The sequence below is a fragment of the Arachis hypogaea genome, chromosome 5 (genome assembly GCF_003086295.3).
Source record: "Arachis hypogaea cultivar Tifrunner chromosome 5, arahy.Tifrunner.gnm2.J5K5, whole genome shotgun sequence".
In the NCBI taxonomy this organism is placed as follows: Eukaryota; Viridiplantae; Streptophyta; class Magnoliopsida; order Fabales; family Fabaceae; genus Arachis; species Arachis hypogaea.
Genome location: NC_092040.1, coordinates 25,658,184 through 25,730,272, shown reverse-complemented (window position 1 = coordinate 25,730,272; position 72,089 = coordinate 25,658,184). Strand labels below are relative to the sequence as shown.

General features: G+C 33.4%; 1 protein-coding gene, 1 long non-coding RNA gene and 1 other non-coding gene across 3 annotated transcripts; 2 read left to right on the top strand and 1 right to left on the bottom strand.

The window, feature by feature from the left end:
* The first annotated feature begins 25,676 nt into the window (after positions 1–25,676).
* On the top strand, positions 25,677–25,784 carry LOC112804276 (small nucleolar RNA R71). The gene has a single exon (XR_003202891.1). It is a non-coding gene; the product is annotated as a small nucleolar RNA R71 (small nucleolar RNA).
* A 27,473-nt stretch (positions 25,785–53,257) lies between these two features.
* On the top strand, positions 53,258–57,722 carry LOC112799623 (uncharacterized). Its single transcript, XM_072236518.1, has 3 exons — positions 53,258–53,290; positions 55,307–55,596; positions 55,797–57,722. Coding segments are annotated over exons 1-3 (363 nt in total). The 5' UTR covers positions 53,258–53,289; the 3' UTR covers positions 55,869–57,722.
* Positions 57,723–58,953: 1,231 nt separating this feature from the next.
* Positions 58,954–61,752, bottom strand: LOC140184565 (uncharacterized). Its single transcript, XR_011881634.1, has 4 exons — positions 61,594–61,752; positions 61,442–61,496; positions 61,279–61,339; positions 58,954–60,993 (listed from the first exon to the last, which is right to left on the bottom strand). It is a non-coding gene; the product is annotated as an uncharacterized lncRNA (long non-coding RNA).
* Positions 61,753–72,089: the final 10,337 nt, after the last annotated feature.

Genomic DNA, 72,089 nt, shown 5'->3' with positions numbered 1-72,089 from the left:
TGGTTATGGATAAAATTGGGAACACCATACTCAAATGAAACTCGGAAATATATCCTTACAGTTAAGCTCTCTTAGGTTTTAAAATGTAGTTGCATGTCTAGTCTCCAAACTAGTCAGCAGAATTGACCTTTGATTTTTGACATAGAAGAAGTTAGTACAATAATACGTACTCGTATTTAGAAGTAGTAACATGACTTATTTTTGTGTTTATTTGGAGATTCAAGTTTTTATCCGAGTATTCAGTAATCTTGCTTGATTCCTAACAACTATGTATTGTTCGAATTTTGATGCTTTTTTTAAAGAAAATTATGGAGGGTCTAGGAGTTTAATTAACCATCATGTCAACAATTATTTGTTCTTCATCATTTTGAGCAGTTGCTCATCGATAAGTTAAATCTAAGAGAGTTTGGTGGAAGCACTGAACCCTAAACAACTTAACCATTGCTCCAAGGCTCCTTTTTCAAATATAACCCAATATGAACAACAAAACCCAATGTGAAATGAAATAGATCAATAAAAAACATCATAAGTTAGTGTTGAATGCTGACCATCTTTGTTGTGCCTAGGTCACAGAAAAATGGAAAATTATTAATGGCTGTGAAGTGTGAACAGAGTATTATCAACATCCAAGTATTATCCAAATCCAAGTTACAGTGCTTATCAACGGCGAGAAAGAAGGTGAGTGACGGCGACGACAGAGAAGGCGACACCGAAGAACACAGAAAGAGTGAGCTCGACGATCACAATGACGCGGTGCTGCGGGGATGTGGAGGTTGCGATGGTCAAAACCGTCGCTGCGGTGGCTGCGGACTTCAGGCTGTGCGATTGGGGCTAGGGTTCTTCTCTCACGGTGTGTGACAGTGTGAGTGTGACTGACTGGGTTACGGGTGATGAAAGGAATTTATGATTTTATGGTTTTCCTCTTTCTTTCTTTTTCCTAAAGACAAAATGGCGCCATTTTTGGAGGTTTTTTTTTCGAACCGGAAACTGTTAAAAAACTGGCCAATTCTACCGGTTTATTCGATTTTGTAACCAGTTTTTTGCCAGACGGTTCATAGACCTAACGAACCTGTTTGGTGATGGATTTTGGTTAATCCAATTGAACCAATTGATCCGGTTCGGTTTTTAGAATAATGGTTTCAGGTTTAGACGCAGCCAGCAAGGCAGCAACACATTATAAAAGAGGGAAAAAATTTACAAACCCTTAGCAATTCACATGAACCGTTATTCCCAATATGTCTTTCATCGATCTTAGTAACAAGTTTTGCTTCTCTCTTTCTCTCTATCCCAAAGTTCTTTCCAAATCCCATTAAATTTTGACTATGAAATATGAACGATTCTTTGTGTCATTTTTTCTTCTTCTAACAATTGAAACTTGTTGAGCTTTGGCACACTTGTGTCTAATTGTGTCATAATAAAAAATAAAAAATCATTTTTCGGACACATTTGGACACACCTAAATATCATGACGTGTCAGTGTGTCCAGCTTTATTCTTCACATGTATTTTAAAAATGAATTTAAAACTAGTATATATTATTTATTAAAACAAAAAATTTTCTAAATACTTTATATAATTAAAAAAGACATTAAGACAGTTAAAAATTAATTTATATTTTAATAAATATCAAAATATCATTATAATTTATCTAAAAAATAATTTATAATTTATATATATATATATATATATATATATATATATATATATATATATATATATATCGTGTCTCTATGTCTTATAAGAATTTAAATTCGTGTGTCCGCGTGTCTTGTATTGTGTTGTGTCCGTGTCAGTGTCCGTACATCATAGGTTTTTGATATGTCAAAAGTAGAGAAGCCTAGTGTTTATTGCAATGCAGTAGCTAATGACATGGTTGAGGTTCTCTCAATTTTTTTTTAAAAGGAGAAACAAGCTCAACACACTAAGTGGAGTGTACAAAGGATATTACATTAATTTTAACAACTCCTATGTCATCTCTGGCATAGCCATCAACAACATGGGTTAACTTTTGCACCATTCTCTAGATCAACAAAACGACCTAGCAACACAATCCACCACATCTGTTCCCTTGTTCTGAAAAATAAGCTCGTTTCTACATAGCCAGATGTTTCATATAACTGAGAAGAATCCCACTAACCATGTCTGTCGCACCTCTTTTCTCAATGGCATCGTCTTCCAGCTCTCAAAGTGCTTTTTTATGGAACCTGGAAGGCTCCATACTCGACCCACATAAGTAATTCATGCGCACCACACATGCCAAGCATACTCACATATAACAAACAAATGTTGTATAGTTTCAATTTTCTTGTTACACATAACACAAACATTATCACTTCGTTTAATGATGCCCAGTTTGCTCAGGCGATCCTTTGTATTAACTCGGCCTACCAGCACAAACCAAGTAAATAACTCTACTCAAGGGGGCACTAGTCCTTTCCAGATTCCATTTGTACTTGTAGCTAAGTATATCGTCCGTCAAAGTCTGCACTTGCAACACCTGCACAAATGAGTTAGTCGTATAAACGCCTTCCTTATCAAATTTCCGCACCACTCTATCTTGTGCGCCTTCTATCAATCTCACAGCTTGCAAGATATAAAGCAGTTGGTTCAAACTGTCAACCTCCCATTGGCGAAGTTCCCTCCTCCATTGAAAGTTCCATACCCACTCTATCCCATCCCAAAGCCCACAGTCCCCAATCAGGGATACTTTATTATTTGAAATCAAGTAGAGCCTCGGAAAAGAGTCTTTCAGCTTCCCCAACTGTAACCATGTATCTTTCCAAAATTTGGTTGATCTACCATCACCTACTTATATAGCCAGACCGTCAATCATATTTTGTCTAATATGTTGCTCTTTTATTTGCAAGTGGCATATGTCTCTCCACGGACCTTGTTTTACTGGTAAAGCTTGAGTAGACAGTAGCTGCCCAGGGTTCAGATTATTGTAGGAGCATACAACCTTCTTCCATAAAGGACAATCTTCCTTAGAAAATTGCCACCACCACTTAAACAATAATGTGGTTACGAATCATCGCATCTTCCACACCTATCCCTCCTAGCTTCTTCGGTGCTTGTATCAGCTACCACTGCACCAGGGCCAGCCCAGGTTGTCCATCGTCCTTCTCCCAAAAGAACCTCTTTTGCAATGAGATTAATTTTTTTGCCACCGTAACCGGCATTTTATACAAACGCAAATAGTAAGTAGGCAGATTATTAATCACTGACTTGATGAGAACCACCTTCCCTGCTTTAGTGAGCACCTTTGCTTTTCACAAGCTAAGTTTCTCCTCTACCTTATCTATTACTGGCTTCCATGTTTTAACTAACCTCGGGTTTTCTCCTAGATTAATACCCAGGTACTTCACTGGTAGACTCGCCGCTTGGCACCCTAATAATCGACACATTCAACTAACCCACTCATGACTACAATTCACCGGTATCAAACTAGACTTGTCGAAGTTAATACTCAATCCAGACATCACTTTAAAACACCTCAGAAGTCTCTTGAAGTTTCGAACTATCTCCTCTTCCAGTAGACAGAATAATATAGTGTCATCAACAAACTGAAGGTGTGATAACTTTATATTATCCCTACCGACTAAAAGATGGATTATTCTCCTATTTTTTACTGTCTCCCCGATCATCCTATTCAACACATCTACAACAAGTACGAATAGAAATGGTGATAACGGGTCACCTTGCCGAAGTTCCATTTCCATCTTGAATGGTTTCGTTGGTGTCCCATTAATCATTATAGAAATAGATGCTGATGAGAGAGAAAAATAACAAAAATGACTCACAACATGAAAATTATGAATCAAAACTCATGATGCATGCAAGAACACTATGAATGTCAAGATGAACACCAAGAACACTTGAAGATCATGATGAACATCAAGAACATATTTTTGAAAAATTTTTGATGCAAAGAAAACATGCAAGACACCAAACTTAGAAATCTTTAATGCATGGACACTATGAATGCAAAAATGCATATGAAAAATAATGAAAGACACAAAACAAGAAAACATCAAGATCAAACAAGAAGACTTACCAAGAACAACTTGAAGATCATGAAGAACACCATGAATGCATGAATTTTCAAAAAATGCAAGAAATTTTTTTTAAAGCATGCAATTGACACCAAACTTAAAAATTGACTCAAGACTCAAACAAGAAACACAAAATATTTTTTATTTTTATGATTTTATGATTTTTTGTATTTTTATTATTTTTTTCGAAAATATTCTTTAGAAAAACGAAAATAAAGACAAATTTTTGAAAGATTTTTTAAAACTTTTTTTTTGAAAAGAAAATTACCTAATCTGAGCAACAAGATGAACCGTTAGTTGTCCAAACTCAAACAATCCCCGGCAACGGTGCCAAAAACTTGGTAGACAAAATTGTGATCATCAGCAATGGCTCCAAAGACTTGGTGCTGTCAAACATAAATCACACTTTGTCACAACTCTGCACAACTAACCAGCAAGTGTGCTGGGTCGTCCAAGTAATACCTTACGTGAGTAAGGGTCGATCCCACAGAGATTGTTGGTATGAAGCAAGCTATGGTCATCTTGTAAATCCCAGTCAGGCGGATTTAACTAATTTAAGAGATTATTGGTTTTTCGAATAATAATAATAAATTAAATAGAAAATAAAGATAAATTTACTCATGTAATCCAATGGTAGGAATTTCAGATAGGTGTATGGAGGTGCTGTATTCCTTTTGAATCTCTGCTTTTCTACTGTCTTTATCTAATATTTGTCACTCCTTTCTATGGCAAGCTGTATGTAGGGCATCACCATTGTCAATGGCTACATCCCATACTCTCAGTGAAAATGGTCCAAATGCTCTGTCACAGCACGGCTAATCATCTGTTGGTTCTCGATCATGTTGGAATAGAATCCCTTGATTCTTTTGCGTTTGTCATCACGCCCAGCAATCGTGAGTTTGAAGCTCGTCACAGTCATTCAATCCCAGAATCCTACTCGGAATACCACAGACAAGGTTAGACTTTTCGGATTCCCATGAATGCCGCCATCAATTCTAGCTTATACCACGAAGATTCTGATTAAGGAATCCAAGAGATATGCGCCCGGTCTAAGGTAGAACGGAAGTGGTTGTCAGTCATGCATTCATAGGTGAGATTGATGATGAGTGTCACAGATCATCACATTCATCATGTTGAAGTGCAACGAATATCTTAGAATAGGAATAAATCGAATTGAATAAAAAATAGTAGTAATTGCATTGAAACTTGAGGTACAGCAGAGCTCCACACCCTTAATCTATGGTGTGTAGAAACTCCACCGTTGAAATACATAAGTGATGAAGGTCCAGGCATGGCCGAGAGGACAGCCCCCAAAACGTGATCACTGGATCAAAAATACAATCCAGGATGATAATTTAATAGTAAAAAGTCCTATTTATACTAGACTAGCTACTAGGGTTTACAGAAGTAAGTAATTGATGTAGAAATCCACTTCCAGGGCCCACTTGGTGTGTGCTTGAGCTGAGCTTGATCTATCCACGAGCTGAGGCTTCTCTTGGAGTTGAACGCCAAGTTGTAACGTGTTTTGGGCGTTCAACTCTGGTTCGTGACGTGTTTCTGGCGTTTGACTCCAGGATGTAGCATGGAACTGGCGTTGAGCGCCAGTTTACGTCATCTAATTACGAATAAAGTATAGACTATTATATATTGCTGGAAAGCTCTAGATGTCTACTTTCCAACTTCATTGAGAGCGCGCCATTTGGAGTTTTGTAGCTCCAGAAAATCTATTTTGAGTGCAGGGAGGTCAGATTCCAACAGCATCAGTAGTCCTTTGTCAGCCTCCTATCAGAGTTTTGCTCAGGTCCCTCAATTTCAGCCAGAAATTACCTGAAATCATAGAAAAACACACAAACTCATAGTAAAGTCCAGAAATATGAATTTAGCATAAAAACTAATGAAAACATCCCTAAAAGTAACTAGATCATACTAAAAACTACCTAAAAACAATGCCACAAAGCGTATAAATTATCCGCTCATCAGATGCTGATCTAATGCACTTTGCAATTCATGCCCTCCATCTACTACCGAATCCCATCTTTTCTAGCACAATATCAACAAAATTTTATTTGACTCTGTCATAGGCTTTTTGGAAGTCCAATTTGATGATTGCTGATGCCTTCTTCTTTAGTTTTTGCCATTGTACAGTTTCACATGCTATTAATGCTCCATCATGTATCCTCTTGCCCTTTACAAATGCACTCTGTGATTCCCCCACTAACCCTAGTATTACACTCCTCATTCTTCTTGTTAACACTTTTGATATGACCTTATACACGCACCCAACTATACTAATCGGTCTAAGATCCTTTATCTCCTTCGCTCCCACAAACTTCAGAGCTAGCGCTACCTAAGTAACATTGGACTCTGCTGGTAACCTCACCGTTTCAAAGAAACTCATCACAGCTTTAGTAAATTCCACTCCAATCTCCTTCAAGTACCTTTTTATAAAGTCAATGTTATATCCATCACTACTCAGAGCTTTAGATGATTCGCATTCCCAAACTACATCCTTTACTTTCTCCTCTGACGGTAACACCTTTAGTGCTTGAGCTTCCTCCACCTCCAATTGATTGACTAACCCATCTCAAAAGCTAATATTTGGCGACTCTTCCTAGTGGTATAGTTTCTTGTAAAAATCTCTAATGGCGACTTTAATTCTTGCAAGATTTCTTACCAGCCTTACATTTATCACTAAGGACTCAATCCGGTTGTTTCTTCTGTTTGCTGATGCAATATTATGGAAATATCTAGTATTCATGTCCATCTCCTTGGCCTGTTGAGATCTAGACATTTACTTTTAATGTATATCTTATCTCGTATACCATACCTCACAACACCTTATCAATGCCTTTCTTCTTGCTTCTAATGTACCATCATATACTCTGTTGCTAATCATGTCATCTGGCTTCTTAATCTCGTCTTCAAACTTTTGTATCTTCTCAAGTATATTCCCAAAGAACTACTTGTGCCATCAACCCAGTGGTTTTGACAGTGCCTTTAATTTATCCAAAATTTGTATTTCACCCAATCTCCTCTATTCTTCCTTCATCATCCTTAGGAAGCCTTCATGTGTGAACCACGAGTCTAAACTGCAGAATGGTCTTGAACCCTGAACTACTCTTCTATCTTCCACTATCAACGGACAATGATCTAATAAGCCTCTCGGTCCTCCTCTTAGACGAGTGTCCGGGTATGCATCCAACCATTCCAAGCTAACCAGACTTCTATCAATACGACTGCAGTGCACAATTTCATTGAAATCTCCCATGTAACGAAACAGAACTTGACACATCACTGTTTTATAGCTTAATTCCTCCCACATTAAGAGCTTTTCATCTCTCACATGCGGTCCATATACCAGACAAATCACACAGTGAAATTTATCTTTAGTCATAACTCCTTCTACACATAACCACATATCTCCTTTATAGCAATTTAGCAATTTAAATACATACTCATCCTATATTAATAGTAGACCTCTAGAGACTCTAGCAGAATTAACACACTCCCAACTGGCTCTCTTATTACCCTAAATTCTAGTAACATCATATTTATTCACCACCTCTTTTTTTTTGTTTCTATCAAACCCAACATATCTATCTTAAACTTATTTTTGAAAATTTTTTATCATATTTAGTTTCGCAACACCTCCCAACCCCCTAATATTCCAAGAGCTTAAAATTATTTGTAAATATTATTACACACCTGCTTCCGTGTTTTTGGGTGACTTCTTCTGATTTTCTCCTTTTGCTTCGACTATTTTTGTTTCATAGCTATTGCTTCATTTTGCTCTTGAAGAATTGCCATGATGTCTTCCTCATCACTGCATGGGATTGCTCCTGACTCTACTGCCAATTTTCAAGCCTCTTTATTCTCTGTCATTTTCTCTTCCCAGCTCCGAATTTGGTTGTCACCGTACATCGCCGTATCTCCGTGCATAACCACCTCTGTGCCAGTTTCTTCTAAGGCTTGTTCTTCATGTTCATTTTCTTCCCCATCCAGAGATCCTTCTCCCAAATCCACCACCGATGTCTCCCATTCCTTTGACTTTTTTACTTTTTTATCACCGGGTATCCATCTGTCTTCTTGTGCGTCGATGTTCTAATTTAGCTCTACCATCATACTGTCTCTGTACACCTCCACTCAGCTCTCATCCTTCCACCTCAACCTGTTTTAGATTTCTCTTTTATTGATTTGGCTCCTCATATTGATTAACAGTTGTGGCGTTTCCCTCATCCTATTCATTCATCTCAAGGCTACGTCTTGCACTTTCTCCTACATTAGGGTGCTGCTCCGCATCAACACCTGCATGCCATCCTTCGCGCTTCGGTTCCTCATCAGCTCGTGAACTGCGAAGCAATCCCCTTAGACGCTTAGACTCCCGCCCAGGAGCGCATCTTCATCTCCCTGCTGGTGTCATTTATTGCCTAAGAAAAGTGCTGGGATCATCGCATAGCCATCCATCTAGGTCCCTTCCTCCAACGGGCCAATCCTAACCCGTTCAGCTATCCCAAGACCACCTTTATGCAATTGGGCCTTGCTCTTGTTATGTTTGTCATCCCTTTGTTTCAAGTCATTGGGCTTTTTTGTCCTCAGCCCATTAAGGACACCTCCATAAGCATTTGAAAATTCATTTCGTAACTCCTCATAATTGCAAGATATGGTGCAATCCGAGTCTTCCTCCTGTTGTGTTGCAATTGAAGCCATATAATTCTCTTTTCCTTTAATTAGTGCATTATCATTACTCGCATAATCAAAATTTGAATTTTGATTATTCTATTCATTTAATTCAAAAGGCAAAATCACAACTTTTCCTTTGTGTTGTTCCTCACCCAGTTGCTCTTTTGCTGCAAGCTCTGCTACCGGATCCCATCTAGCCACCATCATCTCAGTGCCACTACCGGCTTCATCCCTTATGCCAATATGCTGCACACCTTTCCCAATCACTATGCGTTTATCTACTTGTTCAGCCTTTGCCTCCGAAAAGTATTCTTCTTGATACACCTCTCCACCTACCTTTTTCACAAGAACATCAAATTCGCTCGCACCAATGGTGACATGAATCCATTCATTAATCATATCGAACATACATGTATCGATCAGAATGCGGCCAACACTAAACAAGTTACATGTTTTTGTTAGATTATCACATGTTACCACTTCCCCCAATTGATCTTCTAATTTGGTAAAAGTCTCCGTTGACCAGGCATGCATTGGTAATCTATAGCATTCCAACCATATTCTTCTTGTCTCTCTCCTCTCACTCTCATCCCATCTCCATACCATATGGAACAATTTTAATAGCTCATTCATCCTAAATGTATATGCTTCCTTCGCACTGGATATTGTGTTAAACGTTAGCATTGCATTGTATGCACCCAATTCCCGTACATGCGTTACACACAGCCATTCATTATGGATCTTTCGATGGAGTGCTTGAAAGTTGATCATCTTTTTTGTACCTCCGACAATGCTCCGTTGTAACCATATAACTATCTTTTGCCACTAGAATTTCTAATTTCTTAGTCCATCCATTCTTATTTGGGTCCTTAACATTCGCATCTCTTGACGACTTTTTCACCTTCTCTTCCACTTTTCTAGTATCTCTATATTGCTAACAGCTACCTTCTTCACCTTGTCTTATGGATTCCTGCACTTCTTTTCCTTTGATGTCCTTCAGTTCAGGTCTTCTTTTGTACTTTGCTTCTGCTATGAAAATTCTTTTTCCTCTCAACACCATATGATTCATTTCTACAACAGCCTTCAAAGCTCCCCCCTTTGTAGTGTACCGCACAAATGCAAACAAATAGATCTGTCTATTCTTGTTCTTTTATGACAGATATATGTCAATGATCCTGCCCATCCAGTTGAACAAACTGAAAAGTTCTCGTTTTGATATATCAACCAAAAGATTGTCAACAAAAACGGAGAAAGAATCAAGCTCCAATCGTTGATACTCATCTTTATTCTAAATTCTAGGATCCTTTCTGTGTTTGGTCGTTTACCTATTGCTATCCCACCTATTGTTCCCACACCTAGTGTCTCCCCACCTCTCTCGCTCTCTCAATTTATATGCAAGTGCAATGATAAGGTGAGATAGGACTGTTGATAGTGGTGTTAAAGGATTGGTGATTGGAGATAGAGTAGTATTATAGTTGGAGTTAGTTGGATTTTATTAGAGGATAATTTAAAAATTTTAATAAATTTTTTGGATTCGGATAATTTTATCAATAGAATCCTGTGGGTATAAGGTTATATTCATTTTCTCGTAAGTAGGTTTGCAACATTCTAAAATACCTTTATGAGAATCTTGTACATGGATTTCACTGTATACGTTCTCACTGCGCATCCAACATGTTGCTGTAGACGTAGCCTTTTAGATTCATACTGTGTGGCATTGTGAGGTTCATGACGAAAATGGCAGAGGAAGAAGAGAAGGAAGAAGCGAGACCGCCATGAATCTTGTGGCCGAAGCCGTGGGAGGCGAGAATAGAGTGGAGATTCTGCATGGCTTTTGAACAATACGTTGGCATTGAGGTGGTTGTCATTGTTGTCAATGGTGGTGGTGAACTGCAATAGTAAAAGGCGGGGCTGCGGAGGGTGCATGGTTGGCACGCGGATGGGTAGTGCGAAAGATGACGCACGGAGCGATCGAACATTCGTAGAGATGCTTGGGCGGCGTCGACGGGCGGATGGGGGGTGTCAGCTGGAGGCTAGGCGGCATCGGATCAGAGAGAGTGGGAGTGAAGTGGCGCTTGGGGGTGCCTCTGTAGACCGAAAATGGTAAATAGAGGAAGGGGGTCAAATTTAAATTGAGTGTAACTGCTAATCCTTATTTTATTAAATTTCAAAATTTAAAATTAAAGATAATTAATTAATTATTTGATTTATAATTTTAATTTTATTTTTTATCCTATTGTTTACATTGTTTACTCCTTTAAGGAATCTTGACAATGTGTATAATGGACTGGTGATTTAGCTAAATACATATAAAAAAATAAAAAATACTCCATAAATTATCTAAATAAAAAAACTCACTCATTTATTTCTAAAAAATAACCATTCCAAACTCTAATTTATCAAAGCATTTCATTCCAATATCCTCTCCTTTTCCAACCGGCTGCTACCCCCACTTTTATCAATAATCATCTTACTTCACTGTCGCTACTTGGCTTGTCACACACTGCCACCGGCATCACTCATCCACAGTGAAAATAATCATCCATTTAAGGATAAAAATAATCATCCAAATATCTAATAAATTGAACATCCAATATATTTTAATTATATATAATTAAACTCAATCTAATCAAAATAATAATCCACATAACAATTAAAATAACCATTCGCATACTTATTAAAATAATCATCCTAAACTAGTCATTAAATTAATATAATCCGGGAATAATCCAGGAGTAGAGGAGAAAATTATTGGTCCCACATCATCAACTCCAATCAATTCACCAATTTTTCATGGGTCAGGTGGATCCACCATCACTACTCCGATAGTAGTAATTGATGAAGAAATGGTGGTTAATCCAAAAAAGCTTCACATGCAAACACCTTAAGTTGGCAACAAAGAATTTCAAGAGATAGCATTTTCTTAGTGAGGGAGGATTTGGAAGTGTTTTCAAAGGATGGCTTCGTAGAGATTATGCTATGACTCCAACAAAACCTAAAAATGGGGATCCCTGTTGTTATAAAATCTCTTAATCAATTTGGGCTTCAAGGCTATCAAGAATGGCTCGTATGATCACCATCAACTCCATGATGTAGCAGCAATTCCATGAGAGGGTTCCACAACACCGCAGCAACACGGTCAAGGAAGAGTGATGCGAAAACTGCAGCAGCAGCGTTGGACTGAGCGCTGGAGGACGAGGTGAGTCGGGCTGACCGACGGAGGTGGAGGCAGTGTCGGTATATTTTGCGGGGAGTGCAGCAGCGCGAGGTGAGGACTGGAGAAGATGACGGTGAGTTTTGGACGTGTATTGGAGGTTATGGTGAGATTAAGAATAATTGTAGTGTGAATGAGTTTAAATACAAATCCTAATTTTTTGTTTAAATTTAAAAAGAGTAATTATTAAAAATTAATTGAATTAATTATTATATAATCTTAATTTTCTTTTTATTCCTATTATATACTAAAATTATTGTCTTCTGATACTTTTTCATAAAGATATTAATGAACAAGTACCTGTAGATAGTGAGTTATTATATGAGCTTATGAGAGTAAGAGACTTTAGTTATAATTTTGAATTTTTATGTATTTTTGAATTTACAAAGAAGGTTTTTTTACCACAGTGTTTATATTTATGATTTAATAATTAATATATTATATATCATTTTATTATAATCTAGTTATTCTAGTTGAATTTTGGTTAAACCTTTTGAATCGTTGAAACTTTGACCGTTCAAACAGTTTGATGTCTAGACTATGGTTCTGAAAATCAAACCAGTCTAACTGCAAACTGACGACATAAATGCTTCCATCAAGTATACAAAACCATCGAAATAAAAACCAATAATAAACTAGTGAACCAGGCGGGAACCGGCCGGTTGGATTGGATCAGAAACTGGCCTATTAGGTAAAAGTGATATTTTTATATCAAATGAAAGATAATTTCATAAGCTTTAAAATGGTTTAAATTTGGTAGAAATCTGAATTTTGTGGAATGAGATATGATCATTGAAAGTTTGGGCCTGAAATCTGAATCCTACCAATTTTGCAGAATTTGTGATTTCTGGTATGTGTGCGCGCACAGCCCTGTGCGGACGCATACCCTGTGGAATTCTGGAACTGTTCGCACGCACACACCTGTGGGTACGCACACACAGGGAAGGGGCGTTTGATGGGAGCGCTAGCACGGCCTGAGCGCGCACACAATCAATAAGGTTTTGCGAGTTGTGTGTACGCACACGTTGGGAATGACATGCTGTTGGTGGCGCTAGCACACCTTGTGCGCGCACTCAAAAATGGAGATTTTACTTTCTGTGCGTATGCACACTTTTAAAAATACTTATGGGCGTGCGCACGCACACCCCTGTGCGTATGCACGCGACCCTGTTCTTTCCTAAAGTTTTTGTTTTCAAGTCTTTCACATTCCCAACAAGCTTGTGACCTTCCGAGACGCTATTTCAGGCTTATAAACCCCCGTTTTCATCTTTTAAATCTTAGATTAACGTAAAATCCCTAGTCATTAAGAGGAAGCTAGGGAAAGGGGTAACTTGTGGATGAAGAAAGGGAATATTATGATGAGTTATGATCAATGATGATGGTATGAGTTGTTAAGGAGGATGGTAGAGTGCTATGTATGATATGGGCCAAATAGCTGTGTGTGGTGATGGTTCATGGCTGATTGTGAATTATGAATTTGAGCCGGATGGCTGAGATGAATGTTGATTTATGGCTGAGGATAAATGTCTATATAGAATTCATGAATGAATGTAGTAAATGAATAATAAATGGAAAGGTTGGATGTGAGTATGTTTGCTTGCCTTCTCTCTGGTTGTAAATGGGTGACAGGGAACATATACCCTCTAACGGTGACAGGGAACAGATACCTTCTAACGGTGACAGGGCACATATACCCTCTAATGGTGACAGGTGGTGCACGAAATTGTGATCATCAATGGCGCCATCAACATGGTACGCTCAATTGCAATCTCAACTCTTTATCACAACTTCGTACAACTAACCAGCAAGTGCACTGGGTCGTCCAAGTAATAAACCTTACGCGAGTAAGGGTCGATCCCACGGAGATTATTGGTATGAAGCAAGCTATGGTCATCTTGTAAATCTCAGTCAGGCAGATTCAAATGGTTATGGAGGATTAATGATTAAAAGATAAATAAAACATAAAATAAAAATAGAGATACTTATGTAATTCATTGGTGAGAATTTCAGATAAGCGTATGGAGATGCTTTGTCCCTTCCATCTCTCTGATTTCCTACTGTCTTCATCCAATCCTTCTTACTCCTTTCCATGGAAAGCTGTATCTTGGGCATCACCGTTGTCAATGGCTACAGTCCCGTCTTCTCAGTGAAAATGTTCAATGCGCTCTGTCACAACACGGCTATTCATCTATCGGTTCTCGATCATGTCGGAATAGAATCCAGTGATTCTTTTGTGTCTGTCACTAACGCCCCACAATTGCGAGTTTGAAGCTCGTCACAGTCATTCAATCCCTGAATCCTACTCAGAATACCACAGACAAGGTTTAGACCTTCCGGATTCTCAAGAATGGCCGCCAATGGATTCTAGCTTATACCACGAAGATTCTGATTAAGGAATCCAAGAGATATCCACCCAATCTAAGGTAGAACGGAGGTGGTTGTCAGGCACACGTTCATAGGTGAGAATGATGATGAGTGTCATGAATCATCACATTCATCAAGTTGAGGAACAAGTGATATCTTAGAACAAGAATAAGCTGAATTGAATAGAAGAACAATAGTAATTGCATTAATACTCGAGGTACAGCAGAGCTCCACACCTTAATTATGGTGTGTAGAAACTCTACCATTGAAAATACATAAGAACAAGGTCTAGGCATGGCCGAATGGCCAGCCTCCCAAAGAGGGTTCAATCATAAAAACATGATCAAAAGATGATCCAAAGATTGAAAGGTCCTTCTAATACAATAGCAAAAGGTCCTATTTATAGAGAATTAGTAGCCTAGGGTTTACAGAAATGAGTAAATGACGAAAAAATCCACTTCTGGGCCCACTTGGTGTGTGCTTGGGCTGAGCATTGAAGCTTCCATGTGTAGAGACTTTTCTTGGAGTTAAACGCCAGCTTTTGTGCTAGTTCGGGCGTTTAACTCCCACTTTTGTGCCAGTTTTGGCGTTTAACACCGGGAATTCTGAAGCTGACTTGGAACGCCTGTTTGGGCCATCAAATCTCGAGAAAAGTATGGACTATTATATATTGCTAGAAAGCCCTGAGTGTCTACTTTCCAAAGCAATTAAGAGAGTGCCAATTGAGCTTCTGTAGCTCCAGAAAATTTACTTCGAGTGCAGGGAGGTCAGAATCCAACAGCATCTGCAGCCCTTTTCAGCCTCTGAATCAGATTTTTTCTCAGGTCCCTCAATTTCAGCCAGAAAATACCTGAAATCACAGAAAAACACAAAAACTCATAGTAAAGTCCAGAAAAGTGAATTTTAAATAAAAACTAATAAAAATATAATAAAAACTAACTAAAACATACTAAAAGCATACTAAAAACAATGCCAAAAAGCGTATAATTATCCGCTCATCACAACACCAAACTTAAATTGTTGCTTGTCCCCAAGCAACTGAAAATCAAATAGGATAAAAAGAAGAGAATATACAATGAATTCCAAAAACATCTATGAAGATCAGTATTAATTAGATGAGCGGGGCTTTTAGCTTTTTGCCTCTGAACAGTTTTGACATCTCACTTTATCCTTTGAAGTTCAGAATGATTGGCTTCTATAGGAACTCAGAATCCGGATAGTGTTATTGATTCTCCTAGTTAAGTATGATGATTCTTGAACACAGATTCTTTATGAGTCTTGGCCGTGGCCCAAAGCACTCTGTTTTCCAGTATCACCACCGGATACATCCATGCCACAGACACATAACTGGGTGAACCTTTTCAGATTGTGACTCAGCTTTGCTAGAGTCTCCAATTAGAGGTGTCCAGGGTTCTTAAGCACACTCTTTTTGCTTTGGATCACGACTTCAACCGCTCAGTCTCAAGTTTTCACTTGACACCTTCACGCCACAAGCACATGGTTAGGGACAGCTTGGTTTAGCCGCTTAGGCCAGGATGTTATTCCTGTAGGCCCTCCTATCCACTGATGCTCAAAGCCTTGGATCCTTTTTATTATCCTTGCCTTTTGGTTTAAAGGGCTATTGGCTTTTTCTGCTTGCTCTCTTTTTTTTTTGAACTCACTGCTTTTTCTTGCTTCAAGAATCATTTTTATGATTTTTTTAGATCCTCAGTAACATGTCTCCTTTTTCATCATTCTTTCAAGAGCCAGCAATTTTAACATTCATGAACAACAAATTCAAAATACATATGCACTGTTCAAGCATACATTCAGAAATCAAAAGTATTGCCACAACATCAAAATAATTAATCTGTTATAAAATTCGAAATTCATGCAATTCTTCTCTTTTTCAATTAAGAACATTTTTCATTTAAGAAAGGTGATGGATTCATAGGACATTCATAACTTTAAGGCATAGACACTAAGACACTAATGATCATAATACACAAACATAAATAGAACATAAAGCATAATTTTCGAAAAACAAAAAAATAAAGAACAAGGAGATTAAAGAACGGGTCCACCTTAGTGATGGCGGCTTGTTCTTCCTCTTGAAGATCTTATGGAGTGCTTGAGCTCCTCAATGTCTCTTCCTTGTCTTTGTTGCTCCTCTCTCATGATTCTTTGATCTTCTCTAATTTCATAGAGGAGGATGGAATGTTCTTGGTACTTCACCCTTAGTTGTCCCATGTTGGAACTCAATTCTCCTAGGGAGGTGTTGATTTGCTCCCAATAGTTTTGTGGAGGAAAGTGCATCCCTTGAGGCATCTCAGGGATTTCATGATAAGGAATTTCTTCATGTCCATGAGTGGGATCTCTTGTTTGCTCCATCCTCTTCTTAGTGATGGGCTTGTCCTCATCAATGAGGATGTCTCCCTCTATGTTAATTCCAACTGAATTACAGAGGTGACAAATGAGATGAGGGAAGGCTAACCTTGCCAAGGTAGAGGACTTGTCCGCCACCTTATAAAGTTCTTGGGATATAACCTCATGAACTTCTACTTCCTCTCCAATCATGATGCTATGAATCATGATAGCCCGGTCTATAGTAGCTTCAGACCGGTTGCTAGTGGGAATGATTGAGCGTTGGATAAACTCCAACCATCCCCTAGCCACGGGCTTGAGGTCATGCCTTCTCAGTTGAACCGGCTTCCCTTTTGAATCTCTCTTCCATTGAGCGCCCTCTTCACAAATGTCTATGAGAACTTGGTCCAACCTTTGATCAAAGTTGACCCTTCTAGTGTAGGGGTGTTCATCTCCTTGCATCATGGGCAAGTTGAATGCCAACCTTACATTTTTCGGACTAAAATCTAAGCATTTCCCCCAAACCATTGTAAGCCAATTCTTTGGGTCCGGGTTCACACTTTGATCATGGTTCTTGGTGATCCATGCATTGGCATAGAACTCTTGAACCATTAAGATTCTGACTTGTTTAATGGGGTTGGTAAGAACTTCCCAACCTCTTCTTCGGATCTCATGTCGGATCTCCGGATATTCACTCTTTTTGAGTTTGAAAGGGACCTCGGGGATCACCTTCTTCATGGCCACAACTTCATAGAAGTGGTCTTGATGCACCCTTGAGATGAATCTCTCCATCTCCCATGACTCGGAGGTGGAAGCTTTTGCCTTCTCTTTTCTCTTTCTAGAGGTTTCTCCAGTCTTAGGTGCCATAAATGGTTATGGAAAAATAAAAAGCAATGCTTTTACCACACCAAACTTAGAAGGTTTGCTCGTCCTCGAGCAAAAGAGGAAAGAAAAGAGTAGAAGAAGAGGAAATAGAGGAGATGGAGGGGGCTTTTGCGGTTCGGCTGAGGGGGAGAAGTAGTGTTTAGGTTGTGTGAAAATGAAGGAGTGAAGTAGGGTTTATATAGGGGTGGAGAGAGGGGTAGGGTTCGGCCATTATGGGTGGGTTTTGGAGGGAAAGTGGTTTGAATTTGGATGGTGGGGTAGGTGGGGTTTTATGAAGGATGGATGTGAGTGGTGAAGAGAATGGTGGGATTTGATAGGTGAGGGGTTTTTTTTTGGGAAGAGGTATTGAGGTGATTGGTGAATGGGTGAAGAAGAGAGAGAGTGGTGGGGTAGGTGGGGATCCTGTGGGATCCACAGATCCTGAGGTGTCAAGGATAGCTCATCCCTACACCAAGTGGCGTGTAAAACACCCTTTCTGCTAATCCTGGCGTTAAATGCCGGGCTGCTGCCCTTTTCTGGTGTTAAACGCCAGTCTGGTGCCCCTTTCTGGCGTTAGACGCCAGTCTGGTGCCCCTTTCTGGCGTTAAACGCCCAGAATGGTGCCAGACTGGGCGTTAAACGCCTATTTGCTGCCCTTACTGGCGTTTAAACGCCAGCAAGCTTTTCCTCCAGGGTGTGCTTTTTTTCTTTCTGTTTTTTATTCTATTTTTGCTTTTTCAATTGTTTTTGTGACTTCACATGATCATCAACCTATAGAAAACATAAAATAACAATGGAAAATAGATAAATATAACATTGGGTTGCCTTCCAACAAGCGCTTCTTTAATGTCAGTAGCTTGACAGTGGGCCCTCATAGAGCTTCACAAATGTTCAGAGTAATGTTGGAACCTCCCAACACCAAACTTAGAGCTTGAATGTGGGGGTTCAACACCAAACTTAGAATTTGGTTGTGGCCTCCCAACACCAAACTTAGAGTTTGACTGTGGGGCCTCTGTTTGACTCTGTTTTGAGAGAAGCTCTTCACGCTTCCTCTCCATGGTTACAGAGGGATATCCTTGAGCCTTAAACACAAAGGATTCTTCATTCACATGAATGATCAATTCTCCTCTGTCAACATCAATCACAACCTTTGCTGTGGCTAGGAAGGGTCTGCCAAGGAAGATGGATTCATCCATGCACTTCCCAGTCTCTAGGACTATGAAATCAGCAGGGATGTAATGGTCTTCAATCTTTACCACAACATCCTCTACAAGTCCATAAGTTTGTTTTCTTGAATTGTTTGCCATCTCTAGTGAGATTCTTGTAGCTTGTACCTCAAAGATCCCTAGCTTCTCCATTACAGAGAGAGGCATGAGGTTTATGCTTGACCCTAGGTCACACAGAGCCTTCTCGAAGGTCATGGTGCCTAATGTACAAGGTATTGAAAACTTCCCAGGGTCCTGTCTCTTTTGAGGTAATCTCTGCCTAGTCAAGTCATCCAGTTCTTTGGTGAGCAAAAGGGGTTCGTCCTCCCAAGTCTCATTACCAAATAACTTGTCATTTAGCTTCATGATTGCTCTAAGGTACTTAGCAACTTGCTCTTTAGTGACATCTTCATCCTCTTCAGAGGAAGATTACTCATCAGAGCTCATGAATGGCAGAAGTAAATCCAATGAAATCTCTATGGTCTCAGTGTGAGCCTCAGATTCCCATGGTTCCTCATTAGGGAACTCATTGGAGGCCAGTGGACGTCCATTGAGGTCTTCCTCAGTGGCAAAAACTGCCTCTTCCTCCTCTCCAAATTCGGCCATGTTGATGGCCTTACACTCTCCTTTTGGATTCTCTTCTGTATTACTTGGAAGAGTACTAGGAGGGAGTTCAGTAACTTTCTTACTCAGCTGACCCACTTGTGCTTCCAAGTTTCTAATGGAGGACTGGTGCACGAAATTGTGATCATCAATGGCGCCATCAACATGGTACGCACAATTGTAATTTCAACTCTTTATCACAACTTCGCACAACTAACCAGCAAGTGTACTGGGTCGTCCAAGTAATAAACCTTACGCGAGTAAGGGTCGATCCCACAGAGATTGTTGGTATGAAGCAAGCTATGGTCACCTTGTAAATCTTAGTCAGGCAAACTCAAATGGTTATGGATGATGTATGAATAAAACATAAAGATAAAGATAGAGATACTTATGCAATTCATTGGTGGGAATTTCAGATAAGTGTATGGAGATGCTTTGTCCCTTTCGTCTCTCTGCTTTCCTACTGTCTTCATCCAATCCTTCTTACTCCTTTCCATGGCAAGCTGTATGTAGGGTTTCACTGTTGTCAGTGGCTACCTCCCATCCTCTCACTAAAAATATTCAATGCACCCTGTCACGGCACGGCTATTTATCTGTCGGTTCTCAATCAGGTTGGAATAGAATCCAGTGATTCTTTTGCGTCTGTCACTAACGCCCAGCCTTCAGGAGTTTGAAGCTCGTCACAGTCATTCAATCATTGAATCCTACTCAAAATACCACAGACAAGGTTTAGACCTTCCGGATTCTCTTGAATGCCGCCATCAATTCTAGCTTATACCACGAAGATTCCGATTAAGGGATCCAAGAGATATCCACTCAATCTAAGGTAGAACGGAAGTGGTTGTTAGGCACACGTTCATAGGTGAGAATGATGATGAGTGTCACGGATCATCACATTCATCAAGTTGAAGAACAAGTGATATCTTAGAACAAGAACAAGTTGAATTGAATAGAAGAACAATAGTAATTGCATTAATACTCGAGGTACAGCAGAGCTCCATACCTTAATCTATGGTGTGTAGAAACTCCACCGTTGAAAATACATAAGAACAAGGTCTAGGCATGGCCGTGAGGCCAGCCTCCCAATGAGCTAAGATAGCATAAGAATAAGGATAGCTACCAAGATGAGAATACAATAGCAAAAGGTCTTATTTATAAAGAACTAGTAGCCTAAGGTTTACAAAGATGAGTAAATGACATAAAAATCCACTTCTGGGCCCACTTGGTGTGTCTTGGGCTGAGCATTGAAGCATTTTCGTGTAGAGACTTCTCTTGGAGTTAAACGCCAGCTTTTGTGCCAGTTTGGGCGTTTAACACCCATTCTTGTGCCAGTTCCGGCGTTTAACACCGGGCAGTTTTGAGCAGATTTGGAACGCTGGTTTGGGCCATCAAATCTTGGGCAAAGTATAGACTATTATATATTTCTGGAAAGCCCAGGATGTCTACTTTCCAACGCCGTTGAGAGCGCGCCAATTGAGCTTCTGTAGCTCCAGAAAATCCACTTCGAGAGCAGGAAGGTCAGAATCCAACAGCATCTGCAGTCCTTTTCAGCCTCTGAATCAGATTTTTGCTCAGGTCCCTCAATTTCAGCCAGAAAATACCTGAAATCACAGAAAAACACACAAACTCATAGTAAAGTCCAGAAAAGTGATTTTTTACTAAAAACTAATAGAAATATACTAAAAACTAACTAGAACATACCAAAAACATACTAAAAACAATGCCAAAAAGCATACAAATTATCCGCTCATCACAACACCAAACTTAAATTGTTGCTTGTCCCCAAGCAACTGAAAATCAAATAAGATAAAAAGAAGAGAATATGCAATGAATTCCAAAAACATCTATGAAGATCAGTATTAATTAGATGAGCGGGGCTTTTAGCTTTTTGCCTCTGAACAGTTTTGGCATCTCACTCTATCCTTTGAAATTCAAAATGATTGGCTTCTATAGGAACTCATAATCTAGATAGTGTTATTGATTCTCCTAGTTAAGTATGATGATTCTTGAACACAGCTACTTATTGAGTCTTGGTCGTGGCCCAAAGCACTTTGTCTTCCAGTATTACCACCGGATACATACATGCCACAGACACGTAATTGGGTGAACCTTTTCAGATTATGACTCAGCTTTGCTAGAGTCCCCAATTAGAGGTGTCCTGGGTTCTTAAGCACACTCTTTTTGCCTTGGATCACAACTTTATTATTTTTTTTCTTTCTCTTTTTTTTTCGTTTTCTTTTCTCCCTTTTTTCGTTTTTTTTGTATTCACTGCTTTTTCTTGCTTCAAGAATCATTTTTATGATTTTTCAGATCCTCAGTAACATTTCTCCTTTTTCATCATTCTTTCAAGAGCCAACATTCATGAACCACAAATTCAAAAGACATATGCACTGTTTAAGCATACATTCAGAAAACAAAAGTATTGCCACCACATCAAAATAATTAATCTGTTATAAAATTTAAAATTCATGCAATTCTTCTCTTTTTCAATTAAGAACATTTTTCATTTAAGAAAGGTGATGGATTCATAGGACATTCATAACTTTAAGGCATAGACACTAAGACACTAATGATCACAAGACACAAACATAGATAAACATAAGCATGATTTTTTTGAAAAACAGAAAATAAAGAACAAGGAAATTAAAGAACGGGTCCACCTTAGTGATGGCGGCTTGTTCTTCCTCTTGAAGATCATATGGAGTGCTTGAGCTTCTCAATGTCTCTTCCTTGTCTTTGTTGCTCCTCTCTCATGATTCTTTGATCTTCTCTAATTTCATGGAGGAGGATGGAGTGTTCTTGGTGCTCCACCCTTAGTTGTCCCATGTTGGAACTCAATTCTCCTAGGGAGGTGTTTAGTTGCTCCCAATAGTTTTGTGGAGGAAAGTGCATCCCTTGAGGCATCTCAGGGATTTCATGATGAGAGGGGTCCCTTGTTTGCTCCATCCTTTTCTTAGTGATGGGCTTGTCCTCATCAATGGGGATGTCTCCCTCTATGTCAACTCCAACTGAATAACATAGGTGACAAATGAGATGAGGAAAGGCTAACCTTGCCAAGGTAGAGGACTTGTCTGCCACCTTATAAAGTTCTTGGGCTATGACCTCATGAACTTCTATTTCTTCTCCAATCATGATGCTATGAATCATGATGGCCTGGTCTAGAGTAACTTCATACCGGTTGCTCGTGGGAATGATTGAGCATTGGATAAACTCCAACCATCCCCTAGCCACGGGCTTGAGGTCATGCCTTCTCAGTTGAACCGGTTTCCCTCTTGAATCTCTCTTCCATTGGGCGCCCTCTTCACAAATGACTGTGAGGACTTGGTCCAACCTTTGATCAAAGTTGACCCTTCTAGTGTAAGGGTGTTCATCTCCTTGCATCATGGGCAAGTTGAATGCCAACCTTACATTTTCCGGACTAAAATCTAAGTATTTCCCCCGAACCATTGTAAGTCAATTCTTTGGGTCCGGGTTCACACTTTGATCATGGTTCTTGGTGATCCATGCATTGGCATAAAACTCTTGAACCATTAAGATTCCGACTTGTTGAATGGGGTTGGTAAGAACTTCCCATCCTCTTCTTCGGATCTCATGTCGGGTCTCCGGATATTCACTCTTTTTGAGTGAAAAAGGGACCTCGGGGATCACCTTCTTCAAGGCCACAACTTCATAGAAGTGGTCTTGATGCACCCTTGAGATGAATCTTTCCATCTCCCATGACTCGGAGGTGGAAGCTTTTGTCTTCCCTTTCCTCTTTCTAGAGGTTTTTCCGGCCTTGGATGCCATAAGTGGTTATGGAAAAGTAAAAATCAATGCTTTTACCACACCAAACTTAAAAGATTTGCTCGTCCTCGAGCAAAAGAAGAAAGAAGAGAGTAGAAGAAGAAGAAATGAAGGAGATGGAGATGGCTTTGTGGTTCGACCAAAGGGGAAGAAGTAGTGTTTAGGTTGTGTGAAAATGAAGGAGTGAAGGTGGGTTTATATAGGGGTGGGGAGAGGGGTAGGGTTCGGTTATGTGAGGGTGGGTTTGGGAGGGAAAGTGTTTTGAATTTGAATGGTGAGGTAGGTGGGGTTTTATGAAGGATGGATGTGAGTGGTGAAGAGAAAGATGGGAGTTGATAGCTGAAGGGTTTTTGGGGAAGAGGTGTTGAGGTGATTGGTGAATGGGTGAAGAAGAGAGAGAGTGGTGGGGTAGGTGGGGATCCTGTGGGGTCCACAGATCCTGAGGTGTCAAGGAAAAGTCATCCCTGCACCAAGTGGCGAGCAAAATTGCTCCCTATGCCAATTCGGCGTTAAACGCCGGGCTGATGCCCATTTCTGGCGTTTAACGCCAACTTCTTGCCCTTTCCTGGCGTTTAACGCCAGTCTGGTACCCTTTTCTGGCGTTAAACGCCCAGAATGGTGCCAGACTAGGCGTTAAACGCCCATCTGCTAGCCTTACTGGCGTTTAAACGCCAGCAAGTTCTCCTCCAGGGAGTGCTGTTTTTCTTTCTATTTTTCATTCTGTTTTTGCTTTTTCAATTGATTTTGTGACTTCTCATGATTATCAACCTACAGAAAACATAAAATAACAAAGGAAAATAGATAATTATAAAACATTGGGTTGCCTCCCAACAAGCGCTTCTTTAATGTCAGTAGCTTGACAGTGGGCTCTCATGGAGCCTCACAGATGCTCAGAGCAATGTTGGAACCTCCCAACACCAAACTTAGAGTTTGAATGTGGGGGTTCAACACCAAACTTAGAAGTTGGTTGTGGCCTCCCAACACCAAACTTAGAGTTTGACTGTGGGGGCTCTATTTGGCTCTGTTTTTAGAGAAGCTCTTCATGCTTCCTCTCCATGGTTACAGAGGGATATCCTTGAGCGTTAAACACAAGGGATTCTTCATTCACTTGAATGATCAATTCTCCTCTGTCAACATCAATTGCAGCCTTTGCTGTGGCTAGGAAGGGTCTGCCAAGGATGATGGATTCATCCATGCACTTCCCAGTCTCTAGGACTATGAAATCAGCAGGGATGTAATGGTCTTCAACCTTTACCAGAACATCCTCTACAAGTCCATAAGCTTGTTTTCTTGAATTGTCTGCCATCTCTAGTGAGATTTTTGCAGCTTGCACCTCAAAGATCCCTAGCTTCTCCATTACAGAGAGAGGCATGAGGTTTACACTTGACCCTAGGTCACACAAGGCCTTCTTGAAGGTCATGGTGCCTATGGTACAAGGTATTGAAAACTTCCCAGGATCCTGTCTCTTTTGAGGTAATTTTTGCCTAGACAAGTCATCCAGTTCTTTGGTGAGCAAAGGGGGTTCATCCTCCCAAGTCTCATTACCAAATAACTTGTCATTTAGCTTCATGATTGCTCCAAGGTATTTAGCAACTTGCTCTTCAGTGACATACTCATCCTCTTCAGAGGAAGAATACTCATCAGAGCTCATGAATGGCAGAAGTAAATCCAATGGAATCTCTATGGTCTCAGTGGGAGCCTCAGATTTCCATGGTTCCTCATTAGGGAACTCATTGGAGGCCAGTGGACGTCCATTGAGGTCTTCCTCAGTGGCGTTCACTACCTCTCCCTCCTCTCCAAATTCGGCCATGTTGATGGCCTTGCACTCTCCTTTTGGATTTTCTTCTGTATTGCTTGGAAGAGTACTAGGAGGGAGTTCAGTAATTCTCTTGCTCAGCTGACCCACTTGTGCCTCCAAGTTTCTAATGGAGGACCTTGTTTCAGTCATGAAACTTTGAGTGGTTTTGATTAGATCAGAGACCATGGTTGCTAAGTCAGAGTTGTTCTGCTTAGAATTCTCTGTCTGTTGCTGAGAAGATGATGGAAAAGGCTTGCCATTGCTAAACCTGTTTCTTCCACCATTATTGTTGTTGAAACCTTGTTGAGGTCTCTGTTGATCCTTCCATGAGAGATTTGGATGATTTCTCCATGAAGGATTATAGGTGTTTCCATAGGGTTCTCCCATGTAATTCACCTCTTCCATTGAAGGGTTCTCAGGATCATAAGCTTCTTCTTCAGATGAAGCTTCCTTAGTACTGCTTGGTGCATTTTTCATTCCAAACAGACTTTGAGAAATCATATTAACTTGCTGGGTCAATATTTTATTCTGAGCCAATATGGTATTCAGAGTATCAATCTCAAGAACTCCTTTCTTCTGATTTGTCCCATTGTTCACAGGATTCCTTTCAGAAGTGTACATGAATTGATTATTTGCAACCATTTCAATTAGTTCTTGAGCTTCTGTAGGCGTCTTCTTCAGATGAAGAGATCCTCCAGCAGAGCTATCCAAAGATATCTTGGATAGTTCAGACAGACCATCATAGAAAATACCTATGATGCTCCATTCAGAAAGCATATCAGAGGGACACTTTCTGATTAATTGTTTGTATCTTTCCCAAGCTTCATAGAGGGATTCTCCTTCCTTCTGTCTGAAGGTTTGGACTTCCACTCTAAGCTTACTCAATTTTTGAACAACTTTTTTGCTAATGACCTTTCATGCAAGCGACTTCAATGACCATTCCATTCAAAGAATTCATATGAATCATTTGGTGATTGCTTGAAGTTGCTTTCATGTCCATGCTTTAGCTCTGCAACTTAAGGACTTAATTGAGAAGCGTTGAGCTTTGTTTGATTAAGAGTGTGATTGCTGTTGTATCCAGCTGGTGTGTGTGTTCTAACTACGCACACCCTTGGAATACACACACTGTCTTTCTTGTAAATCACACTATTTTAAATTCTTCCAATTAAGAATTCAATTTTCTTGACTTTGTTAGTTCTTCCTCGTCACTCTTATTTTATTGTTTCCTTATGATCTTGAAAATCTTTTGTTTTCATTCTAGGATGCAAAAGAAGGGTAAAGCACCGGTTACTCCACCGGTTGTGCAACCTACAACTCACCCGCCTAGAACTCACTTCATGGATTACCCTGGGGATAACCCAGATATCTTGGTTAACAAAAGAGCCGACCTATGATATGAAAAAATTGAGGAAAGACCAATTCATTGGGAGCGAACGCTAAAGGTTCCAAGCAAATACAAGGCGGTCATCCATGAACGAATTACCTCGCTTCATTGGGAATTTCTTATGCAAGACCCAATTGAAGTTAATGAATCCATGGTGTGGGAATTCTACGTCAACTACCAAACTTGGGAAGCAGAGTTGGTATTCCTCCGGGGAAAAAAGTTGGACACTTCCAACCAAGCTCTAGAAGCTATTCTGAAGATTCCACACATTCTGTCTGAGAAAAATGATTATCTAAAAATCAAAGTGAATGTGTTCAAGGGAAAGATGTCTTTGGCTCCTATTCTTGAGCGGATTGGCCGTCCCGGTGCATCATGGGAGTTTAGCAAAGGGAGAAAATATGTTCCCAATAGTATTGCTTACTCCAATTTGAATGTCGAGGCTCGTATTTGGCATCAGATTGTGGCGGACTACATCATTCCTAGCACCCATGCTACCCATGTCAGATTCAAAACTGCTTTGCTACTTTGGGCTATTATGGAAAGAAAGAACATAGTCATTGTCCCTCTGTTACGCACATTGATTTGGAAACTCATTGAGAATAAAAGAATCAACATTCCTTTCCCATCGATGATGATGCGTTTAGCAATAGCAACGGGGGTAGAGAGGCAACCGACGGACGTCATGTTCGAGTTTCCAAGAGGCAACAAGTTCATTCTGAGGGGAGAATTGAAAGGATCAACAAAGAAGACACCCTCAAAGAGGAAGGCACCAACCGCACCACCATCAAGTCTACCAACCTCATCAACTCCTTTACCGTTTCTCCGGTCCCTTTCGGACTTATTCCAAGATATCTTGCACGATATCCACAACATGGATCAACTTGAGCACAAGCGTTTTGAGTGAATAGCAGCAAAGCTAGAAGGAAGAGACCCCGGCCCAACTCTTGAGGCTTCATCCAAGCTAGTTGGGGAGGAGCATGATGAAGGTAACCAACCCAATTCCAAGACCACTGGCTGAAGGTGGACCCCTGAAGTTATCTTCCTCCCGGATCATAAGCATGCACAGAGAACCATGCACGAACTAAGTATAGGGGAGGATCAATGACTTCGTGGGGTTAAAAAAATTCTTTTCTCAAAACACTTTACAACACCCTTGTAGTTATTTTTCTTCATTTTTAGTAGCTTTATTTCTATTGCACCTTGTTTGGTTTGTTTGTATATATCTCTTTAGTGTTCATAGTTATATGGTAGTTAATGTTTGCATGTTGCATGATAGAGTGAATAAGTTTGGTGAAACACCAAGAAATTTCCATGTAATCCTTTTTAGGGCAAGCCATTGATTGAATTGATGAAAAATTTTGTGTTTTTCAACTTGCTTGGAGTATTTTATTTATAAAACATAGAAAAAAGAGCTAGAATAACATACCTTGTAAGATTTGAGCTCTGATAGATAGTTGCATTTTTTCAACCATAATGTTTGTTCTTGTGTGATTATACTCATTTTTTATTATGATCTTTGATTTGCATGATTCTTTATGTCCTATATTTGTTGTTTGGATGCATTTAGAATGATTGAGGCCATTCTTTATGTTGAACTCACTAACTTATATGGCCAACCCTTGCATTCACCTTTATGAACCCCTTTTGAGCTTGTAAATCCCCTTTTGTTCTGATGATAAGCACATTATTCTCCCTTATATTCCGGAATTACTCTTTGATTAGCTTGGGTAGAGTAGTGTGTATATTCTAAGTGTGGGGGAAACTAAATTGTTGGGAAGCATTGGTAATAAAGGAATAGAACTCATTGTGAAAATTGGGCAAAAAGGTAATGCTCATACATTCAGTGTTTAAGTCATATGCATCTCTTGTGCTAACAAAGACAAGAAAGTTGTAATTAAAAAAAGATTGTGCATAATAGAATGTGAAGTAAAAAGCCAAATAAAGGATGCATATGTTCATGTTTTGAAAAGAAAGTGCATGAGTAAGGTGAGATAGAAGAAAAATGGGTAGATAGGTTGTATTATTATGTGTATATAGGTGATATAGGATTAGGTGGACAGTTGAGCTAATCAAAGAACTAATTCTTTAAGTCCACTTATCCATATTGATCCTACCTAAACCCTAGCCCATTACAACCCTCTAAAGACCTCATGATATTTGTTTTTCATGCAGCAAATACTAGTTGATTGTTAGATGACTTGCAAATCTTTGAAAGCATGATTAAAGTAGAATTGAGTGATTAAGCCCTAAACACTGAGCGCATTGAGTGAATACACATCCGGTGAGGGGTTCAATCACTCAATTCTATGTTCTTAAATCTCATATTGTATCTTCTTGCAAATTGTTTGATTGGATAGTTTTAAAAACTTCAATTCAATTCTTTGGACAATTGATCTTGGTGTATGAACTCTTTGCCATGGCCTTAAAGCTTTCTTGTGATGGATTGGAGTTTTATGGTTTGTTTTATCAACTTTTAGCATTATATATATTAGTGAGTAACCTTTAGGATAGTTGCATGCATTTAGATAGTACATAGAATAAATTGTTTTTCCTTTCATCTATCTCCTTTGAGTGTGATTAAAATGAGGACATGCTAGTATTTAAGTATGGAAAAATTGATGAATCCATATTTGATGATAATTTTTTGTTGTAATTGATGGATTTCATCATATAAACTTGCACTTATTCCATTGAATAGCATGCTTTTGATTTCCTCCCAAATTATGCCTTATTATGAAAACATGCTCTTTTGTGCCTAATTTGAGAAATTTTATCCCATTCACCTTCCATTCGATGCCTTGATATTATTTATGAGTGATTTCAGATGTCTACGGAAGGAATGGCTATGAGAGAATGGAGGAAGATCATGCAAAGAAGAGGAAGCATGAAGAATCAAAGGAGAAGAGCACAACGATGTGTGCGTACGCATCGACCTGGGTGCATACGCACATGCATCAAAGCAGAGCGAGGCGTGTGCGTGAGCTGCATCGTACGTATCGCGTGACCATTTAGAGCATCGCCTAGTGTGTGTGCGCACAACCCCTTGTGCATACGCACATATAGAGATTTTGGCAGAGTGTGCATGCATATATGTCTGTGTGTACGCACAGGTGCCCACACATGCCTTCATTATAATTGCACGTGACTCGCTATTTTAGTGGATTGGAGGCCCATTTCTGAAGCCAATAGCTCATAATGAAGGGAAAATGAAGACCATATGATAGAGTTACATTAGGGTAGCTTAGGAGTAGTAGTAGGAAGCTTTAAGATAGTTTTTCTCTAAATTTTACATCATCTCCATTAGGGTTTATATTAGGATTTTACATTCAAGTGCCATTTTCCATTTTGATCTTGGATTTTGCTAGCTTCCATTGTAAGTATCTCTTTGTTACTACTCTTTATAGCTACATTGTTCTTACTCCTTCTTATAATTCAAGTTATAGTTCAAATTTACTTCTCTTTTGCAATTTCAATTTCTTGTTGATGAATTTAATGATTGATGATTGTTATATGCTTGCTTGAGTTATTATTGTTGATTGAGATCATTACTTGCTTTTAGTTTCAAGCATTTTCTCATTTTTCCCATGTTTCATGTTTTTGCCCATGAAGTGTTTGACAAAATGTCAATTATGATTATGAGCTAGTTTTCTATCTCTTGGCTTGGGGAAAATGATCACTTGGATTCCTAGAGTTGGAATGTCCAATATTTAGTGGTGATTCTTGGATTGTTAATTGTTCTTGTTCCCACTAACGCTAATTTGTTGCTAAGGTAATTTGTTAAGAACACTTATGCTCATTTAACCTACTCTCTGATGTGAGGGTTGATCAAGTGAGATTAATCCATTCTAATTGTCATAGTTATGTTTTCAACAAGAAAATGACCCTTAGCTCATTCCAAGCCAAGATTCCATTTATGCTTTAAGTCTTTCATACACATTTACATCAATCCTTTTTACACTTTACTTGTCCATATTACATAGTTAGTTCTTTAATTCTTTAATTAGTTTATTTATTGCAATTTTGGATGTTCTTTCATTTCTTTATATGTTCATCTCTTCATTGAAAATCCTTTGAGCTTCACAATCAGAATCGTACACTTATTGGTCTCAAGTGTCTTTTTCGAAGATGACCAGAAATTGAAAACTCCCGGAATTAAATTGGTTTTGAATAATGACATTGAATTCAAACTTTGATTGGGAGTCGATTATGGGTTGGGACTATACTTGCAATCCCAATTCCATTTTAAGGAAAATTCCTAACCCGCCTTCGGCTCTGCATCACGTATCATGGACACGATCGAGGTACTCGGGGAGGAATTTCCAAGAACGAACTCATGAGGGAATACCGAGATGGAAATTTTAGCAGTGGTATATATGAGATTCGTGTGTTGATTTTGAATTGTTGAGTGAAATACTTGGAAGTGGATGGTTGATTGGATAATTTATTTAATTGAGTTTGAATTGATTTGGAACCTGATGATTTAGAGTACAAGGGGCTTGTAATTGTCATTGGCATAGTTTGAATTTGAATTGGAACGAAAGTTTGTGAAATTAAACACTTTTGTAGGAATTGGAGAATGATTAATTGCTAGACAATGGATATTATAAGTTTTGAAAGATTAGGTAATGTGAGTATAAATATCAAGGATTTTTTAAGAGGTTGTAATTAAATCTTACAATGAGCATAAGCTCTATTTCGGTCAGATTGAGAAGACTTAAAAGTGGGCCTATGTTTTATGATCTGATAAGAGGATATGACGTGAATGTATGATTGGGTTCTTGGTGGTTTATAATCAAAGTGATGCTACGGAAGCGCGGTGATTTTTGATGGCTCTAAAGTTGCAGTGACATGAAAAAGGAGTCTTGGGAGATGAGTTTGTCTTGAGGGATCGGCATAGAATCGAAGAATGAAAAGTGTGTGTGGTTTAGGTTATAATAGAATTACTTAGACTAATAATTTGAGTGATTGTTTAGTGTTTGAGATCACTGAGAAGGATTTGAGATTGATTTGATTTAGATGGAACCCTTGACAGGTAAGGAAGTTTGTAGTCATTGAGAAAGGGTTAGACGAGGCTAAGAATGAAACAGACGGGTACAGCTTAGGTTTGAATTTGGTTAAGTTTATGATCTTATACATGAGAGTGAATAATGTGAACTAGTAATTGAATTGACATTATAGAATGGCAAAATGAATGGTAAGGGGTCTATTGAACCTAAGGTGGCGTGTAAGAAAATTTGAGAGCAAAATTTTTTAGGGCGAAAATTTCTGTTAGGTGGGTAGAATGTAAAATCGGGTTAATTAATATATAATTAACTCAAATTATAATTTATTCTAGAATATTTTTGACACTAATTTTAAAGAATTTAGCCCAAGATTGGGTCAAACGGACCAAACCGGACGAACCGGGCCTGTATTGGGCACAAAGCCCAGTCCACTTGCCATATAAATGAAGGGCATCAGCCTTCTTCCCCAAACCTTTGGAGAAACACGCTGAAACATGGTGAGGGGGAGAAGGAGATGAGCAAACCCTTGACTTCAACTTCAATCCTCTATGTCTTTTGATCCGGAGCTTCGATTGACGAGTTGTTTGCGGCCACGCGTCGGGTTCGTCAAACTCTTCAATTCCATCCAAAAAAAACTGTAAGTAACTTGCGTTTTCCTAGCTCTATTTCTGCTGATATGTCAAATTCGGGTTTAGAGTTTGAGGAACTCAATTCCTTGATGATTTTCATATTTTAGGGGTTCACTGGCCTTAATTTCTTGTGGGTATTGCATAAGGATCTGTGGGAAGAGGTAAGAAATCACTAACCTTTGTGATTTACTAGATTACATAAGTCCTAGGTTAATGTATGTATGATATTGGTTGTGCTAGAGTGGTTAGGTGAGATTTTGGTACTCTTGGAAGCTTGAAATTGGTATGTAGAACTCTTGGTAAAGCTGAGAGCTAGTGCTTGGTAGAGAATTTGAAAGAAGGACCAAATTATTGTGACTACAAGAAGTACAATTTAAGTTTCATTTAAGTACCGTGTGATATGATGTGAATTCCTAGGTTAGATGCCTCTAGAATTAAGCTTGAATGGTATGATTGATTGGTATTACATGTGTAGTAGGTGATATTGATATTGGGTAAGGATCGTGGAATTGTGCATTGTTGATGTATTGTTTGGAATTGGTATTTATTAGTGAATTATGTGGTTATGAGTATATTTGATGAAATATTGGGCCAGAGGCCGGAAAAAGGTAAGAACAGTAATGACGGTTGATGATTGCGTGATGTGATTAATTTGATATTATGTTGGGGGCTAGGTGGATGTAGTAATTGATAATGCTTGTTGTGTATTATTTAATTTGGAAAGATTGGGGATTGTGAATAATGTTCTTGTTGATGGAGTATGTAATTGGTATGTGATATTGATTTGTATGTATAATGGTTGATTAAGTTGTGTATTGTTAGACTTAGATTATTGAATTGAGATTGGCTAAAAGTGAAAGAATTGGTGGGTTGATGATTAAATGAGGGTTTGAAAATGGTTGATGTTGGAAGGGTGAGTTTTGGTTGGTTTTTAATGAAATTAGGAAATGTAAGTTTTAGAAATTGGAAGTTTATGAGTTTTGGAAAAAATGAGATTTTAATGTACTTCAACAGATCATATCCTGAGCTACCGTTTTTGGAATTTGATGATTTTTATATCAAATAAAAGATAATGCTTGTTGTGTATTATTTAATTTAGAAAGATTGGGGATTGTGAATAATGTTCTTGTTAATGGAGTATGTAATTAGTATGTGATATTGATTTGTATGTATAATGGTTGATTAAGTTGTGTATTGTTAGACTTAGATTATTGAATTGAGATTGGCTAAAAGTGAAAGAATTAGTGGGTTGATGATTAAATGAGGGTTTGGAAATGGTTGATGTTGGAAGGGTGAGTTTTGGTTGGTTTTTAATGAAATTAGGAAATGTAAGTTTTAGAAATTGGAAGTTTATGAGTTTTGGAAAAAATGAGATTTTAATGTACTTCAACGGATCATATTCTGAGCTACCGTTTTCGGAATTTGATGATTTTTATATCAAATAAAAGATAATTTTATAAGCTTTAAAATGGTTTAAATTTAATAGAAATCTAAATTTTGTGGAATGATATATGGTCGTTGAAAGTTTGGACCGGAAATCTGAATCTTGCAAATTCTGCAGAATGTGATTTTTGGTATGTGTGTGCGCGCACAACCCTGTGCGGACACACACCCTGTGGAATTCTAGACCTGTGTGCACGCACACACCTGTGCGTACGCACACACAAGGAAAGGGCATCTGCTGAGAGCACTAGCACGCCCTGAGCGCGCACACAATCAATAAGGTTTTGCGAGCTATGTGTACGCGCACGTTGGAAATAACATGCTGTTGATGGCTCTAGCACACCTTGTGCGCGCACTTAAAAATGATGATTTTACTTTCTATGCGTACGCACAGCCCTTTAGGAAAGAACAGAGTCGCAGCGCACGCCCAGAAGTATTTTTAAAAGTGTGTGTACGTACAGCCCTGTACGTACACACACTTTTAAAAATACTTCTGGGCATGCGCTGCGATTCTGTTCTTTCCTAAAGCTTTTGTTTTCAAGTCTTTCACTTTCCCAACAAGCTTGCGACCTTTCAAGACACTATTTCAGGCTTATAAACCCCCATTTTCATCTTTTAAATCTTAGATTAATGTAAAATGCCTAGTCTTTGAGACGAAGATAGGGAAATGGGTAACTTGTGGATGAAGAAAGGGAATATTATGATGAGTTATGATCAATGATGATGATATGAGTTGTTAAGGAGGATGGTAGAGTGCTGTGTATGATATGGGTTGAATGGCTGTGTGTGGTGATGGTTCATGGCTGATTGTGAATTATGAATTTAAGCCGGATGGTTGAGATGAATGTTGATTTATGGCTGAAGATAAATGTCTATATAGAATTTATGAATGAATGTAGTAAATGAATAATGAATGGAAAGGTTGGATGTGAGTATGTTTGCTTGCCTTCTCTCTAGTTGTAAATGGATGACAAGGCACATATACCCTCTAACGGTGACAGGGCACATATACCCTCTAGCGGTGACAGGGCACAGATACCCTCTAGCGGTGACAGGACACGGATTCCCTCTAATGATATTAATGCGTAATAGAGAGACGATAACCAGGTTAGCTACCGAGTGTGTCGGGTCCTGGAAGTTAACCAACACGTGATCTCACGGCCAGTAGGATAGACATGTATCATCTTCATATGCTTGAATTGTTTGGGTTTGTTTAATTGCTTTGGTTTGCCTAATTGTACATGTTTCATGATTATTTGCTAATTGAATTACTTGCCTTACTTTTGTACTACTTGTCTGTATTGTTTGTGTTTAATTTGGTTCTTGGGTTAGCCGATTTGGGAAGTGGTGAAGTATGAAGGGAATTGGATTAGAACAGAATTCCCTATGCTAGTTGCCAAGTTATGGATAAGTGAGAACATAGGATGGATATGGCGAGATAAGAAGCTTAAGATGCTTAGTGAATTTAAATTATAGTGCATTGTATTTATTTGGCACTTTTACCATACTGGAACCCATGGGTCGGGGGAGCTCATTCCGTGCATATATTCTATTTTTTAGATGCAGGTCTTGGTGCTCAGCAGTGAGTAGTGGTCCATCTGGGAAGCAGTGAAGTTTACTGGATTTCTGATTAACTTTTGTTCTAGTATCTCTCCTTTTATTTTGGAAAACTTTTATTGATGTATATATATATTATTCCTTTTGAAACTTGCCTATAGAGGCTGTGATGTATTTTGGGAGAGATAGAGATTTCTGTTGTCAACTATTTTAACTCTGTAACCCTAGCCGACCTAAACTTTACGGGTTACAACTATGGCTGGTATACTTATATTTATGTCTATTCTATTTCTTTCTTCTGTTTTAGTTATTTCTTTCGTTAGACGAACGCGTTGAATTTTCTTATGCCTCAATACGAGAGTGTTCGACTTTGCGATTTTATTTTCACTCTTTTCAAACTTCTCGATTAATAATTCTTTCAATTATACCTATATTTATGTATTAAAAATTCACCTTGAGAGTCGTACCACCTTAATATCTTTGACTTATGACTCGAGCATAAGGATCTGTATATTAGAGTTTTACAGTTTGGTTCTCACAACTATGGTATAAGGTCACTCTTGGACATGTTAATTAACATAATTTTAGATTTGGTAGATGATGATGATGATGATGATGATGATGATGATGATGATGATGATGATGATGATGATGATGATGATGATGATGATGATGATGATGTTAAAAAATATATCATTTTTGGTCCTTAATCTTTATTTTTGTGAGACTGATTAGCCTTTCTATCAATGTTTTTCTTGGTATTAATAAAATAAGCCTACATGATATGTTAAATTATTGATTTATTCGTTAAGAGCCAACTAGAATGGACAATTTTTTTATTTTTTTAAATACATTTGTTAAATTTATCGTGTAAAACTGAGAAATATTGGTGATTTTTAAATTATTTTTACTTATAAAAATTAAATAAAATATATATTAGTGATTAACATGTCATGTAAACAAGTTCCGTAGAGAGATCATTAAAAAAGGGGTTAATCAATCTTACAAAGTTAAATATCAAAGGGAGGAAATGATATTTTTTTTATCCAGGGCCTCATAATGCTTCGTAAAAATTATCAGGAGTTGGGATGGATTCACTTTAATAATAATAATAAATCTAACAATTATCTTAAAAGATAATGAGATTATAAAAAAAATATCATTTTTCGTCCTTAATCTTTATTTTTGTGAGACTGATTAGTCTTTCTATCAATGATTTTCTCTATATTAATGAAATAAGCCTACATGATATGTTAAACTGTTGATTTATCCGTTAAGAGCCAACTAGGATTGACAAAATTTTTTTTGTTGGGAGTCTTATTATTTTTTGGGATAACTATCAAGGCCATTTATTTATTTATTTTAAATACATTGGTTAAATTTATCTTGTAAAACTGAGAAATATTAGTGATTTTTAAATTATTTTTACTCATAAAAATTAAATAAAATATATCTTAGTAATTAACATGTCATATAAGCATATTCCGGAGAGACATCATTAAAAAAGGGGTTAATCAATCTCACAAAGTTAAATATTAAAGGCCGACAATAATTCTTTTTTTCTTCTTTTATTCAGAGCCTCATAATCCTTTGAAAAAATTATCAAGAATTGGTGGGAAGGATATTCACCCTAACAATAACAATAACAATAACAATAACAATAATTATAATAATAATAATAACTCTATATAGTCTTTGACAATTATCTTAAAAGATAATGAGATTTTAAAAAAAATATCATTTTCAGTCCTTAATCTTTACTTTTGTGAGACTGATTAGCCTTGTTATCAATGTTTTTCTTTATATTAATAAAATAATCCTACATGATATGTTAAATTATTGATTTATTTGTTAAGAGCCAACTTAAATTCATAATTTCTTTTTTGTTTTTTTAAATACATTTGTTAAGTTTATCGTGTAAAATTGAGAAATATTGGTGATTTTTAAATTATTTTTACTTATAAAAATTAAATAAAATATATATCAGTGATAGATTAACATGTCACGTAAACATGTTCCATAGAGAGATCATTAAAAAAGGTTAATCAATCTCACAAAGTTAAATATCAAAAAGAGAAAATGATATTTTTTTATCCAGAGTCTCATAATACTTCATAAAAATTATCAGGAGTTGGGATGGATTCACTCTAATAATAGTAGTAGTAGTCTCTAACAATTATCTTAAAAGACAATGAGATTATAAAAAAATATCATTTTTCGTCCTTAATCTTTACTTTTGTGAGACTGATTAGTCTTTCTATCAATGATTTTTTTCTATATTAATGAAATAAGCCTACATGATATCTTAAACTGTTGATTTATCCGTTAAGAGCCAACTAAGATTGACAAAAAAAATTTTATTGAGAGTCTTATTATTTTTTGGGATAACTATCAAGGCCGTTTATTTATTTTTTAAATACATTGGTTAAATTTATCTTGTAAAACTAAAAAATATTAGTAATTTTTAAATTATTTTTAATCATAAAAATTAAATAAAATATATCTTAGTAATTAACATGTCATATAAGCATGTTCCGGAGAGACATCATTAAAAAAAGGGTTAATCAATCTCACAAAGTTAAATATTAAAGACCGGCAATAATTTTATTTTCTTTTATTCAAGGCCTCATAATCCTTTGAAAAAATTATCAAGAGTTGGTGGGAAGGATATTCACTCTAATAATAATAATAATAATTGTAATAATCTCTGACAATGATCTTAAAAGACAATGAGATTCTAAAAAAAATATTACTTTTGGTCCTTAATCTTTACTTTTGTGAGACTAATTAGCCTTTTTTATCAATGTTTTTTTTCTGTATTAATGAAATAAACATACATGCTATGTTAAACGGTTGATTTATCCGTTAAGAGTCAACTAGGATTGACAAATTCTTTTTTGTTGGGAGTCTTATTATTTTTTGGGGATAACTATCAGGGCCATTTATTTTTTTTAAATATATTAGTTAAATTTATTGTGTAAAAATAAAACTGAGAAATATTAATGATTTTTAAATTATTTTTACTTATAAAAATTAAATAAAATATATATTAGTAATTAACATGTCATATAAACATGTTTTGGAAAGAGATCATTAAAAAAGGCTTAATCAATCTCACAAAGTTAAATATCAAAAGTCGAAAATGATATCTTTTTTTTATTAAAGACCTCATAATCCTTCGAAAAAATTATTAGGAGTTAGGATGAATATGCACTCTAATAATAATAATAATAATAATAATAATAATAATAATAATAATAATAATAATCTCTGATAATGATCTTAAAAGACAATGAGATTCTAAAAAAATATTATTTTTTATCTTTAATCTTTACTTTTGTGAGACTAATTAGCCTTTCTATCAATATTTTTTCTTTGTATTAATATAATAAACCTACATGCTATGTTAAACAGTTGATTTATCCGTTAAGAGTAGGGGTGCACATGGGACCGGGTGAAGCCGGGTTCGCGTTGACCCGGATCCGACCCTAAATAATGACCGGGTCTATTTATGAGACCTTTACCCGACCCTAAATCCGATAAAATCGTGTTACTTTCGGGTCACACTAAAGTCGGGTCTATACCGGGTGAAGCCCGAGTCTTGATCAACTTTATCACGACATCACCAAAAGTTGGATTCTACATCTCTTAAACCTCTAAATTTTGAAAAATAATTATTCCATAACATCACAACATTCACATAATAATAATTTAGAGTCTAATAATAATAATTTAAAGTTTCATAATAATAATTATGTCAATTACACACTAAACATTCAAAGTTCAAAAGACAATTAAAACAAAGTTAATAACCAACACAAGATTAACATAATGATAATAATTTATAGTGTCATACTAACTAATAACAACAAAATATTAAGTAGTAAACAACTACAGAATAAAATTCATTTGATTCATAGCTTGCTCTCAAGGTTGTGAACTTGATTTTTGTTGTGTGGATGTTTTAGTAACATCTGCAAAACATAGAAATTAGTCTCTCAAGATTATTATTTGAATTAAATTAAGTAATAAAGAAGGAATAAAAATATCATAAAGTAAATATACCATTAACAATCTTGTTACTACTGTCAAATTGATCAAACTCAAGCTCTTTAAATATCTGGTTAGATGGATACAACCAACTTTAAGTGCAGATTAAAACTTCTGCCATTTTTGGTGACAAAGAACTACGGTAAAGATCAACCACACCACCACCGGTACTAAAGCATGACTCAGATGCGACAATTAAAACTGGAATACCAAAGACATTACGAGCTATGAGAGAAAGAATTCTATATTTTGATCCATTTAATTTTCACCAAGCCAATATATCAAAATTCTCATCTTCCACATCTACAGGATCTTCGGTCAAATATTTCTCAACATCTGATTTGCTATCTGCATTAGCTTTTTCTTTCTTTTGTTTTTTTCACAAATTCACTCTATTTGCAGCAACACCCTTAGCACTAGACTGACCAGTATCTTTATCATCCAAAATATCTCTAGAGGGACTGCCAACATCATTAAGAACTTTATCATCTACAATTTCTTTTGAATAAAATTTGTACAATGTCTCCAATGTAAATTTCACAAAACTAGTCATACTAGTAGCCACTTCCTTATCATATATATCCTCCAAACACCATGAAAAATAATCAAGTTTGTATCGAGGATCTAAAACAACAACAACAAGTATCAAAGGATTAAACTTGTCAACTAGTCCCCAATATTTATCGTATTTAGCCTTCATAGAGCATGCCATAGTTTCCAATAATTCAGAATTGTTGTGGCTCCAAGATGTTAGTTGAGAATGTATAGATGCAATTTCATGAAACATTTGTTTGAAGTAACATGTAAAGAAGATGAGAAACACAAAGTAATCTCATAGAAAATTCTCAAAAAATCAATGAATAGTCTAGCATGTTGCCAATCAAGTGCCGTGGGTGGACCAACTTTCTTTTTACCCTCACAATCCTCTCCAAACCATCTAAAAAATCAATTTCTTGATCATAAAGTCTATCAAAAGTTTTTCAAATTTTTCAACATGTTCCAACATTAGATAGGTGGAATTCTATCTAGTTGGAACATCCAAACAAACAAGACTTTTAGACTCTATCAACTCAGCCTCAATGCATTCTTTAAATTTTTTAATTCTTTGGGGAGAAGATCTAACATACCTAACAGCATTCCGAATGCTTTCAATGGAGGCATGTTGCTCTTTAATCCCGTCATTCACTATCAAGTTGAGAACATGAGCACAACACCTCATTTGCAAATATTTTTCTCCGCACACCAATCCACCCCTTGCAGCTAATTTCCTTTGAAGGTAAGTGATAGCCCCGTCATTTGAAGATGCATTGTCTAATGTGATTGTGAAGACTTTTTCAATTTTCCACTCCCTCAAACATGTCTCGATTTCCCTTCCAATTGTTTTGCCCTTGTGGTTCTCAATCAAGAAAAAGTTGAGAATTCTCTTTTGTAGCTTCCATTCGTCATCAACGAAATGTACAGTTAGGCTCATGTAGCTAAAATTTTGATTTGATGTCCAACAATCTGATGTCAAACAACCTCAAGCACATGACTTTGCCAACCAAGCTTTAAGTTTTTTTTCTCATCTAAATAAAGTTGAAAACAATCTCTTGACATTGTCATTCTAGATGGTACAGTGAATCTTGGCTCAAATCGATTAATCATTTTGCGAAATCCAATCCCTACGACCACTTTAAAAGGGTGTTCATCAAGGATAATAAACTCAGCCATTGCCTTTCTACAATCTTCCAAGCTATAGCCATTGACTTTGGTGCAAGTTTTGTTGGCTTCACCTTCTTCACCAACCTTAGGCATATAGCCATGAAGTGTCTCATTTTTGCCTATTTTTGTAAATATCAAACTTGTGAGAAACTTTCAAGTGTTTATTCATAGATTTTTTGCCATGTCTAGTTGGGTGACATAGATATTCTTTTCGACAGTAATTACATTTGGCCTTGTGCTCTCCATTAGTCTCGCTAAATGGAAGCTGTTTAAAATGCGTCCAAACATAAGACTTTTTTCCCTTGCGAGTAGCCTGCTGTCCCTCGTTATTTTCAACCTTGTTTTCCTCATTAATATTTTCTGAGATGGGAGGTGCGACAGGAGTTGGGATAGGAGCAGTAGCAACCTCATGTTCTATGTACATAGCTTTGTTGTCTTCGTTACTTTGGACTACAATAAAACTAGGATCTCCTCCTTCCATTTGTATTTATCTAAACATAAAAAAAAAGTTCATTTAACAATAACTCTAAAAAAACTGAGCATACTTAAATAACTGAACATAAATACAATATATCTAAATAACACCAAACATACTTAAACAATTGTTGAATCTCATCATTTAAATTTTAACAAATAAGAAAAATTCATAAGGCATAACACTTGGATCATCACTATACATTTACCATATTTTTCCCTATTATGACGTCTTAATTAAAAAATGGTCTAGGTAAGCTTTGGCCAAGTTATCACCCTTGAGTTCCTTTTACTTTCTAGCTATATTCAAACTCTGAAACAAAAGAATTAATTCGCTTTACTATCCTTTCTCATTATTTTCGTATCTCCTAACCATATTATAAAACTTAAAAGGAAAGCTTGTATATCCTTTTTTACTTAACTTCTATTCTAAAAAGGACAATATAATACAGGATAACTCCCTTTGATTATCTTAGTATTAATTATATCACTAGCCTAATCTTTAGTGGAATATTTCATTCATAAACAGGGTGGCATTTACTATATTTTCCGATATTGGCATGAATCAGAAATGTTTATTGGTATTTACTCACAATAACATAAAGTGCACAAATCAAGAAATTTGATTTCTAAATAACATCAAATTTGAAATTAAAGGAATCAATTATAATTATCGGTAGTGTAAATTATAAAAATCAAATTATTGTTCCTACTTCCTAAACAGAAATTTACAATATATCCCAATTCCTCTTATTTGCTAATTGCTATTTCTAATCATCAACAATTTTTTCTTACTTTCATCTAACTCGTAACACTCATCATTGAAGTATTCAAAATACAAACCAAAAAATTAAACAAAAAAAATCATTTTTGTTAGTTTTTTTCCAAAATTAAACTAATTATGGCAAAAGCAATATCAACAATTTTATCAATTCTCTCCCAAAAAATAACAAAGCAAACAAAATAGGTGAAGTATTTACTATTTAGCACCCAGTAGGCCAGTAGTTACAGGAAAAAAATGAAAATCAATGATTTTTATAAAAAAAATTACATGCTCTATGTCTTGCGATGAACACTGCGTCGGTGAGAACTCTGAGTCTCTGAGAGGAGGTTGACGGCGAGTTGCTGGCACACGTGGTGGTTGACGGTGAGTTGCTGTGGTGGTTGATCTAACGTGGTATAGAAAGAGGAAGAAGGTGAAAAAAGGGGACAGCAAAAAATTAAAGACAATTAGTGGTGTAGGAGACGATTGGTTGTGAGAATGAGAGAGTGAGGTAAGATTAAGAAACAGAAATAGCATGGAAGTGTGAAGGAGGAGCTCTCCACTTACCGTTGGGGTTGCGCCGCTGCACCTCAGGTAAAAGAGTTTGAGTGAGAGAGAGTGTGGGTTACTGGGTTGTGTGCCCTAGCACCTGAGCATTGTGGACTGTGAAGTGTAGAGTGAACATTGAAGTATTGAACACAAAGTCTGAAAGCCAAACAGAATGCATATTTTTTTTTAACTAACACCTACATGGGTCCAACGGGCCGAGACCGAGTGACCCGAGCCTTGGCCCGAACCCGATTTAATAAATAACCGGGGCTATCTATTAAAATCTCGAGTCTGACCGAACCATAACGAAGCCGGGTCAAATTAGTCCCGAAGTCGCCAGGCCCGGTCCGAGTTTTCGGGTCGGACCGGGTCTTGTGCACCCCTAGTTAAGAATCAATTAGGATTGACAGATTTTTTTTGTTGGGGATCTTATTATTTTTTGGGATAACTATCAGGCCGTTTATTTATTTTTTTGAATACATTGGTTAAATTTATTGTGTAAAAATAAAACTAAAAAATATTAGTAATTTTTAAATTATTTTTACTTATAAAAATTAAATAAAATATATATTAGTAATTAACATGTCATATAAACGTATTTCGAAAAGAGACCATTAAAAAAAGATTAATCAATCTCACAAAGTTAAATATCAAAAGTCAAAAATTATATTTTTTTTATTAAAGACTTCATAATCCTTCGAAAAATTATTAGGAGTTAGGATGAATATTCATCATTCCCTATTAGATCACCTTAGAGTGGTCATGTAAATAGACATGGTTTAAATTGTTAGCCTATTTATTTTATGGATTTTAGCTTACAATTGATGTTTATTTTTTAATAGAGAAATATTAGGACATCAAAATTTATTATTTTTAATTATTATTTAATCATTAATTTAATTTTTTAGTTTAGTTTTTTAGTCTAATAATTCAATAACAAACTTTATCCTATACTTTTAAATATTAATAACTAATTAATAATAAAAAAATAAATTCTAATATCCTCTAACATTATTGTTCATTTGATATGTTATACTAATTCAATTGCACAAATGTGCACTTCGAAAATTTTAAGTGTAAAATCAAGTTTCATCGTATTTTTTTTTTACTTAATAAGGATCTTTTTTTTTTGTTAAACTAATCTCTTGATCCTTTAATCCAACCTTTAAAAAACAAAAAAATCATTACAATTTGTTCGACTAATTTATTTAAAAAAATGCAAAATTCTTTTGGAGTATTATTTTTTGTATTTGATGTAATAGGATGAATTATATATAAAATATTCTAAAAAGTATTGTAGGATTATTATACTGTTTTCAAAAAATAATAAGAATCTTAATTACAAATAAGAGATTGAATTACAAATTTTTAAATAGTAAAAATCTAATAAAAAATTTGATAAAATGATAATAATTAATAATATAATTAAATCTTATGTTTTTTTTCTATTGTCATATTTTCTTTTAATTTATGATGGCATTTAATTTTATAGTTGTATAATGATGTGTAAATTACTAATTTTACTCGTAAAAATTTAAAATTTGGATAAATTTATTCTTAAATGAATGAATTAGTTTATACTCACTATAAATAATATTCATGTTATAAAAGTAACCAAATATTAATTTTATTTAAGAAAAAAATTGTCATTATCCTAAATTTTTATAGACAAAACTAAGAGTTTATTGGTCTTTCATAAATACAAAATTAATTCTATTTATTTATGTATAAATTTATCATTGTTTTTAACTTTTATGGATAAAAAATAAAAAGAGAAAAGTTCAACCGTATTAGCCAATAATTTTATGTTATATACCAACAGTTTTAGCCAACAGTCTAATACTTTTAGTCCAATAACATATTTTTAACTAATATTTTAAAATATTATTAGTTAATTAATAGCCAAAAATAATAAATTATACTAATATTCTAACATTTCTCAAATAATAAAAATATTATTTTACTCTTATATGACTTTTAATAACTGAGTAATTTTTTCAATTAATATAGCAATATTATAAAACCATAAAGAAGTAAAACTCATTTTATTATCCCATTCTTTTGTTTCCACCTCTGTCTACCACGAGATAATAAGAATCTATTAACAGTTTAAAAATATTTTGAATGGACCAAAAGACCAACCAGTTTCATCACCCCCACCAAAGAATCCAGTGAAAAAGACTAACACAAGATGCAAACACCCTTCTTTTTACAGGTGCGCCCAACACCTTTAAATGGTGGAATTTACTTTACTTTAGGAACTCACGCAGTCATACCTAATCTTTACAATAAATAATAATAAAAAAACAAAAGACAAAGTAAAAATTCCAAACATATTGCAGTATTATTGATAAATTCTTATTAAGCCAATTAAGGCTATTTCTTTTAAAATATAGACACTTGCATTGCACTTGATATATATTAGTCCTTCAAAATATGCATGGCTGAGGCTTCTGCTACCACACTACTTAATATAGCCTTCAAAATTTACATGGACAATATATATACGAAGAAACCAATTTAAGTTGGTGGAATAATTAATTCACTCTATTAAATAAAATATTAGAATTTTAATTTTGTTTTTGTACATTCAATAATTTTTTAGTTAATAATAAACTATTAAATAGAATTTTGATCTGTTTTTTAATTTATCGAACTAAGAGATACAATAAAAAAAACATATATGGTACAAAAAAAATATTTGTATGAATGCAAAATTTTTTGTACTTATTTTAAATTTATTTATTATCATAAAGATAAAGTTAAAGATACAAGTACAAACCTTACTTTATTTATGATAATAAGATAATGAGTTCAAAATGAGTACACAAATAATTAAGTTTACACAAAATTATGTCCATTTTTAATGTCTAAATACCATTTCTTTCTAAATTCAAAAAAGGTAATTGCTTTATATGCAAGTACTACGACACTGATTTCATTGAATTTGTGACACTCTTGCCTAGCTTTTAATTTCCATCCCGCTAAACCCAATCACAAGATAAGTTCAAGAAACAAACATTGTAAACACTCTCATCACTTAACTGATCATAATAATCAACTTTCTTTTGAGCTTATTTTCTGTGGGACAAGCTTCATTCCTTTTTCTTTTCCTTCTAAATCAACTCTTCCCATAATAAACAAAATAAATAAATTTCCGCAATTGAGATTAGCCCTTTAATTTCCATGCATGCTGGAATACCAAGAAGCTCAGGAATATATATACACACAAGCATATTATACATATATATATTCAGTCCCAGTTCTCAGAATTGTGTACATGGCTAACATATCTTGTCCCTTCACCGAAGCTTGTCGAAATTCAGAGTTCATTAATAAATAATAATTAAGCTTGGCCAGGAGGTCTACCGGAGTTTCCAGCTCTCCTAATAAAAAGAAAATAATTTCATCAAATAATGTATGTTTTCTTGAAAAATCTAATTTTAAAATGGATAAAATTAGAGATGTAGGTTTCACATATCATGAAAATATCTCTCTAAAAAATTTAAGCTGGTAAAAGAAGGAATATAAATAATTATATCTATCTAATATAAATAATTATATGTTTAGCATAGATTTTTTTTATCTTATAATGAATTTTTTTCTTTTTGAAGCTTACAGGAATTGAATTCTATACCTTTCGATCATAAAAGTTCTGATATTATATCCTGAAAATATTTTTTTCAACAATTTAGACAAATAGAAAAAAATACATAAATGATTATATCTTTAATAACTTAGGTATAACAATACATTACATAAATAAATTAAATGAAAAATAAGCCAAGTTTAGCTATTTTAAATTTTTTTAGAAAATTTTGAAAATAAAAGTACCGAAAATAAAACGAAAATCAAATCCTAATTTTTCATAGTCTAAGTCTTGTACTTCATGCATGCTTTTGTATGTTTTGTATTGTATTGTGTTGTGTCTAGTGCTAAAAAGCAATAAAGAAAGAGAACCAAGAAAAAGGCTAAAGTTTCTTGTTGATTCAGAGAGCCGAGTGACATAAATAACTTTAACCCTCCTTATTAATTGAGAAGTGGAATAAAGTTTCAAAGCCATACACAATCAACTAACATACTTTATCTTTTTTGAATATCTTTATTTATTATTGCCTATTGTGAAGGACTGTGCCGGTGGTTAAAGACCTCAATCAAGATCTCAATGTAACAGTTAAAAGCATGGTAATTGGTAAATGGTAATCAACCCTACTCATATATACTTAACTTTATTTTCTTTCTCCTTTTGTGATGCTCCATCATGGTAGGAACCATGAAACTTCTCAAATTGATGATTGAGGTCTTAAGAGGCAAAGTACAAACATTTGAAAAATATTATTCTAATTCAAATAACTAGATTACTATATTGTGGTTGTGGCTTGAGATTGAGAAGAATACTTTTTATATATTATAATATGGTTATAAAATAGATAAACAAATAAAGTGGATAGCATACGTAATGTGTAACATGGCATGTTCACGTTTATCATGGAAAGAAGCAACGTATAAGAAGTACAAGAAACACAATATCCGAGTAATTAATAAATATAGTACATAAACTGAACTTAAGAAGCTTTCAATTTATTAGTGTAAAACCATTTTATGATGAAGTACAATTGTTTTTCTAAAACAATGTACGTAAAAGTTAATTATTAGTCTGATGTTAATGCAGAAGAGTTATAGTTACATGTGCGGTCAATTTCACGTGAAGTTTATAATTAAGAGCCATTAAATGATTTAACTAGATTCTCAGTTATCTAACTTCATGTGAAATTCACTGTAATTAAATTTCCATCTATATATATGTATATATTTATGGCATAAAAAATAAATTTTTTATTTTTTTAATTTTATCAATTACTAAACATAAAATATGCACAAAGAAAAATATACATAAAAGTGATGCATATATAAGATTTTAAATTTTGTATGTGATAGAATAATACCTGTTATGAATTGGATCTGGTCCATTGGGGACTCTTCTTTTGCTCATGTAGTTGAAATCGGCGACTTGTTTATTATCTCGACCAGCAGAGAATACTACTTGACCATTATTATGGTGGAGTCCTTCTTCTTCTTCTTGTTGATGTTGTGTAGTTGGTTTTCTACTAGTTGCTATGCTGCTCCCAACAACCACAAGACAAACAAGCCCCACCACTAGGAACAACCTTGGAAACAAACAACTACTTCCCACCACATGCAATTTTGTCATCTTTCTAATTATTTCTATAAATAAATATATCTTTGGTTAGTAGGAGGAAACTAAAGGTAGTACGTACTGTTATTGCTATGACATAGAGATGATGATGATGAAGATGAGTGAAAACAGAAAAAGCCTATTATCATTGCATCATGATATGAGAGAAGTAAGGGAGGGTGAAGATAGAGAAGAGAGGAAGGTAAGAATTGGTTTCCAACTACAAAGGATTATGGGGTGTGGTTGGTTTTCTTTATAGGTTGGAGGGATTCTATTGCACTTTCTCGAACTGAGAGAGAGTGTGTGTGTGTGTGTTATTGTTAAGTGTTTTTTGGAGGGTGACATGGAGGCAATGCTCTTAGCTTTGCCTTAGGGGGTGTGAGGTGGGGTCCCAATACGACACTGTTCTTTTGCTTTGCTTTAGTTTGCTACCTCTTATTAATTGTGTGTATTTTCATGCAACTACGATGCCAAAAGACCACGACTACTACTACTACTACGCTCTCCCTTATCCTCTCTTCATTCTTTGTGTAAAGGAAAAGTCTAGGGACCAGCAGTTTTATTGAATTTTGGCCAGCATGTAATCAGCAGAGGAAGGTGAGTCATTGGATGAAATCTCACACCAATTTCACATCATTAAATCATTATTGATGGCTAATTGATAGCTAACAATCACAAAAATTGCTGACCCTAACATTGCTCTAATAAAAGGCAAAACATTGTGTTTAATAATTTCTGTATGTGTGTTGTCATGCATGCCCTTGGAATCAACAATGCCCATGGCAAAACACCAGGATAGAATCAAATTTTACTGCATTATTAGTATTATATATATATATATATATATATATATATATATATATATGTGTGATACGAAATTATGAATATGATAGAGTATTGATCAACCAATATACATATGCCTCTCCTTATTGTGTAAATACAATAAGTATTTGTGTTCAATGCGATTCTGAAAAGTTATATCAATAAAATAAAGGACTATGATTTAATGTTGCCATTAATGTTACAAGTGTGGGAAGTTTATAAAATTAATTTCACGTCAAAAAAAAAATAAAAAAAGTAAAAAATTTATAAGATAAGAAATTTATTAATTTGACATTTTAAAGTATTAGGGAAGGAGTATCCCTCTCCATCCTTTTTTTGTTTAAGAAAATACTCCATTTTCATGCTGATTTTGTCATAGAATTTTGTTTAATTAATTGTCCTTTTCTTATATCCGTAAATATCATCGATGAATATTATCTTTAAAAGAATTAACACAAAATCATAAAATAATTTAATACAGTTCAACAAAATTGAATATAATGTAACACAATTGATTCAAACACAAATTAACATAGTCTCCGTCCTTGTGAGAATAAAAAATAAAAAAATAAATTTTCACATATAAAATAATATATTCTATCTTAATAAATAGAGAAAATTTCACTCTTTTTTTTTGTGAGATGCTAAAATAACATTTTCTTCTTCTTTATTTTATAAATGTATATTCTCCTCCTTTCTAATTTTTAAAAAACCTCCTCTTTAATCCATTTTAAACTTTTTGTGTTAACTAATGTTAACTTTATCTATTTTTTTTAAAAAAATTATTTTTTAAAAAAATACCCACTAACAAAAATTTTATCTTTTATCATTAAATTTTGTTTAGCAAAATATCCTTTTATAATTTATTCTTCTATGAATTAAATTGTATTTTTAAAAAAAATTAATAATTATATTATTTTTTTCTAAAATATTCTTCAATAATTTTTTAATTACTAAATTATAATTTTATCAAATTTTTCGTTAACAATTTTTTTATATTTTACTATTAATTTTTTTATATTTATATATATTATTTTAATATTAAATAAAAGATTTTAGTAAAATTATTTTTTAATATCAATATATATTAATTGTTATATATATTAACAGTGGTAAGATTTTTTTATTTAATGTTAAAATAATATATATTGATATTAAAAAAGTAATAGTAAATATAAAAATAATTATTAATAAAAATTTTAGTAAAATCATAATTTAATAATTAAAAAATTATTGAAGAGTAGGTATTTTAGAAAAAAATAATTTAATTATTAATTTTTTTGAAAATATTTTAGTAAAAATACAATTTAATCAATAAAAGAATAATTTATTAAAGAGTATTTTGGTAAGCAAAATTTAATGATAAAAAATAAAATTTTTGTTAATGGGTATTTTTTAAAAAATAATTTATTTTTTCTTAAAAAAAAATAAAGTTAATATTAGTTAACACAAAATTTAAAATGGATTAAAAGAAGAGGATTTTTAAAAGTTAGAAGAGAGGAGAACGTACATTTATAAAATAAAAAAAAAAGAAGTGTCATTTTAATATCTCACAAGAAAGAAGAATGGTATTTTCTCTAATAAATAAAGACATTTTAATAAATTCATTTTTCCCTAAGTACTTCTACCCTGACTTCGCTCCCATTTATTTGCAGTGATGAATATCCGTTTTTGTGAGAATTTGGCAGGCCTCTATTTTAGAGGTAGAATTAGAACTTTTGTTTAGAAAGAACAAATATAAAAAACATAATTAAATAAAAAGCTGAAAATTAAACTAATCAGAGAAGAAGGAAAAGTCTTACTTAAAAGCTGAAATTGATTTATGATATTTTAAATACATAATGTGCTTATTATGGACACCTAAACCGATCTAACAATTAAAAATAAAAAAAATTATAGAAAAAAGAAGTTACTCTAATATGGTAGAATAAATTCAATATGAACAACAGTATGATGAGAATTTGAGATATTGCAATGTCAGTTATGGCTTTAATTTGAACATTACAGTTTTCTCTCTTTTCGTTCTCAGCTGGTGGGCTTAATAAGTTTGTTAGGACACATGCCTTCCAAGTTCCAAGTCCCTCATAACTTTCATAAGTCATAACTGAATTGATGAGTACTATATTTGTTTGACTAACAATAAAGTAAAGCTACATAAAGTAAATTAATAAGAATTAAACAGAATATAAAACTCAAGGAAAATAAAATTAGATCATAGTGAAAACATGTTAGATTTTGTGGGATTCAATATTCTTGTGTCCATCCATATGTAATTTTTTTTTAAAGCAAACAGTTAACACAGTAAAAGTGGAACAAACAGAATCACACAAACTAAAACTATCTTAACAAAAATCACATCAACATGAAAATGGTCCTCATATTATTTCTGATATAGCCATCAACAATTAAAAGGATTTACACCGCTCTACTCGTTAATACTGTTTCAAAGTCATGTTGATAATTTTTTTAACATCTTTGCTTGTGTTTTATTTCAAAAGTTATATTTTTTATTTCTTATGTTATCTCCTATATTTTCATAGGCTAAGATTAATTTATTATAAATCTGAATTCTATTTAAAAAATTATTATTAACCAATAAATTACTGTATATACAAAGTTATATTTAAATCGTACTCTCAATATTTTTTTTAAATAAATGAATAAGCTGATTACTCAAGTAATTAAATCCTCTAGGTCTCAAGCTGATTACATATCATGAATGGCATCGTGTTAAATTGTTAATAATCTTAAGTATAAAACATAAACTTGTCAAGTCGTAGTATTTAAGCATATTATTAAATCCTCTAGGTCGCTGCTGGGGATTCCATACCATCCCACAAAACAGAGGAAAATTCTCCCCTTTTTTTCCCTCACAAATCCTTCATTCTCTTTTCTCTCTTTTTGAATTTATTTATCTATTTTAATTATATCCTGTACTTTGAACACATCTCCATCAAATTATGCTGCCGTCTTTAATTCCATATATGCTCTATATTTGTACCTAACAACAGTGGCTGCTAGACAAATGGCCCACATGTATACATATACATGCTTTATTAATATATCTTATAAGTAAACTACTCTTAGTTACATATATATAAAGGTGAAAAATTATATAAAATTACTTTTAAATAAAATTAATAATTAAAAATTGTGAGATAGTTTAATATGTTTAATTAAATTATTATTTAATAATTTTTAATTATTAATTTCACATAAAAATAAGTGATGAATTTTTTCGTAATTTAAATGTACTATGATCTCTTAGATTTAAAAGGGTACAAATGTGGAATCTATACGCTAAATTAAACTAGGACAATGAACATATGCAACTAAAACAATAGAATACATCACCACAGAACAGAAGCTGGTTCCTTACCTTTAATTTGAACGAGGGCTGTCATTGGGAGAATATTTATTTATATATAGTTACATATCATACTTACTTATTAATACTCCATAAGGTAAAGCAGAAGGCACATTTTGTCTTATCCATTGTTGCATATGAATCTTACAATAATCATAAAACACCAAAGTGATTTTTGTTGGAGAATCCAATGCTTTTTATTGGGAACTAGCTTCACCTTCAAGGTACAAGGATGGCTTCGTTATTTATAGTAGCAAGTGATATTAATCTTAGAACCTTTTATTAGGAATTTATGCCTTGGCCTATGGCACATGTTTGAGGTGTATAGAATATTACAAAAGTATTTATACATGTTGAGATCGACTTGACAGTTGATTTATACCTCATGAAAATATACGAAGATAATAATCAATTTGAGAATTATAAGGGTAAGTGCTTTGCCGCCTTAAGCTGATTTGCTCATTCCAAAGAACTTTAAGAACTTGTCCTATAACAAATCACTTATATTTAACTTACCTTGTCTAATTAATTAAGTATTAAAAATTCGAATTCAATTTTGTCTATATAATAATTTATTAATTAATGACAATTTTTTAAATAAAATTTCAATCAGCGATAAATTAATTAAATTTTTAATTTATATTAGGCTAAAAAATACTATAAAAAATTATATCTATTATAAATTGAGATATTATTTTATTGACTTTTAAGACTGACATTGATGAAATAAAACCAACAATTTAATGAAAGTTCCATTGTTTATAACCATTTTTTATTATAAACTTATTTATTAACTAGTAAATCATCTAGAAGATAAGAATACAGAATGTAGAAAATTCTCTTTATAAAAGTTTTATGCAGCATTAGTAGTTGGCTATGCTAGGTTCAATTTAATAGTTTTTTTTTTTGGGGATGGATTAGCACCTTCACAAATGAAATAGTTTTTGAGACATAATTTAGATTCTCATATTAGACAAAACAATCATTCTAAATTATTTCAAAAAAAGTTGAGTCAAATCAAAATTTCAATTGACCAAATCTTATTACATTTTCTTAATGCCCCTCTATGTATACGAATCTTTGTGTGTACTACTGTATCTATGAATGATGATAGTAGAACTATTATATTGTTGGTATGTAGCCATAATGTAGGTCTAATAAAGAATAATGCATATACTACCGAAAAAATTTTAAGTGTACTGATATATCGATGTTTTAATAATTTTTAATTATTAATTTTAATTATAAAAAATATATATAATATATATAGTTAAAATTAATAGTTAAAAATTACTAAAATACAGATATACTAATATACTTAAAAAATTTTCTATACTAACAATTTTTAGTGTGACATAAGGTTTTTTCGGCATATATATATAGCAGGAGGATTGCACTAGCTACTCTACAATTCATGTTTAGCTGATGGATCAAATGGCTACAGAAGTAAGTACCAAACTACTTTTATGTATGTAATCGCTATGATGAGCAACTTAGCATGTGTGTACGCAATGCCATTATTGCTCACTATAATATAATGCTTATGCTTCATATTACATTAAACATATATATATATATATATATATATATATATATATATATATATATATATATATATATATATATATATATATATATAATCCATTAGGTGACTGCATACATTGATTGCTACTGAAATCAGTATGCCACATGCATGTAACAAGAACTCATATTTTAATTTATTATATCCAATTTTAAATGATCAATGTAAACTTATAGTGATTAGCCTTCTTCGTATAAATATGAATCTAAAGATGAGAACAGTTACTTATTTAAAGCTACGTCATGTGAAAGTAGCATCATGATATTACTTCTTCTAAGCATTATGTTCTCTTTTTTATTTATTTTATATTTTTTTTGAGTTTATTAATAGTCGAACTCTAAACTTTTTAAATATAAAATTTTGATATTAAATTATAGTACCATTTTTTTTTAAATTTAAACTAATAAAAAATATAATCTAAATAATTATATTTCTAACATAAAAGTTAATTTTGATAATTATTTAATGCATGACAGTAAAATTTAAATAAAAGGCTTTAGAATCAAATACCTAGCCAAATTGATATTAAAAGAGCAAAGTTTGACTTTAGTCAAACAATTCATGCCTGCTACCACGAAGTTCTAGTTTGTTAGTAGCCAATATAAAATTGAATATCAAAAAGCTAGTTGATCACCTTCTAGCTGTAAACGTGATTTTTGATAACCACAAGAAGATTTTTTACTCTTCTTTACTACCATACATACATTATAAATAGGAAGCATTGCTTATCTTATTTATATGCTATGTTTTGTAAGGTTTGAGCGAGTAAAAATTAAGAGAGAAAATAGTAAGATTTTTTATATCTTAGAATCTTTTTTATATGAGTGTTATTTTTATAATATATGAGAGAGTATTATAAATTTTTTTATATGTTTTGAAAAATTATAATTTTATTGCTTAATCATATTATTTTTATTATTATCTAAATTTTTGTTTAATTTTATTTATTTTTCGCTTATAAATTTTAGTTGCACTATCCTATCCTATTAATTATGGTACCTAAAAATGGTATTAGAATTTTAGGTTCTTAATCTTCTATTGTAAAAGGACAAGTTGGTGTCAGAACTATAACAAAAAAATTTAAGATTGAAAAATTTAATGGGAATAATATTTTCTTTTGAAAACTGAAGGCAAGTCTATACGAGCACTTCTGATAACAAATAGAAACACTATAAGAAAGTTTTAGAATAGCGACCGATTTTAGCGACCAACAAAATCTGTCGCTATTAGCAACCGATTTTACGACCAATCAAAATTTTTTAGATAAAAAAAATGTTTGTTGCTAAATCGGTTGCTAAACTTCAATCAGTAACCACCTACTCTTGGTCGCTAAAATCGGTCACTATTTTTTTATTTAGCAACCGAATTAGCAACCAAAACAAAAAAGGGCTTTTAGGGTCCGTTGGTGACTAAATTGGTCGCTATTTTTAATTTAGCGACCGATTTTGTGACCAATATAAAAAGAAGCTTAATAATTGTTGGTCGCTAAATTAGTCGCTAAGAAGTTGGTCACTAAATCGGTTGCTAAGTGTTAAAATAGCAATTGATTTAGCAACCAACTTTAAAATGCTGCTTTTAAAGTAGTTGGTCGTTAATTCAGTCGCTAAGGTAGCGGTCGCTAAATCGGTTGCTTGGGGATAATATAGCAAACGATTTTAGCGACCAACTACAAAATTATGGGTTAGAACAATTGGTTATTAAATCGATCGCTACTGTAATTCTTAGCAACCGAATTTGCGACCACTAAAAAATAAGTTATAAATTAATTGGTTCTTTTTTTGACTAATCAATATATTGAACAAATTAATTTTCAAAAATAAAAATAAATTAAAAGAAAACAACATTAGAACCCTAATTTACACTGAGCTCTCTCCTCACAGTGTCCCTCTCGCCGCCTCCCTCACTCTCCGGCGAGTCCTGGTCGGCGCCGTTCTTGTTAGCGACATTTTCGTCGGTGCCATCTTGCCTCCTTGAGTCTTCATCATCGTTTGCCTCTTCGCCACATTCTTTCTCTGCTCGTTTAGCCATTATCGCAGATCGTCGCATCCCCGTCCAGATCTGTCGTTGCTTGCATCGCGTCGTTCTTTTCTCAGCACCGTCTCTTGTAGTAACTTCTTCTCTGATAACAACAGCAGTCTTTCGATTAAGCAGGTTTTCTCCTTCAGTCAAGGTACTTCATTTTCATATCTCTTATTTTGATTTTTCACTATAATTCCAGAAAATTTCTCACTATTTTGATTTTGATTTTGATTTGGTTTTATGTACTAGGATATTAATTAAGCCTCTCTAATCTACTGTTGCTTATCTATTTCTCTATCTTTTTGTCTATTATATATGTGCTTTAATTTCAAATTATTAGCTTTGTCGCAGATCGTTGCATCGCCGTCCAGATCCACCGTTGCTCATCGTCCGAATTTTTCAGTAAAGCCAACAGATATATAATTTTTTATTTTGTACTATTTTTTTGTTGTTCTTCGCTTTTGACGCTATTTTCAAATTATTTGCATTATGCAGTTTTTAATTTCTGTTTTTTGTTTCTAATTCATGTATATATTAGGTCAAATTTTAGGTACGTACTTTCTTTTTGAGGAATCGAGTTCTAGGGAGACAATCGATTTTTCGTGTTTGTTGCTATTTGGATCGGATTGGTAATTAGAAAACCAATAAATCATTAGTTGAAATTGGACTACTTGTTTAGCTTACTGCGAAGCTCTATTGTCTAGTGTTCTTAGGGATTGGATATGAATATTTAATTTTTATAAGATTAAGAATTGACTACACTTAGCAAAGTCTGTTTTCAAATGGAGGATTGAGGATTAAAGATTTAAGTCCTAAACAAGGCAATTAGTTAGAGAATTCTCTTAATTGTTATAGTGATTGAGGGCTTAAATTAAATCATACAGGAGTAGGACCAAGCATGAGAAATAGACAGCATAATTCTAAATCAAAATGAAATTTATAAATTTTGAAACTTTATTCATGTTGATTGTACTTGCACAAACTATTAGCTTCTTGCAAATTTTTTTCTTTCTCACTAGCATAAACTATTTGCATAGACAATTAGTATTAGGCTCTGGCAATTATATTTCTTTTTCTATTTCATTGGCTCTGTTTATTCTTCGTACTATATTACTAAAATGTAAACCCTTTTTTTTGGTATGAAGCTAGGCCCTCATTGCTCTTCGTTTTCTTTTTTACCTTTCTTGATAAAATTTGCTATAATATATATAAATTTCCTCTTCGGTATTTACTTATTATTACAATATTAATTAAAAATGGTTATGGAGAAGAACAAAGTCCAGATGCAGATAATGAAGAGGCATCACAAGACTTAATTAAACTTCCTGAGTGGTTGTGCCTATAAAAATTCTAGAGGAACAAACTCTGAGGTTATTGAATTCGTTGTAGAAATGTGAATTATGAATTAAGTACTTTTTGTAAGTTATGATGGGCTGTAATCTGAATGGCTATGCATAGTTTAGTTTGATGCTTAACACTTCTAAGGAAATGCTAGATGTTACAAATGTTGTTGCATGGAAATAATATACCATAAGAGAAATTGTTCATAGTTTTAGCTTGATTCTGAGTTAGATTCATAGTTAGATTCACTCTAAAATGGAAATTGTTCATGACCTAGATTAGTTTTATGTCTCAAATATTTCTTAAATTAGCTAATTAATGCATTTCTTAGTGTTTTCTTAATTGATGTTCTGCTTGTGATTATTGCATCTGTTGAGTTTGTCATAAGAAGCTAATGAAAACTTGGATAAATTGGTGACTCTTGCTAAAGACCTTCAAACTGAGTTCAAGTATAATGCTGGGTGTTTTTTGATTTACATTTCTTTTGTTTTTATATTTCAGTTCTGGTTTTAGATGTGAGTTTGTAATTTTTTTGGTTCTTCACTAGATTATTTCAATGAAATTTGCATCTATTATGAATTATTTTTACTGAATTGTTATGTTTTTATATTGGAGTATTATATTTTTTGGGTGATTTTTTTATTATTATTAGAGACATAATTTGAATTGAGAATTTGAGATAGGAATGCTATTGTATGCACCTGAACATTGGCTATTGAAGCAATAGGGGTGTCCATGGATCGAATTATATCTGCAGATTCGCGGTAAATATCCGCATCTGATTCGAAAATTGCGGATACGATCCGATCCGCAAATTGATCGGATTGGATCGGATCGGATCCGCACCCTTTGCGGATCGGATCGCGGATATCTGCTCTATATCCGCATATCCGATCCACAGATCCGCAAATCCGCACAATAATAATTAATTAATAAATAAATATATATATGTTTGGTATTATATTTACTTGTTTGTATATTTTAGTTAGTAATTATTATTCATATATTGTATTATTTTATTTTGTTATTTAGAAAGAGTTTGATTAAAAATATTTTAGGAATAAACAAGTTTAAAAGTATGAAAGAAATATTTTTATTGAATTTTTTTACATTGAAATGTGATTAAAAACAGGAGGTTTAATCATGCGGATATATCTGATATCCGATCTAATTTGTGGATCGGTTCGGATCGGATCCGGCACTAAAAAGTGCGGATATCATATCCGATCCGATCCGACGAAAATTGTGCGGTTCGAATCGAATTTTCGGCCATATCTGATCCGATCCGATCCGCGGACACCCCTAGAAGCAAGGGAGAAAGTTGTATTTTACGAGCCAGACAAGTAGGCATGAAAAAGGGTCTGCCTTAGTTTTTTCAAGGGTTTTTTTCACTTTATGTAAATAATTTTTTTTCTTTGCTTTTTTTTTTCATACATTTGGGGCCATTGGCTATAAAGCCATCAATGTACATTTGGATTGTGGATCATAAATTTAATATATTTATGAATTTTGTCTCTTTTAATTTCTATATTTCGATATGGATATTGTGAATATTTTTGGTTTTTATTTAAAAATTTGATCTATGTTTGATTCTTTTTATATTTTGGTGAAATATAATTATTTAAAAAAATCAAGTTCTAATAGTGGTACATGTGAAATTAGTAAAAATCTATAATTAGAAAATCAGTATTAGTGATCGATTTAGCTAATGATTTTAGATTTTTAGATCAGACATCAGCGACCGATTTAGCAACCGATTTTATCAGTGATCGATTTAGCAACCAAAAAATTGGTCGCTATTTAGCAACCGATTTTCTCAACGACCAATTTAGCGACAAAAAAAAGGTCGCTATTTAGCGACCGATTTAGTGACCAATATCATTTGGTAATAGTTTGGTAGCATTGGTTGAAAATCAGTCGCTAATCGTTAGTGATCGAAGTTGGTCACTATTCTTAAATTAATGACCAAGGTTTTAGCAATCACCATAATCGGTTGTTATTCCGGTAATTTTTTGTAGTGAAAGAGATTGATGAAAACGTTGTTGTTAATTTATACTTGGCTATGGTAGATTCTATACTATAAAACATCTTAGAGAATAAGATAGCAAAGAAGATTTGGGAAGCACTTATTAGGTTATACAAGGCAAAATCACTTCACAACAAGATATTCATAAAAAGGAGTCTCTATATTTTTCTTATGAGTGAATCTACATCGGTGATGAATTACATCAACAATTTTAATACTGTATTTTTACAACTGGCATCCATCGAATGTCAAATTATTGAGAATGAATGTGCTAAGCTTCTTCTCCAAAATTTACCATACTTGTATGATCAACTTATCATCAACATCACAAATAAAGTTGATCAAACAGAGAGCTCAAAGCAAACAGAAATTTTGTCGGTGATAAGAGGCAGATCAAAGCAACATGGCTCTAGTGGGAGTCAAAGTTGTGGTAGATTAAAGTATCAAAAGAAGAACCTTACTTTTTATAATTGTGGAAAGAAAGAACACTTGACGAAAGATTGTTGGTTCAATAAGAAGAGTACAGAGAAACTACTGAAGCAGCCACCGCATATAGATGTGTTCTGAACACCTCTAATCATGGAGATGTCTTATGCGTCGAAACTGCAAGTGATCATTAAGGCAACAAACCACTATATGATATTTGGCTATTGGATTGTGCAACAACATATCACATGATTCCACATCACAAGTGGTTTAGCACTTATGAATCTGTTTCAAAAGGATCTATACTCATTGAAGATGATCATGCCTTAGAAATTGTGAGAAATGACACCATTAAAATTAATATGTTTGATGGTTCCATCTATACAGTTCAAGTATAAAACATGTGAATGACCCGAGAAAAAATTTATTGACTGTCAACAAATACCAACCCGGAGCAAGCGAGACAAAACCACAATATTTGCGTCTACTCGGGAAGCTCAATCTCAACTTGGAGTAAGTGGGACGAACCTCTACATCTACTCGGAGAGCTCAAATCATCTCAACTAGGAGCAAGTGAGGCGAAGAACACTCTTGTATCTACCTAGGGAGAACAAATCATCTCAACCTGGAGTAAGTGGGGCGAACTATACCTTTGTATATACCCAGAGAACTCAAATAATTCCAATCAAACTCTTCTTTTTTACCCAATCATGCCAGCTCATCCTCTTCAATTACTTCTAATTCATTCTAATCTCAACTTGGAGCAAGTGGGGCGAACCACTGCATCTACCTGAAGAGCTCAAACACATATCAATTGATTTTAAATCACAATTCATCAAAATCATTATCGCCCTCAATCATATCTCGACCTCTCAAGTATTCATAGATATACATATACACATAATCTTCGTAATCATAATCTCATTTCAATAATATTAACCCATTATTAATATAAATCTCCCACGCCATAATCTCCCTCAATATCAATTTAACCCATTCAATGTGTTTGCACTCATTTCAAAGCCTAAGAACTAGCTATCAGACCTTAATTGGAGCTTACGGGAGTTAAAAGTGGATTGGATAGGTTAAAATAGTTAAAAACATATTTTCTAAAAGCAAGGTGGTCTTGCGTACGCATGCCTCATGCACACGCACAAGTCCGCTTTTGCGCTCACGCATGGTATTCACATGGTACTTGCAAGAAATCTTTTAAATTCTGGAATGCCCATCATGCGTACGCATGATTTCAAAATTCTAAAACTTCTGCAAAATTCAATTTTGAAACCAGATTTTCAAACATTCATAACTTTTTTGTTAAAAATTATTTTTCGTCCGTTCTTCGAACGTCATAAAATAGACAAATCCAATTTTCATTTAAAATAAGTTCCACAGAATTCAGAAGTCCAATGGTCAACCTATGGCCCATCGAATGTCATTAAAAATCTATTTTATCCAAAAAAATTTGCATAACAATTTTCACCAATTCCAGTTCCAATTTAGTTCAAAACCATTCCAATACCACTTCTAAACTCCTTCAATATACATTTATCAATTCTCTACTTTTTCTAATCATTCAACATCCATTTAATCAATTTCTAAAGACAATCTCAACATACACACTCATACAAACAAAATTTACAACCAATCATCATCAAATATCTCATTCTCATACAACATTTCATGCCACTTACCTCAATGTACCACAGAGAATTTTTCACCCTACCATAGCCTCCGGCCCAATTCCACATCTATCACCTTTATAAAAATCAAACCACATTTCATTTCAACACAATTTCAATCATACCAACATATATTATAATGTCCAATTGTAACAACAACGCATAACACTTCTCAATTCATCCCAAAACTCATTATTATCATTCTCAATTTTATACCAAAACACATTAACTAACACAATACTCATACTAACCATTATTCAAGTATATCAACAATCAAATTCCATTCAACCTATCCTAGGGGCAAGTAACCTAGATTTTCAAATAACCTTACATAATACCTACTCGAAACTACAACCCGTACCTTAATGTCGCAATTCCAAGCTTCCAAGCTTTCCTTTCCCAAGTTTCACAAAGCCAAGCTTCTAATTACTCAATTTAACACCGTATCATATAATGTGGCATAATATCAAAATTAAGGCTCATAATAATTGATGAACTAAGACAAAAAAAAAAGAGTTTCTTACCTTTATCTACTGAAATTAGTGATGGATACCACCAAGAATACAAGCTAGAGAACTCCTATAACATTAAAATCACCAAAAATCCTCAGTACCCAAACTCAAACACGAAATTATCTTTGAATGAGAAATTGGAGCTGATATTTTGAGTTACTCACCAAACTATTTAGATAGAATTGAAGAGGATTCCGAGATGAACACGTGGCTACAAATGAGTCAATCAGAGTTCTGGAACAAAAATTATGGAGGTTTGAAGATGATGGAAGTTAAGGTTTCATTTCTCCACTCTCTTCTCTCTTCACCACCAAGCCTCTCTCTCAAAATGGGGATATTGGTGCTGAATTTCATTAAGTTATAGACATATATGTGTGTGGGTTTGGGCTTTGGGTCTAATATGCATCCGGTTCGTGATTTTTGACTCATTTGGCCCAAGATTAAAATAAATGTCCAAATTTTTACTCTAAATATTTTTCTTGTCATTTTGACAGTTTTATTTTTCTTACTGTATCGAACATATTTAAGCTGGTACAGACAATTTTAACACCAGTACGCATTTTTTCCAAAATAATTATATTTTCGCACTTGATTTAATTTTCTTAATTGAAATTTTACTTTTAAATTTCTATATTATAAATTCTAATAATATTTTCACATATTTCAGACATTTTAATTCCAATTAACACAATTTTAATTAATTAGTTTATTTAATCTAATTTCTTTGGATTTTATAATAGATATATTATAAATAGGAGCATTGCTTATGTTATTTATATGCTATGTTTTGTTCGGTTTGAGTAAATGAAAATTAAAAAAATAGTAGTAAATTTTTTTATATTTTGTAATTTTTTATAAGTGTTACTTTTATAATATATAAGAGAATATTATAATTTTTTATATATTTTAAAAGATTATAATTTTACGACTTAATTAGTTATATTATTATTTTTATTACTCTATAAATTCTTATTCAACTTATTTATTTTTCGTCCATAAATTTTAGTTACATTATCCTATGCTATTAACTCGGGTAGTTAACATATATCACTGCCATTATCGTGCAAAGATCATCAAACATATGCCCGATAATGTTCTGCAATTTAAGCATGGTAAAGCTCTACTTTTGCAAGAGAATCTATCTAGAAGACATATTAACGGCAAAAATAACAGTTGGCAAACACATTTAAGCAGTGGATTGGAAGGTAATGAAAGCCAAAAAGATCATCTCTATTTACTAGCTAGATTTTCCGTATCTTTAGATTGGCCACTCAAAAAGTTAATATATTTACATGCATATAATCAAATGACTGATATGGTACTGTGTGTGATTAACCCTTGCTTTCTCATTTGAATGAAGGTTAGATTCGAAGTCTGGAACAAGGTATCCACCTATCTATCCAGCTGCGTGCTTTCATTTTGTTATGGAATCTTAATATTGGACATATGTATAGCACGCACGGACATGGACATGACCACATAAAATTTGCACACACATTAATTTAAATTTTTTATAAGATACGGAGATATAACATATATATATAATATAAAGTATTTTTAGATAAATTATAATAATTATAATAATATTTTAATATTTTATTAATATTAAAATATAAATTAATTTTTTAATTATTTTTAATATTTTTTAATTATATAAAGTATTTAAAATATTTTTATTTTAATAATTAATAATATATACTATTTTTAAATTCATTTTAAGAATAAATATTAAGAATAAGATTAGATACGCTAATATGCACGTAATAGTATTTAAATGTGTCTAAACATGTTTAGAAAATAATTTTTATTTTTTATTATGATTCAATTAAATATAAAAAATACACGTATTAAATGAGTATCGTATTTAAAATGTGTTTGACACAATAAATTAAAAAAATATTCGTGGTTCATATTGTATATATATCATATGGTGCTGTGCGTTGTTAACCATAGCTTTCACCCACACTTTAGTTTATTTACTACTAGCTACCAGGATTTTATTGGACATTACTTATTAGCTTGCTGGTCGCGTCCAAACATATTTTAATATTTTTTTTATAAGTACTTAAATATATATTTTTCATGTGATGTAAAAGTACAAATTAATCGTTGTTTAGTGATTAAGGATTATATGTAAAATTCATAATACTACGTTCGATTCTTAATTTAGTTTGATTAAAGTTAACCTAATCATATATACATATATATACACGTAATAATTTTTAATTTTTATTATTTAATATTATAGTTCATAATCGAACCAAATCAATGTGATGCATGACAAAAACCGTTTACTATTTGATTCGGTCAAAAATTAAAAAAAAGTTGATATATTAATTAAGTTGGTCTAATTTTTAATAGTTAACTAATTTAAAAAATAAAATACTAATATTTTTAAAAAATATGTATTTTATACTCAAATATATTATTTTATTATATTTGATTTAATCTCAATTAAATCGAAACCTTAGTTTTCAGAGTATACTCGATCTGTTAATAGTGGTTATTGTTGACTGACTAAAAAAATTTGGTTGAAATAATCAAAATAACTAATTGTGCACCCGTGAATATGACAACTTCATATTTGAGAGAAATGTAAGTTCTTAATCTAACTCAATCTCAACAATACTCTTCTTACGATGGAGTTTAGGTTTGATTGTTAGCTTAATCAAATATTTGCCACCGCTATCAGCATGAGCTAGAGATTGTTGTTTACTGTACACAGGATTGTCCTAAGGCCAAAGAGATCTAGAATATGTTAGGCCTATACTCTGATCGCCTGGATGGCTGGATTTGAGGCACTAGATCTACAGTGGGCGTAGAATTGGAAATGTTTTTTTCTTCTTCTTTGCGATTTGATGGATTTAGAAAAACAGAAATAATGATTTATTCAACCCGAATGATCCCTAAAGTGCTTGTAAAGTGGTGTGTATGATTTGGAGCTCTACAAAAAATTCCGTACTATTTTCTCTATACATCGATCACTTACTCCTCAACCCCTCTATTTGTATTGGATTCCTCCCCGGTTGTTTTCATCAAGTTAAATTGTGATGTTATCCTTGTTACTTCTAGTGTTTGTTTCAGCTTTGCGTCTTGTTACTTCTAATGTCTGTTTCGGCTTTGAGTGTATTCTTCGTGACTCATATGGCTGTTGGGTTAGAGGTTGCACTAGAAGAGTTGATGCGAAGAGTGTGCTTGTTGCTGAACTATATGCCATTTGGAGGGATTTATTTTTGGCGTGACGAGATATTGGATTTCAAAAGGTGCTTTGCAAAATAGATTGTCCAAATGCACTTTATTTAGTAAATAGATAAAACTTAGATAATGATATACCAGAGTAAAATTTGGCTAAACATATTCAAGAGGTGATGAATTAGAATTGAAAAACTACTGTTGTATGTGTTAATTAAAGAGATATAAATAATACAGCAGACTGCATGGCCAAAGTAGCAATTTTTAGCAAATCACTATACACAAAGTAGTTAAATCCCGTAAAACAAGTTTTAACATCATATGAGTCTTGATATTGTCTCAGACAATTGATTTGACTTATTTCTTCTCCTTTTCTTCTAATTTTTTCTCTTTACGTCAATTACCAAAAAAAAAAAAAATTAAATTTGTATTGAATCCTTAAACCATTAAATATGTAAGTTCAAAAGTTTGGTATTAGTTTCGTTTTGGGTTAAGTACGATTTTGATCTTTAAGGTATAGACTGAGAATTTTTTCGTCTTCAACCTTTTTTTCATACAAAATTGTCCCTAAAATTTAACTTGGTTTTAAAATCGTCCTTACCTTAGGGACTAAAATCATACGGAAGTGGCGGTAGAAACGGAGGCAGAAGTGGATCGTGGACAGTTTCTTCTTCTTCTTCTTTCTTTCTTCTTTTTTTTTCTTTCCTTTCTTCTTTGCAGAAACAAAAATATTCTTTTTTTCTTATTTTTTATTTATTTTTTTGTTATGGGTAATTTTATCCAAAATTTTAATATTTACTTAAAAAGAATAATTTTAAAATTTAACTTTAAATTTTAAAAATAATTTTAAAAATAAAAAAATTTAGCCTATATTTTAAAGATTAAAATTACACTTGACCTATAAATCGAACCTTGATGCATATATATCATATGTAGATGGATTGCGGCTAATATAATAGTTAGTCATATATACTTGTTTAAGTAAATAATTGCGATATAACCGAATATTTTTCTTTTATTTTTTCTCATTATTTACAATAAGCACTACCAAAGACAAATAAAGACGACAGATCTTCCTCCAGCATAAGTCCCCTCTTCTTTGATGGATACGTACACTACAACAACTTTAATATGGTAATTAAATATAATGCTGCCTATACTTAAGATTAAGATTTGATTAAGAATTTGGTTGGCGAATCGTTTTAAGTGACACGTGTCCAACACAAGATGATCATGAGGAATTACAGTTAATAAAATGATTCTATATATGTTACATGAACGAACCATAATAGACTAGATTTTGGCAGCAAAAGAATGCACTTGGGTCCTTAATCTATAATTTATTTGCCCCCTACCGAAATATGCTTACAGTACTAAGCACTTAGAAACATCATTCTCTTGCAAGCTTCTTTGATAAATTTATATTTGCGAGAAGGTGACTCCTTTCAACTCCAATATTTGTAAGGGGATTCATATCTCATTTACATGGAGTCATGGATTAATATAATATAGGAAAAGTGTCTAGTATGACAAGTCCTTTCATTTATTAGAATTTCAATCTTCCATGTACAGACTGATGACAGATTTATGTTTTGTTTTTAGTGAGCAGTAAAATTACCAAAATATATGTCTATTAGGATTTAGAAAGACGAAAAAAGGCCGCCAATATCACGTATTGGTTGCTGGCTTTAGTTGCAACATGAGTAGATGGAATCATAAAATAGTTTGGGAAAACTTTTAAATATATCGAAAACACCGATGTTTCAGTTATTTTAACTGTTGATTTTAATTAATATATTATATATATTTTTTATAATTTAGACTAACGGTTAAAACAATTGAAACACCGATGTTCTTGGTATACTTGAAGTTCTTCCAATAGTTTGGATGGCTTCATAGGTAGCCGTGGTAGGAAACTAGGAATGGTGAATGGACATTATAGTTTTGACTTTTGATTTTATAATGTTTGGGATAGGAATGAGGTCATACTATAGATTGATTTGTTTACTGCAAGAGTTTAATCATGATAAAATCCAATAACAAAAAAAAAAAAACCATGATAAAAGCCAAAAAAAATAAAGAAAACAGAAATTATAATAATTAGTAAGAATTTATAACACAGATAAAATAATAAATTATTCCATAATTTATTTATTTTGTACTTAAAATGTTATCTAAACAATATAGATCATATATAATATCTGAGTACAAAATTTTTTTCTTTGATAGTATAAAATTGCTATGTGTATTCACAATTAAACTAAAATATATTTTTTATTTTTTAAAAATAGTTTATAAAAATTATTTTTTTAAAATTATAATATTTATATTTGATAAATTAAATTAAAAATAATTTTTAATAAGTACAAATAATATTAATTGTGTTTGGTAAAATAGTTTTTAAAATTTAAAAATATTATAATAGTATAAATTTAAAAGTTAAATTTTAAAATTAATTAATGTATAATTTTATATTAGATTTTTTAATTTTGATAAGTACAAATTAATTTTAAAAAATTTCACTATATATATTTTTAAAAGTATTCTTATTTTTTAAAAATTGTAAGTACAAAAATATAATATTTTTTATTTATTAAATACAAAATTAAGAGCTTGTGATTTTGAAGAGTAAAAATACCTTTTTAAAAAATATTTATGGAAACAAACCGTAATATCATGTAAATTGAGAAATATTTTTACAATTCCTTGCACTAAAAAATTACTTTTTAAGTAAAGAAATAAAGTTGTGTGACGGTTTTCTTTACCAGTCTCATAATATATATATATATATATATATATATATATATATATATATATATATATATATGTGATATTTTTTATGATTTTAAATTTTATTTTATTTCAAATTAAAATCTTATGATTAAAAATTTATAATTTAAAACAGTAAAATAATTAATTATTTTGAATGATCATTTAACATTTTAAATTATCATAAAATTATTATATAATTGGTTCTAGCAAAAAATAACAATATTCTATTCGAATTAAGATAATTATTTATTTTATTAAATCAAAATAATATTTAAATAATTCTTTAGCAAAAATTGTAATATTCGTTAGTGTGTGATTCTATAAATTCAATACTAAGCGAGTAGTCTATTATTAAATTTACTAATAAAATTTGGCGTTTAGTAATATTCTTCGACATCTAACAGTGTGAAGTAATATCTTTTTACTAATTAGAATAAGAGAAAAATAAAGTATAATTTCTTCCATAATTTTTGGCTCTTTGTTAATCTTTAGAGTAGGATTTAATTATCAAACTCTAACTTATTACCATTATCCTAATGAACTCCAATAACTCATTTCTTTATTTATTCAATTTGCTTAGATAAGATTTTATTTAATTCAATCATTATAATCATATAACTCAAAATTTATCAAAAGTTGACGAATTTATTATTGACTAATAATTAATTTTACAAGTATTTAAATTATATCCAATATGTATTTAACTAGTATCCTAAAATATTATATGTCTGAAATCAAAATATAATAAATACTTTGTTAATTATCATGATAATCTCAACTTAAAAAGAATTCTTATATGATAAATAAAAATATTCAAAATGAGTTAATTCAATAGTTCTCTCTCTCTCTCTCTCTCTCTCTATATATATATATATATATATATATATATATATATATATATATATATATATATCATTTTAATAATATCATACAACCAAGAACAATTTAAAATAAATTGTAAAAAATATATGTCTTAATATTATAATTTTTACCACAATACTAAGTTTTTAGATTTAATCGAAAATCTTATTATATTAATTATTTAGTTTAATAATACATATAATAATTATATTAATTAAATAATACATATAATAATAACACATTATCTTATATATAATAGATTAAATTGTATTCATGCTATTTATTCTCAATAACACCGTCTTCTAAAATGTATACATACCACCACACCCTTATTTTCATCTTTCAAAAATTTTTTCTCTTACATAATCTTATTCACTCACAGATTATATGTAAAGAGGACCTTATAAACTTTTATCTTTATACGCGACTGCCATGTAAAAATATTTACAACTTTTTTTTTTTTTGCCAAAAATTTATAATTCAATTTTTTATCTACAATTTTTTTTTTGTTCACCAAGCTATCTACAATATGGAATCATTAATCAACATTCTATAAGCCAAAAAAAAAAAAAGAAAAAAACTCTACTTTATTAATAACATACAAGTCCATTATGTCTAGATCCAAAAATGCTATGCTTTCACATATTAGAACGGCTCCTCACATTAGTTGGCTAGTCTGATTGAGCTCTGGCTGACAAACTACACATTGCCTGTAATTAATAAACCATCAGGTTAGTATAACGGCACTACAGGTTAAGGCCTTTGCAACACTATAAAATTAAAGACTCCACCACAATTTCACTCAAAACAATCAGAGCCATTAACATTTTTTTATTTTATATCTTAATGGACATAACAATCGGAATTTCAATCTTTGACATACCTAAAATTTTTCCTATCATTATATATTAGATAGGCGTGATTTCATCTCCGAGCTGGAAAGCTTCCCGCATTCCACGCCGGTTCCAGTCCCAGGTGGAGGCTCTCCTCCATGGTAGCACCTCCTCCACCTGACTTCTCACGTTCAAGGATGCATGTGCTCCTCTGACAGTAGTCGTCAGCCATCCCGTTCACCTTCTCTCTCACGCAACCTGACATCCTTTTCAAAGGGAGTGGGTGAGTTACTTGCTGCATACTCTCCTCCTTTCTCTCTTCCCCTTCCCTTCTTACCCTTCAACCCCAAGAGTGATCTTCTTCATTCCAATTTAGTGTTGGCCAAGCTGGATAGGTACAGAGGATACTGCTACAGAAACAACAACAACAACGATGATTCTCATGGCCACCGTCACTCTTCGAGGTCTCACTCTTGCTTCTCTGATTCTCCGATGACGTACCACAACTCTTGTCTGAGCCCCGTGCATTTCCGCTCTGGTGGCCGGGACTTCCAAAGGCCACCACGTTGCTCTCCTAATAGGACTGTAGGTTTCCACCCAATCGGCCCTGGCGACGGGTTCGGACCGATGAATAGTGACGGTTTCGAGGAGTTTCGCCAGGTGAGGTGCTATACTTTTCACTGTGATTTGGATCTTGGTTGCCCTTCTTCTATTTTAATTTTTTACCTTTTTTACATTTTTTTGGTTCTTTTGAGCATAAGCAGTCGTGCTGAACATGATACTGGAGAACAATGGGTTGAAGTCATTTCTTGGGAGCCTCGAGCTTAAGATTATAATAATTTTCTGGTCATTTGAAATTTTTCAGATTTGAGATCTGAAAATTACGAAGATAATGTTTGATCTAAATTTTAGACTGTTGGGTATAGTTAATTGGGCGCTATGGACTGAATTTTACAAGACAGGATATATCATCTCTTTGGTTTTTGTGTAAACAGGTAACATTTCTTCATTCTCTTCTGTAGTTGGTTTTCACCATGTTTTTCTTCTGAATTTATATATAATCTTTGATGTTTTAATTAGAAGAAAAGGAAAATCTTAGTGATGCTATAGAGTTTGATTCTCTTATTACCAATCAAGCATGAAGTCTTTTTCGCCCTTCTGAGGTACGTTTGTAGTGATGCTGTGAGTCTATTTTGTGACCAAATGATATACTTTTTCTTTATTTGTATGTAAATTAAGATAGATTAGAACTAACTAACAAAAATTATACAAACAACAATACACCAAAAGAAAAATCAAAACTGAAGATAATAAAATGAAACTTTGATATATTGATATGGTTTTTCGGCTTTTTTTATCTTGAAATAAAACTGCAGATTCCATAAAGGTGGTTTACTGTTAAACTGAAGTTTGAATGCTTAAAAAGTTTCTATTGTTGAATGGGTATGAAAAAGTTAGCTTATTATTCTTGTTTCTGCAACAACCATGTTAACATGTCGTTGCACCTTTTTCCTTGCTGTTTGCATCTATGAATTCTTAAAATGTTCATTCTTGTGTAAATAGATTATGTTGTTGGAGTGGACAGATGACTTGGAGACTTATATTCTTAAGGGTTATGGTAACTCCCTCAACTATAGAATGGGATTGCCATTACTTGAAGATGTTGTGCAGTCTATGGAACAAGCTATTCAAGCTGAAAAAGGTACTTCAGATGCTGTAATGTTAAGTGTGTATTACATCTTCTTGTGCATGGCATATTCATTAAATGAAACTTTTGAGGCTATGAGATTTATGTATGGATTAGTCTCTTTTAGTTAATGATATTTCATCTATTAAAATTTTTTAAAAAATAGCTTTTGATGGTACTAGGAAATTTGAAAAAGGTTAATCAAGTCCTAGGAAATTTAAAAGCTTTTCGTGCACTAAAAAAATTCTGCTAGAGTAGCTCAGTTAGAATTTAGAACAATTCTCCTAAATTTTGTACTCAAAATACAAGAACGTGAAAAACTGAAAAGTATTTGATATTCATATACGGATGAATATATTCATATATTTCATTATTCTATTAGTTCTTCATTTAATTAAATTTTCTTTATTTTTGGTAGCCTAGCTACTTACTCTTTCTCAAATATATAACAATATAATTCAGGTTTTAATCTTGATTTCCAAACTATTAATGATCGTATTTTGATTCCTTTGCGAACCTATCTTAATTTGTCTTCAAATTTTGATTTTCCACCCTTTTTGACATTTTTTCAGTTCTTTTGAAGATAAGCGGTACACAAATTGAACAATTCAGAAGAAGAGTCGGCCATTTGGTTTTTATTCTTCCACATTTGCTTAACATCAAGCAAGAGATGTAAGAATTGTAACATATGAAACCATTTGGTTTTTACATAATATCAAGTGATGCATGATGAATACTGGTTTCAGGTAACTATTAGTATATCTACTACCATTTCTTGATCACATTTTATATTTCAACTTCTTCCTTAATTTTGAAGATTTTATGTTCCTTGAAAATTGGAATATATTCTGTCGTTTAATTCTTTCAACTTAAATTATGTATATTTATGGTTGTTGATTGTTCATTTTAGGGTCAAAAATTTTCAGTTCAAGGTCTTTTGGAGAAAGAAATGTGTTCTAATACTTTTGTTAATGAAACTTTGGTAATATTCCATTTGGCACCACAAGTATTTGTTGCTTTTTTTGTGTCTTATTTCTTTCAAATTCACTTTCATTTTGCAAGTAATTTGATTGCAAATTTTTATTTGAATGCTTTTTTATTGCAGGATTATCACCATTTCCATGTTCCAGTATCATGAACTATTGAGCAATTTGTTGACATCCCTGGATGCTTATATACGATATGAGATAATGACCTAAGGAGAATTATTTTACATTTATGTTTTCTACTTTTCTTGGTGTTGATTGTCATTAGTATTTTTTTAAGGTCAATCCAATTGCTGTAAATAGCAAGTATTGTATTGTATTCACGGAGA

Bases quoted from the DNA above. Each gene is read 5' to 3' on its own strand.
- LOC112799623 (XM_072236518.1), top strand. The intron at 55,597-55,796 runs GTACTTCATTTT...GCTTTGTCGCAG, and splicing joins GGTTTTCTCCTTCAGTCAAG to ATCGTTGCATCGCCGTCCAG.